The sequence below is a fragment of the Solanum verrucosum genome, unplaced genomic scaffold, assembly GCF_900185275.1.
Source record: "Solanum verrucosum unplaced genomic scaffold, falcon-dt-bn FXZP01000007.1, whole genome shotgun sequence".
Classification (NCBI taxonomy): domain Eukaryota; kingdom Viridiplantae; phylum Streptophyta; class Magnoliopsida; order Solanales; family Solanaceae; genus Solanum; species Solanum verrucosum.
In genome coordinates this window covers 3,718,747-3,790,835 of record NW_026020177.1, presented here as the reverse complement: position 1 = coordinate 3,790,835, position 72,089 = coordinate 3,718,747, and the positions used below count along the sequence as shown (strand labels likewise).

At 35.0% G+C, this 72,089-nt stretch overlaps 1 protein-coding gene and 1 pseudogene across 1 annotated transcript; both read right to left on the bottom strand.

Annotated features, from left to right (window-relative positions):
- Positions 1-27,345: 27,345 nt before the first annotated feature.
- On the bottom strand, positions 27,346-30,238 carry LOC125829108 (uncharacterized). Its single transcript, XM_049508376.1, has 3 exons — positions 29,777-30,238; positions 28,476-29,181; positions 27,346-27,539 (listed from the first exon to the last, which is right to left on the bottom strand). The coding sequence occupies exons 1-3, from the start codon at positions 30,236-30,238 to the stop codon at positions 27,346-27,348; spliced, it is 1,362 nt and encodes a 453-aa protein (XP_049364333.1).
- A 2,372-nt stretch (positions 30,239-32,610) lies between these two features.
- LOC125829050 (SNF2 domain-containing protein CLASSY 3-like) lies at positions 32,611-59,451 on the bottom strand (annotated as a pseudogene).
- Between the last annotated feature and the right edge of the window lie 12,638 nt (positions 59,452-72,089).

Below are 72,089 nucleotides of genomic sequence, written 5' to 3'. Positions count from 1 at the left end.
TGTAAAATTAAAGTAATAGAGACTGATTAGTTCGAATAAATCAAATGCATAGAAAGAATTACATATAGAATGATATAGAGAAACACAACAAAAGAAACCTGATTTAAATGAGCCTCTATCGCTTGAGAAAAAATGTGAAAGGACGGGGGGCGGGGGGGGGGGGGGGGGGGGGGGGGGACACAAAACGTACGTAAAATGTGTGCCATAAGAGACATACTAAGATATCAAAAATAATCTTCAAGAAAAACAATACATTATCTAGCATATAATGAGAGAAGGGAACGAATTAGCAGACTACGTAGCAAACATGGCTATTGACAAAGGAATCTACACAATTTCATATTTCGTTTTAACATAAAGATCATTTACAAAAAAATGACGAGGCTACGAAAATGTGAAGAGCTATCAAGACTAAGCTACTTCAGCCATAAAAAAAGAACACAATTACAAGTTGAACAAATGAAGTTTAGCCGAGGTGCAAAAACTTTCAAAAGTCAATAGGATGAACTCCTTTGAATATTGATGATCCATAGCTTGAGTAGGTGGAACTTCTTGTTGATCTAAAGTGGAAAACTTTCTCAGGTGTGGGGTGGAGTTAGACTGAAAGAGCGAGGCGGATTAGAAATGGAAAACCCTACCATTAAGGAGATGTTATTGGGAGTTTGTCGCAAGACATCCTGGTGGGCTACCCCTTCTATGTGTTTTGTTTTTTAATTGATCTGGGCACTAGGTCAACATGGCTGTTGTAGTTCTTCTGAGATTGATTTTAATAAAAGTTCAAAAGATTTTTTTTAAAAGTGTACATTTTGTGACTTATTAGAATATTCTAACGAACCACGATGTTGTAAAGTGTGAATATTAAACCATCCAATTGTGTCACACAAATTCATATATACTCAAAATTTAGAAATTTGAATTCCAAAATTTGATGTAACATAAATTTGATTGGAAAAAAATATTATAAATGCATTCTTTTATTGTATAAAAATTGACGTGCACGGGTATTTTAAGAAAAAGCAAAAAAAACAGTTATTTTGTTTTTTCTTTAATTAAATTATTCTATAACTTTTTCGAAAATGTTCGACCTAATTTAGCTACGCCCTTTACTTTTAATTCATAGACTTTACTTATCACTTTATTACTTTGACTACCTGTGCTCTTTGTGTATATTTTGAAATTAATTTTAGTCAGAAAATTGACAGTCGATGAAGAAAGATATTTAAATTAGGGACATCCCAGTTGGCTTCTTACATTAGGTTTTTAAGAAAAAATGATGAGATGATTAAAGGCCATGTATCAATTTTACTTGCCAATGTATTTATTAATCATTACATGCAATTTTTCATAAAAAATTAAACATTTTTATATATCTAAAAAATATATGAAACACATGTGACTAGAGACTAGTCAATTAAAATGAATTTATCTTAAAGACTTTCAGCACTATAACAACCATATTGAACTCTATTTAGAAACACTAACCTAATGAAATAAAACCTTTTGATTTTGTCGGTAAATCAAGAATTGAACATTTTGAATTCTCAAAATTGTAAAAATAAAGTAATAGAGACAGATGAGTTCAAATAAATGGAATGCATAGAAATAATTATATATAGAATGATATACAGAAACACAACAAAAGAAATGTGAATTTAAATGAGCCTCTATCGCATGAGAGCAAAATGTGACCGGGGAGGGGGGGGGAGACAAAAAACGTACATAAAATGTATGTCATAAGAGACATACTAAGATATCAAACATAATATTAAAAAAAACAATGCATTATCCAGCATATAATGAGGGAAGGGAACTAATTAGTAGATTACGTAGCAAACATGGTGATTGACAAAGGAAACTATACATTTTCAAATTTCGTTTTAACATAAAGATCATTTACAAAAAATCATGAGGCTACGAATATTTGAAGTGCTATCAAGACTAGGCTACATCTGCCATAAAAAGAGAACATAATTGCAAGTTGAAGAGAGGCAGTTTAAACGAGATGCAAAAACTTGCAGAAGTCAATAGGATGAACTCCTTGTACTCTTGCTAGCTGAGGAAAGAAATCCACGCACACATGCCGTTGAATGTTGATGATCCATAGCTTGAGGAGGTGGAACTTCTTGTTGATCTAAAGTGGGAACATTTTTCAAGTGTGGGGTTGGAGTTATACTGAAAGAGAGAGGTGGATTTGAAATGGGAAACCCTACTATTAAGGAGATGTTGTTGAGCGTTTGTCACGGGACATCCGGATGGGCTGCCCTTCTATTTGTTTTCTTTTTTTAATTGATATGGGCACCAGGTCCAGATGACTGTTGTAATTCTTTTGAGATTCAATTTTTTAAAGGTTCAAAAGTCGTTTTTAAAAAGTGTGCATTTTGTGACATATTAGAATATTCTAACGAACCAGGATGATGTAAAGGGTAAATGTTCAATCATCCAATTGTGTCACATAAATTCATATACACTCAAAATTTGGAAATTTGAATTCCAAAATTTCGATGAAACATAAATTTGATTGGAAAAAATATTATGAGTACATTCTTTTAATATATAAAAATTGAGGTCCACGGGTATTTTAATAAAAAGTAAAAAAATATTTTATTTTGTTTTTTCTTTAATTTAATTAGTGTATTACTTTTTCAAAAATGTTCAACCTACTTTAGCTACGCCCTTTAGTTTTGAGTCATATACTTTACTTATCGCTTTATTACTTTGAATATCAATTTTCGTTGTGTATACTTTCAGTAAGAAAACTGACGGTCGATGAAGAAAGATATTTAAATTAGGGACATTCCAATTGGCTTTTTACATTATATTTTTAAGAAAAAATGATGAGATGATTAAAGGACATGTATCAATTGTACTTGTCAACGTCTTTATTAATCATTACATGCATGTTTTCATAAAAAAAATCATTTTTATGAATCTAAAAAAAATATGAGACACAGGTGCAACACACATTTTCAGAGACTAGTCAATTAAAAGGCACAAACATGGATTTATTATAAAGACATTCAGCACAATAACAACCATACTGAACTCCATTTAGAAACGCTAACCTAATGATATAAAACCTTTTTTTTTGCCGATAAATCAAGAATCGAACGTTTTGAATTCTCAAAATTGTAAAATTAAAGTAATAGAGACTAATGAATTCGAATAAATTAAATGCATAGAAAGAATTATATATAGAATGATATGGAGAAACACAACAAAAGAAACATGAATTTAAATGAGCCTCTATCGCATGAGAGAAAAATGTGTAAGGGGGCTGAGGGAACAAAAAACGTACATAAAATTTGTGCTATAAGAGACATACCAAGATATCAAACAAAATCTTCAAGAAAAATAGTACATTATCCAGCATATAACGAGGGAAGGGAACCAATTAGCAGACTAGGTAGCAAACATGGCTATTGACAAATGAAACTACAAATTTTCAAATTTCGTTTTAACATAAAAATCATTTACAAAAAATCATGAGGCTACAAAAATTTGAAGAACTATCAAGACTAGGCTACTTCTACCATAAAAAGAGAACACAATTGCAAGTTGAATTGAGACATTTTAAACGAGATGTAAAAACTTGAAGAAGTCAATAGGATGAACTCCTTATACTCTTGTTAGCTGAGGAAAGGAATACACCCACACATACCGTTGAATGTTGATGATCCATAGCTTGAGGAGGTGGAACTTCTTGTTGATCTAAAGTGGAAACATTTTATAGGTGTGGGGTGGAGTTATACTGAAAGAGAGAGGCGGATTTGAAATGGGAAACCCTACCATTAAGGAGATGTTATTGAGTGTTTGTCGCGGGACATCCGAGTGGGCTACCCTTCTATTTGTTTATGTTTTTTTAATTGTTATGGGCACTCGGTCCAGATGACTATTGTAATTCTTCTGAGATTTAATTTAATAATAGTTCAATAGTTGTTTTTAAACAATGTACATTTTGTGACATATTAGAATATTCTAACGAACCAGGATGATGTAAAGTGTGAATGTTAAATCCTCCAACTGTGTCACATAAATTCATATACACTCAAAATTTAGAAATTTGAATTTCAAAATTTTGATGTAACATAAATTTGATTGTAAAAAATATTATTAGTACATTCTTTTAATATATAAAAATTGAGGTGCACGGGTATTTTAATAAAAAACAATTTTTTTTTTCTTTTTTCTTTAATTAAATTAGTGTGTAACTTTTTCAAAAATGTTCGCGACCTACTTTAGCTAAGCCCTTTAGTTTTGATTCATATACTTACTTATAGCTTTATTACTTTGAATATCTATGTTAGTTGTGTATACCTTGAGTAAGAAAACTGACGGTCGATGAAGAAAGATATTTAAATTAGAGACATCCCAATAGGCTTCTTACATTAGGTTTTTAAGAAAAAATGATGAGATGATTAAAGGCCATGTATCAATTGTACTTGTCAACATCTTTATTAATCATTACATGCATGTTTTCATAAAAATTTAATCATTTTTATAAATCTAAAAAAATATGAGACAGAGGTGCAGCACACGTGTCCAATGACTAGTCAAATAAAAGACACATTCATGGATTTATCATAAAGACATTCAGCACAATAACAACCATACTGAACTCTATTTACAAACACTAACCTAATGAAATAAAACCTTTTTTGTTTTTGCCGATAAATCAAGAATTGAACGTTTTGAATTCTCAAAATTGTAAAAAATAGTAATAGAGACTTATCAGTTCGAATAAATTAAATGAGCCTCTATCGCATGAGAGAAAATGTCAAAAAGGGGGAAGGGGAGGGGGGGGGGGGACAAAAAGCGTACATAAAATGTGTGCAATAAGAGACATACTAAGATATCAAACACAATCTTCAAGAAAATCAATACATTATCCAGCATATGACGAGGGAAGGTAACCAATTAGCAGACTACGTAGCAAACATGGCTATTGACAAAGAAAACTACACATTTTCAAATTTTGCTTTAACAGAAAGATCATTTACAAAAAAATCATGAGGCTACGAAAATGTGAAGAGCTATCAAGACTATGCTACTTCAGCCATAAAAAGAGAACACAATTACAAGTTGAAGATAGGCAGTTTAAATGAGATGCAAAAACTTGCAAAAGTCAATAGGAAAAACTCCGTGTACACTTGTTAGCTGACGAAAGGAATACACGCACACATGACCTTGAATGTTTAAGATCCATTGCTTGAGGAGGTAGAACTTCTTGTTGATCCAAATTGGGAACATTTTTTAGGTGTGGGGTGGATTTAGACTATAAGAGAGAGGCAGCTTAGAAATGGAAAACCCTACCATTAAGGAGATGTTATTGAGAGTTTGTCGCGGGACATCCGGGTAGGCTACCCTTCTATTTGTTTTCTTTTTTTAATTGATATGGGCATTAGGACCAGATGACTGTTGTAATTCTTTTGAGATTGATTTTAATAAAAGTCCAAAAGTTGTTTTTAAAAAGTATGCATTTTGTGATATATTAGAATTTTCTAACGGACCAGGATGATGTAAAGTATGAATTTTAAATCATCCAACTTTGTCACATAAATTCATATATACTCAAAATTTAAAAAAATTGAATTCTAAAATATCGATGTAACATAAATTTGATCGGAAAAAAAAATATTATGAGTAAATTCTTTTATTATATAAGAATTGAGTGCACGGGTATTTTCTGAAAAAACAAAAAAAAAAAATACTTTAATTTGTTTTCCTTAAATTAAATTAGTATATAACTTCTTCAAAAATGTTCGACATACCTTAGCTACGCCCTTTAGTTTTAGTTCATATACTTTACTTATCACTTTGTTACTTTGAATGTATGTGTTCTTTGCGTATATTTTGCAATTTCTTTGTGTAAGAAAACTGAAGGTTGATGAAGAAAGATATTTAAATTAGGGACATCCCAATAGGTCTCTTACATTAGGTTTTTAAGAAAAAATAATGAGATGATTAAAGGCCATGTATCAATTTTACTTGCCAACATCTTTATTAATGATTACATGCAAGTTTTCATAGAATCTTAAAAAAAATATGGGACACACATGAAACAAACATGCCCAGAGACTAGTCAACTAAATGGTACAAACATGGATTTATCTTAAAGATATTCATCACAATAACAACCACGTTGAATTCTATTTACAAACACTAACCTAATGAAATGAAACCTTTTCTTTTTGCCGGTAAATCAAGAATCGAACATTTTGAATTCTCAAAATTGTAACGATAAAGTAATAGAGACTGATGAGTTCGAATAAATTGAATGCATAGAAAGAATTATATAAGAATGATATAGAGAAACACAACAAAAGAAACGTGAATTTAAATGAGCCTCTATCACATGAGAGAAAAATGTGAAAAGATGGGAAAACAAAAAACGTACATAAAATGTGTGCCTTAAAAGACATACTAGAAGATATCAAACACAATCTTCAAGAAAAACAATGTTTTATCCAACATATAATGAGGGAAGGCAACCAATTAGCAGACTACGTAGCAAACATGGCTATTGACAAAGGAAACTACACATTTTTAAATTTCAACAACATGGATACTAAAGAAAGAAGGATCAAAAACAATGATAAATTAAATTGTTCATATTTGAGTGTCACCAACTAGGAGATAATTGGAATGGGAAGGCCACAACAAAAATTTTCATGTATACATCATTTACAAAACATCATGAGAATAACAAAATGTGAAGAACTATCTAACCTAGGATACTTATGCCAACAAAAAAGGACTCTGCAAAAGGGATGATACGGGTCATATGGGAGTGCTTAAACCTGGAAGGAGCCTTCACCACTAGTTTGAGGAGGTGGACTAAAGCTACCCATGCACTTCGATCAAGCACCATCTACTGAAATAGAAGTGGGGATTTCAGGTGGGAGAAAAGGAAGAGGAACACAAAAAAGGTGAGCAAGAACCTAAACATGACGTATCCTTTCAGAAGACAAGATCCAAAAAGCATTTCAAAAGAGGCAAAACTGACCATAGAATAAAACACAACTGCTAGATAAAGAGAGGTAATTTAAACGAGAAGAAAACACATGATAAAGTTAATAGGATGAACTACACTTACTCTTGTTAGCTAAGCAAAGGAAAATGCGTACACATGATCTTGAATTTTGATGATCCATAGCTTGAGGTGGTGGAATTTCTTGTTGATCCAAAATGGGACAATTTTTTAGGTGTGGGGTGGAGTAGACTGATAGAGAGGAGGGAGGGAGGGGGGGGGGGGGGTTAGGAAATGGGCTGCCTTTTTTATGTGTTTTCTTTGGTAATTGATTTGGGCATTAGGCTCACATGAGCATTGTAATGCTTTTGAGATTTATTTTAATAAAAGCCCAAAAGTTACTTGAAATGAAGTGTGCATTTTGTGACGTATTAAAAAATTCCAACGAACAAGGATGATGTTAAGTGTACATATTATATAATCCAACTGTGTAATATAAATTCATAGTCAAAATTTAGAAATTTAAATTTCATAATTTTAATATAACTTAAATTGGTTGGAAAAATATTATGAGCACATTCTCTTATTACATAAGAATTGACGTGCATGGGTATTATTGGAAAAAGAAAAAAACATATATTTATTCTTTTTCTTTAATTTAATAAGTCTATAACTTTTTCGAAAATGTTCGACCTACTTTACCTACACCCTTTTGTTTTAAGCCATACAATTTAGTCATAGCTTTATTACTTTGAATGTCGGTGTCCTTTGGATAAATTTTTTAATTACATTGATTGATAAAGTTGACGGTCGATGAAGAAAAGTACTTGAATTAGGGACAACTCAACGGGACTCTTACATTAGGCTTTTAAGAAAAAAGAATTAGATGATTATATGCCATGTATCGGTTTTACTTGCCAACGTATTTGTTAACATTACTTGCATGTTTTCATAATATTTTGATCATTCTAATGAATCTAAAAATATTAAATTGGACAGATGTGCAACGCTCGTGTCCGGAGCCTAGTCAATAAAAATGCACAAACATAGTGCATCTTAATGACATCATTCAAAATAACAACCAGACTGAACTCTATTTTCGAACACTAACCTAAATAAAGAAAACTATTTTTTTGCCAGAAATCTAGAATCAAAAGTTTTGAATTCTCAAAACTGTTAAAACAGAGTAGTAGAGACTGATGAGTTCGAATAAATTGAATGCATAGAAAGAATTATATATAGAATGGTATAGAGAAACAAAACAAAAACAAGTGAGTTGAGATGAGACTCATTTGCATGAAAGAAAAAATGTATAAAGGGAAGGAAAACAAAAAACTTATGTAAAGTGTGTGCCATAAGAGACATAGTAGATGAGATCAAACACAATCTTCAAAAAAATAATACATTATCAAACATAAATGAGAGAAAGCAGCAACAAACATGCCTATTGACAAAGGAAACTACATAGTTTCAAATTTCAACAACATAGATACTATAGGGAGAAGGATTATAAACAATGACAAATTAATGTTTTCATATTTGAGAGTATCACCAACTAGGAGATAATGGGAGTGGGAAAGCCACAACACAAGTTTTAATATATATATATATATATATATATATATATATGTCATTTATAAAATATCATGACACTAACAAATTGTGAAGAGCTATCTAGCCTAGGCTACTATATGTCACCAAAAAAAGGACTTGGCAAAAGGGAGGATTCGGGGTCATATGTGAGCTCTTAAACTTGGAAGGAGCCTTCATAACTAGTTTGAGGAGGTGGAATGGAGCTACAATGCACTCCAATCAAGCACAATCTGGTAAATCAAAAGTAGGGGAATTAGATTGGAGGAAAGGAAGAGGAAGAGAACAAAGATGAGCATGAACCTAGACATGAGGTATCCTTCCAGAAGACAAGATCCAAAAAGAAATGCACAAGAGTCAAAACCCACCATACAAGAGAACACAACTGCAAGACGAAGAGATGACATTTAAATGAGAAGAAAAAACATAAAAATATCAATAGGATGAACTATACTTACACTTCTTAGGTGAGGATAGGAAGACACGAACATATTATCTTGAATGTTGATGATCCATGGCTTAAGGGAGTGGAACTTCTTGTTGATCCATAGTGGGAACATTTTTTTCAGGTGGAGGATGGAGTTAGACTGAAAGAGAGAGGCATATTAGGAAATGGGAAACCCTAGCATTAAGGAGATTGTATTAGGAGTTTGTCAGGTGAAATTTGAATGAGCTACCCTTTTATTTGTTAATTTATCCGGGCAATAAGCCAGGTGAATATTGTAATGCTTTTGAGATTCATTTTAATAAAAATCCAAAAGTTGTTTTAAAAAAAGTTTGCATTTCATGACATATTAGAATATTTCAACGAATGATGTACAATATGAATATTAAATAATTCCAATGTGTCACATAAATTCACACTCAAAACTTAGAAGTTTCTATGTAACATAAATTAGATTAGAAAAAATATTATGAGTACATTCTCTTATTATATAAGATTTGTCGTGAAAAGATTTTTTCAGAAAACGCAATAAAAAGGTGTTTTTTTTTAAATTTAATTATTGTTGAACTTTTTCGAAATTGTTCCACCAACTTTAGCTACACCCTTTTGTTTTAAGTCATACACTTTAGTTATAGCTTTATTACTTTGAATGTCAGTGTTCTTTGTGTAAATTTTGTAACTTCTTTGAGTAAAAACATTGAGGGTCTATAAAGAAAAATAATTTAATTAGGGACATCCCAATGGGCCTCTTACATTAGGTTTTCAAGAAAAAAGAAAGATGATTACAGGTCAGGTATCAATTTTACTTGCTAACATTTCTATTAATCATTACATGCATGTTTTTGTAAAATTTGAAACATTCTAATGAATCTAGAAAAAATTAAATGGGATACAGGTGCAATGAAAGTGTCAAGAGACTAGTCAACTAAAATGCACAAACATAGATGTATTAGAAACAGATTCTTCACAATAACAACTTGACTAAACTCTATTTACAAACACTAACTTGAGTAAAGATTTTTTTGTGCCGGAAAATCATGAATCAAAATCTTTGAATTCTCAAAACTGTAAAACAAGAGAAATAGAGACTGAAGAGTTTGAATAAATTCAATGCATAGAAAGAATTATATATAGAATGATATAGAGAAACAAAACAAAAGAAACTTGAATTTAGGTGAGCCTCTTCTGCATGAGAGAAAACTGTGAAAAGAGAGGAAAAACAAAAAACTTATGTTAAGTTTGTGCCATAAGAGACATAGTAGATGACATCAAACACAATCTTAAAGAAAAACAATACATTGTCCAACATATGATGGGGGAAGGGAACCCATTAGCATATTACATAGAAGACACAATTTTGAATTTCAACAGCATGGATACTATAGGGAGAAGGATTAAAAACAATGATAAATTAAATTGTTCATATTTGAGAGTATCACCAACTAGGAGATAATGGGAATGAGAAGGACACAAAACAAGTTTTCATATATATATATATATATATATATATATATATATATATATATATATATATATATCATTAACAAAACATCATGAGGCTACTTATGCCATCAAAAAAGGACTCGGCATAAGAGAGGATCTGAGGTCATATGGGAGCGCTTAAACCTGGAAGGAGTCTTCACCACTAGTTTAAGGAGGTTGTGTGGAGCTACCCTACACTCTGATCAAGCACCATCCGTAGAAATAGAAGCAATGGAATAAGATGGGAGAAAAGGAAAAGGAGGAAAACAAAGGTGAGCATGAACTTAGACATGAGGTATCCTTCTAGAAGACAAGATTCAAAAAGTAATGCAAAAGATGCGGAACCTACCATACAAAAGAACGAATTTTCAAGACAAAAAGAGGAATTTTAAACGAGTAGAAAAAACATACAAAAGTCAATTGGATGAACTACACTTACTCTTGTTAGCTGAGGAGTGGTAGACATGAACATATGATGTTGAATGTTGATGGTCCATAGCTTGAGGAGGTGGAACATCTTGTTGATTCAAAGTGGGAAATTTTTTGATGTGTGGGTTAGAGTTAGAGTGAAAGAGAGAGGCAAAGAAGGAAATGAGAAACCCTAGCATTAAGGAGATGTTGTTTGGAGTTTGTCGCGGTCCATCCGGATGGGCTACCCTTTTATTCTTGTGTTTGTTAATTGATTTGGGCATTAGGCCCAAATGAGTATGGTAATGCTTTTGAGATCCATATTAATAAAAGCTCAAAAGTTGTTTTAAAAATAAGTGTGCATTTTGTGACATATTAGAATCTTCCAACGAACCAGGATGATGTAAAGTGTGAATATTAAATCATCAAAAAGTGTCACATAAATTGACACTCAATTTCAAAATTTTGATGTAACAGAAATTTGATCGGAAATAATATTATGTGTATATTCTCTTATTATATAAGAATTGAGGTGCATGTGTATTTTTTGAAAAAGTAAAAAAATGTTTTTTCTATTTTGCTTTAATTTAATATGTTTATAACTTTTTCAAAATTGTTTGACCTACTTTGGCTACACCCTTTTGTTTTAATTCATAACTTTTGTTATAGCTTTATTACTTTGAATGTCGGTCTTTGTGAAACTTTTGTAATTACTTTGAGTAAAAAATTAACGATCGATGAGGAAATATACTTTAATTATGGACATCCTAATGGGCCTCTTACATTAAGTTTTGAAGAAAAAAGAATGAGATGATTAGAGACCATTGATACGAACGGTTCCGGGTTTGTTTACAACCTAGAAAAAGTAATTAACAACGATATTAGTTTGGAAAAAAGGTTCTGCTCATCATAGTTACAAGGGTTAATCGAATATTCTTAGAACCCGTTATAAAGGTGATTGAGTTAATATAGCGTGTGGCGGCCATGTATCGATTTTCCTTGCCAACGTCTTCATAGTCAAGTTCGTCGCACATATTCTAGCTACTGGGGAAAACTATTCATTGTAATCTATCCCTTTCTCCTGATTGTATCCTTGAACTACTAATCTGGCTTCATTCCTTGTGATATGCCCTTGGTCATCAAGATTGTTGAAAAACACCCATCTAGTTCCTATGATAATTCTGTTTGGAGGTCAGGGGACCAGGTTCCACACATTACTTCACTCAAACTGATTTAGTTCTTCTTGCATAACAATGATCCAGTCAGCATCTAGAAATGCCTATTTGATATTCTTGGGCTCTACGTGTTAAAGATAGGCGGAGAAGGCACACATATTCCTCGGCTTGGATCTGGTGTGTATCCTTGAATAAAAATGTGTGAGGATGTTCTAGACCAGATGTGAGTTTTTATGTTTCCAGGTTCTTAGTTTGACATTCTCACCAGTATCCAAGGATGACAAACGTGGTTCCATAGCAATGTTATCTGTAGCAGTCCTAGTAGTCTCGTTGTTTTCTTCTAGCTCATCCACTGGTTTAGTAGCACGTTTATTTGGGGGATTTAGTTCCTCATCATCAAATTCATTTGTAGCATTCCTCGATAGATTTGTCATGCCTATATCTTTATGATCAACCTTTTTCCTCCTCAACTTTGAACTCGCATGGGTCTACATAACTCCATCTGCAAAGATTCCAGAAGTTTAGTTGTACTCACCATTGCCTTTGGTTTTAATGATGACCTCACATGTTTTCCTTAAGCGCATGCTCCACAAATTTGATCTTCGTTAAACCTTCGTGTAGATAAACTGGTGACTAGATCTTGGATATAAGCTTTGTTTAAATGAAAATCTCATATTTCCTTACCTCAACTGTGAGACCTCTTCTATCTAAATCCAAGTGTGAGCCCACTTCTTCCGGGCTTCTAAAAATTCCTCTTTTCCTTCTTAGTCCATTATTCTGAGTCAGACATTTCAGAATTGTGTTTTCCTTCTTTATTTTTGGGGTTGCATCCCCTATCCTATACTGTTAGAGGTTTTGGTTCTATGACTTATAGGTTCTAGGTAGTTTATTCTGCATTGTTTTTGTTAATTGTCGAGTTTATCGGAATAATTGTTAAGTTTATCGGAACTCAACCTTTTAGTTGTTAAATGGTTTGACGGGTTAAGTTTTGTTGGTAGTTGATTCTCCCACCAGAAGGTCAGTGTGGGTGCCATTCATGACGGGTCAGGGTTGTGACAGAAGATTAATGGATAACTCATTCAATTTAAAAATTTAATCACATTATGTATGTTACATATGTATGATTTTAAAATTTAATCAATGAGGAATTAATGTCACATTATGTATGGTACGACATGAAAATAGATGATTAGTATTATTTAGAAGTGTGCTAAAATGAAATAAATAGGAATAAAGCGTTAAGTGAAAGTTGAAAATTAAAAAGAGTCTACACGGATTGCTTATGTTGATCTAGTGACTTCACCGTGAGAAGGTATTAAAAGTCCTAGGAAAATTATAATACGCCTAAAAAATCACGTGAGAATCGCATATAATCCAACATTACCATTCCAAAAGGGCTCATGATTTGAAGCTACTGTGAGGCGGCAAAAATCTGGGCACTAAAGAAGGACAAGAGCAATTGAAAACTCATTAGATTTTAAATTTTAATTACAGGTCCAACTGCCTTGCTAAAGAGTGATCAATGAAGAGTTAACGTCACATGATGTATATCACGGCATGATAATAGACATATAGTATTTTTTAGAAGTACACTAAAATGAAAAAATAGGAATAAAGCTTGAAATGAAGTTTTAAAATTTAAAAGAATCTACCAGGATTTCAAATGACGGCCCATGTCTTCATCGTGAGAAGGTATTAAAAGGCATAGGAAAATTATAATACACCTAACAAAATTATGCTAGAATTGCATATAATCCAACATTACCAATCCAACTCATGATTTTAGCCGATTGTGAGAAGACAAAAGTCTAGGTACGAGAGAAGGACAAGAGCAATGTAAAACCCACTAGATTTTAAATTTTAATTACATAGCAAATTGCACAACTAAAGTTTCATAAATGAGGAATTAATGTCACATGATGTATATAACGATATGATAATAGACCGTTAATATTGTTTAGATGAGTACTAAAATGATAAAATAGGAATAAAGTATCATGTGAAGGTTGAAAATTAAAAAGAATTTACCAGATCTACCAGGATTGCACATGATGATCATGTGTCTTCATCGTGAGTGTGTGTGTGTGTGTATATATATATATATATATATATATATTTTATTATTTTTTTTTTGACACGTGTGTTACACGTGATTACCAATTCCAAAAATATATGTTATAGTAAATAGTATTGCTTATTTAAGCGAAGATTTGAATAATAAGCTTAGAAAAAAATAATATTGTAGATTCTTTTGTGAATGTTCAACGTGAATCATTATATATATTTCTTATTCACGCAGGTCAATGAAATTTTTTATTAGTTAAATGCAATAATGTATATATTTATTTCAATTTGATGAGGTTAATCATGTAATTAAGTCTTATTTCACTAATATTACCTTATAGACAATATTTGCTTTGTATTTTTCTTGTCATCTACCGAGATGTGCTTTGCATATGTATTCCACGTTAAATTGTTTAGATGTCATATGAACATATGAAGAGAACAACTACATTTTATATATTCATATATTTTCACATTGGTTGTGAGTTCGGAACATTTTAAAATAATATATATTGAAGTTAGAAGATCTTGTTAACTTGATAATACATTTCTGACATATATAATACTTTAATATAAATACAAATACCTACCCAAATATAAATATATATTTGCATTTATGAAAATATTTATCTCATAAAATTAACTATTAAATAAATAATAAAAATTATAATAATACAAACTGCAACTGACGTTATTACAAGTCATATGAACTTTTCTTCGGCTAAAATACTGAAATATTAAGAAATAGTAAATAAGTAAAACAAAAGGGCAATGTTTATATAGTAATTACTATTTTGAAGCAAACTTCATGTAACGACCGGGTTATGTCGTTATTGAAAAGCCAACGAGAGAAAATTTTGGGTCGGAAAACTTTTTCGTAGTATCTTGAAATTTTCCAACCTAGTCAAGATTTGGACGAAATCAGAGTCATTGAGGTGTAGGGATATCTGGTAACAATCGGGTGAATTAATTATGATTTTGATTACATGAGTAGCTAGATAACTCGTTAAGGAATCCGTACGACTTTACGAAATTGAATTCGGGTAAGTAGAACTCCCGCAATCGATCTTGACGTGAAGGGTATTTTCTGAACGTCACTGGTTAGAGGTGTGTTGTGAAATGGGGAGTTTGGAATTCCTTGAATAACTAGCTCTCTGTTTCGTTTCAGCCACTTTGGTGCTGAATTGTGCCGCTCTGGAAGAGCCGCTACAGCAGGGTGACGATCGCTGTGGCGGGCTCGACGTGAATTAAAGTCTTTAATAAACCCCTAAACGACCTCATTATGCAATTTCCAATTTTTAGAGCTAAGGAACGAACCTCAGGCGACTCCTACTCGTTTTTCACCATTCTTGAGGCTAAAGGTAAGTTTTTCACTCCCCGAATCCAATTTTTGATTCGTAGAACTTAATAGAATGGGTGAATATTGATGGGGGAGGGTTTTGTTATAGATTCTATGATGGAAACAACTCAATTTGGATAATTGGGATCATGGGTTTGATCTAGGATTCATAGAATTGTTAGTAATCCGGGTAATTATTGATTGTTTGTTCATTCCCGTGTTGTTATGACTGTATGTAGCCGAAGAACTAGCAAAACGAATCCAGAAAGGGAAGGATGAAGTTTCTTAGGGTTTCAAGCTTGTTTCGAGGTATGTGATGGTTGTGATTCTATGATTGTGTGATGTATGTTTGTTCTTGCTTCATTATGATACTTGTATATGTATGAATGTTGCAATGTTGATCACACTTGTTGTAAATGAGATAGAGGAATGATGAATTCCATGAATCATGACTTAAATGTATGATCTTGATGATATACTTGTGACTTTGATTGTGATTGTGGTGTATGAATGGGATCGATTGCCACGTTCCGGCATAACTAACTTGGATCAGTTGCCACGTTCCGACATAAATATGGGATATGTTGCCACGTTCCGACATAACATTGGGATCGGGTACCACGTTTCGATATGCTAACTGTTTGGGTTTGGGTTCTATGAGAGAACCAATGATGTGATATAAAATGTGAAACTGATCGTTGTTCGTAAATTTTGATAATGTTGTATATGTTGATATATATGTATGTGATTATATTGTTGTCTTGACTTGTTATGTTGCACTAGTGGGATAGCCGTGTGATCTTACCAGTACGCTATGGTTATGTACTGATACTGCACTTGCTCTTATTTTTGTTGAGTACAGAGCATCTTCATGAATCTACTAATAGACCTAGCTTAGGAGATCAGTAATCGTTGCTTCGAATTCAAGGGTGAGCCAATTCTTCCAAGCTGCCATTGGATTCTCTTTCGTCTATGTCCACTATTTCCAAACTTAGGCATTTGTTCTAGTTAGTTGATTAGTTCATTAGTTGGGGTTGCATCCCTTCTTGATTAGACTTGTTGAACTTTAGATGTTTTGGTACATTGACTTTTAAGTTTTAGGTGTTTTTCCGCATTGTTAGTTGTTAGATCTTTTGTTGAAGTTTATGGAAACTTCAGTTTTAGCTATTATTTCAGCTTTCATATACTTAAACGCCTTAGTTTTTGGATTAGTTGCTTGGTTTGGGTTATAGTAGTGGTTCTCCCACCAGAGTGTTAGTGTGGGTGCCAATAACGACGGTCTGGGTCGTGACAAAGTTCGTATCATAGCCTAGGTTGGTTGATCTCAATGTACCAAAATGAGTCTAGTAGAGTCTCGTGGAACGGTATGGGGATGCCTTTAGTTTTCTTCGAGAGGCTATAGGATTTTAGGAATCTCTCTATTTTCTCTTGTCTCCTTCGTGCTATAACTTGATTCCAATTGGTATCTCTCGATTCAAATTGGTATCTAACCTCATTCACTCTTCTGTCCGCAGATAGTTAACACTAGGTATAACGGTGTCAGGCCCGTAGCTCCCATCAATGCTCCAACTGGGGAATCTGCAGCGAGAGGTCGCGGTCAAGGTAGGGGTAAAGGAAAAGCTAGGGGTAGAGACCCTGGATGAGTAGCACCTGCTGCAAATGGAGCTCCAGTTAAGAATGTTGTTGTGAATGAGAACCCTCACATGCATCATGAGGAAATAGAAGAAGAGGTTGAGGTTGAGAATGTTGAGGAGGTTGGACAGGAGAAAGAGGTGCAGGCTGAGGCTACAGGTATTCCTCCCATCGATCCGGTGTTAGCTCAACAAATCATGTTGTTCTTGAAAGGGTTGGCTGGTTCTGGAGTGCTTCCTTCTGCTCAAACAACTCAAGCTCCTTCTAATCCCCCTATTGCTATCACTACTCCCAAGGTGGGTGGGACTGAAGGGAATGATCCTTTCTTCAGTCCTTTGTTGGGTCTGTTATGAGTGGCATGACATGTTGACTAAGTTTCTGAAGCTTAAGCCTCCAGTATTTCTTGGTTCTGAGAGTGAGGATGCGTACGAGTTTATCTTGGATTGTTATGAGAGGCTGCATAAGTTGGGTATTGTTCATAAGCATGGGGTTGAGTTTGTGTCCTTTCAACTTCAAAGTGAGGCTAAGCAGTGGTGGAGAGCTTATATGGAGTGCAGATCTTTCACTTTACCTCCACTTACTTGGACCCAATTACGTGCTCTATTTCTATAAAAGTATGTGCCTAGAACATTGAGAGCTCGTAAGAAAGATGAATTTTTGGCTTTGGAACAAGGTAGAATGTCCTGTGGCTGCTTATGAGGCCAAGTTCCATGATTTATCTAGATATACTACACAGTTGGTGACTACTGAGGAGGAGAGGATCCGCTTATTTATTAGGGGACTGAATTTTGAGTTGCAAGTATTATCTGTTCATATGACTTCTGCAGGGAGGAGCTTTAATGAGGTGACAAATTATGTTAAGAAAGAGGAGGGCGTAAGGCGAGACGGTCAAGTTAAGGCGTTGGCAAAAAGGTCCAAGAATTCAGAAAACTTCCAAGGTGCTTATTCTAGAGGTTCAGGGAGGCCAACGCTTGCAGCCAAGCCAATTCAGTCCGCTATGCCCGCCTCAACAGGTAACTACTCGGGAACTTCATCTTATAATTTTTAGGATAGCCAGGGAGTCATGCCTTGGACGGGCGACAGACCATTTTTTGATCGTACTTGCTACAATTGTGGAGAACCTGGGCATATAAGGAAAGATTGACCCCATCCGCGTGTATTAGATGTGGTGCAACATCCTTCTAGAGCAATGGTACTCGCGGGGAATGGTAGTAATGGTAGAGGACATCCACAAGGTGGGCGAGGAGGTAATCAGCGAGGTCGTAGAGGTAGAGAAAATGGTAACGGAGGTAGGGGTAGCACGCAACCAGGCAGGGAAGTGGCTCGTCAAGATGATAGGGCTCAATGTTATGCTTTTTCGAGCAAGAATGAGGCGGAGGCGTCTGACGCGGTGATCACAAGTACTATTCTTGTCTGTGAATGAATGGCTAATGTGTTATTTGATTCGGGTTCTACTTATTCATATGTATCCGTGAGATTTGTCTCAGATTTTAATATGATTTGTGATATTCTTGATGCCCCTATTCGTGTTTCTACCCTAGTTGGAGAGTCAGTCATAGTTACCCATGTCTATCGTGTTTTTCCTCTTTTGTTTATGGGTTTTCAGACTTGGGCAAATTTGGTGATTTTAGATATGACTGACTTTGACATAATCTTAGGCATGACTTTGTTGTGCCCCTACTATGTTGTGCTTAATTATAATACCAAGTCTGTAACTCTAGAAATTCCAGGATGGGAAAAACTAGAGTGGGAAGGGGTATACAAGCCTAAGCAAGCTAAAATTATATCCTCCATTCGGGCTAGTAAATTAGTAGAGCAGGGTTGTTTGGCTTATTTGGCTCATATTAGGGATGTTGAGATTGAGGCTCCATCCATTGAGTTTATTCATGTGGTGTCTGAATTTAGTGAAGTGTTTCCTAATGATTTTCCTGTTATGTCTTCAGATAGAGATATAGATGTTTGCATTGATCTAGAGCCTGGTACGCGCCCTATTTCCATCCCTCCATATTGCATGGCTCTGACAGAATTAAGAGCGCTTAAGACTCAAATCCAAGAGCTTCTTGATAAGGGATTTATTCGCCCTAGTGCTTCTCCCTGGGGTGCTCCAGTTTTGTTTGTCAAGAAGAAGGATGGTAGTATGAGAATGTGTATAGATTTCTGGCAATTAAATTGAGTCACTATTCAAAATAAGTATCCTTTGCCTTGAATAGATGATCTGTTTGACCAATTGCAAGGGGCAACGATTTTCTCTAAGATTGATCTAAGATCCAGTTACCATCAATTAAAACTTCTCTGATTGCTCAAGACATCTCTTTTCAACCGAGGAACAAAACAAGATCATTTCGTTCCATTTTTAGTCAAATAGTGAAGGATATTTCATTAGTAATGAAAAAGGGGTGGATGGGATCCGTATATGTTGTTCAGGTCGATTAAATGTGCAGAAATAGCTAGAAAATTAGGCTTGAGGATGTGCCCAAGACGGTGCTTAGAACTCGCTATGGACACTATGAGTTTTTGGTTTGACCAATGCGCCTGCAACTTTTATGAGTTTAATGAATGGGGTGTTCAAGCCATTTCTTTATTCTTTCGTTATAGTCTTTATTGATGATATTTTGGTTTATTCAAAAAGTGAGGAAGAACATGCCAACCATCTTCGTACTGTTTTGGGTATTCTTGGGAAGCAAAAGTTGTACACTAAAATTTCGAAGTGTGAATTTTGGTTGAAATCGGTTGCATTTTTGGGGAATGTAGTTTCAAATGAAGGGGTAATGGTAGATCCTCAAAAGATTAAGGCGATTAAGAATTGGGTACAGCCTAGCCCTATGACGGAAGTTAGGAGTTTTGTGGGGCTTGCTAGCTATTATCGTCGATTTGTGAAGAATTTTTCTTCTATTGCCACTTACTTGACTAATTTGACAAAAAAGGAGATACCATTTGAATGGACTGAAAAATGTTAGGAGAGCTTCCAAAGGCTCAAGACTCTCTTGACCACCACACCTATTCTAGCATTACTGGTTGAAGGTAAATATTTTATTGTTTATTGTGATGCTTCACATTCTGGTTTGGGTGCTGTGTTGATGCAGGATAAGAATGTTATAGCTTATGCCTCGTGTCAATTGAAGGTGCATGAGAGGAATTATCCAACACATGAATTAGAGTTGGCAACGGTAGTGTTTTCTCTTAAGATATGGCGGCATTACCTCTATGTAGTTAAGTGTGAAGTGTTTACCGATCATTGTAGTTTGCAGCATGTGTTCACTCAAAAGGATCTGAATTTGAGATAGTGAAGGTGGATGGAGTTGCTTAAAGATTATGATGTGACCATTCAATACCATCCGGGCAAGGCTAATGTGGTGGCAGACGGTTTAAGTCGAAAAGCAGTAAGTATGGGTAGTTTAGCTTGCTTGAGTGTATCCAGGCGACCTTTGGCTAAGGAAATTCAGACCTTAGAGTCTAAGTTCATGCAGTTGGGCATCTCAGAAAGAGGTGGGGTGTTAGCTAGTATTGAGGTAAGGGCCAGTTTCATTGAAGAGATCAAGGCCAAACAATTTGAAGATAAGAATTTGGAGGAACTTAAGAAAAAGACTGCGATTGGTAAGGCACAAGAGACCACTCTTGATGCGGATGGTGTGCTAAATTTCAAGGGGAGAATATGTGTTCCTAGAGTAGATGACTTGATTGAGAAATTATTGGCAGAGTCTCATTGTTCGCGATATTCTATTCATCCGGGTGTGACCAAGATGTATAGAGATCTGAAGCGAATTTATTGGTGGTTGGACATGAAGAAAGACATAGCGGAGTTTGTGGCGAAGTGTCAAAATTGTCAACAAGTGAAGTATGAACATCAAAGGTCTGCATGTTCACTTCAAAGAATGCCAATTCCGGAATGGAAGTGGGAAAGAATAGTCATGGATTTTGTGGTTGGTCTTTCCAAGACTTTGGGTAAGTTTGATTCTATTTGGGTAGTGGTTGATAGATTGACTAAGTCGGACCATTTTATTCTGGTAAAAATAGATTATAATGCTGAACAATTGGCTAAAGTTTATGTGAAAGAGATAGTGAGGTTGCATGGGGTGCCCCTCTCTATTATCTCAGACCATGGTACCCAGTTCACATCTTAGTTTTGGAAGAAATTACATGATGAATTGGGCACACAACTCACTTTTCGTACAGTCTTTCATCCACAGACGGATGGACAATCGGAGAGGACTATTCAAGCATTCGAACACATGTTGAGGGCATGTGTGATTGATTTTGGAGGACATTGGGATAAGTTCTTACCTTTGTGTGGATTTTCTTATAATAATAGTTATCACTCTAGCATCGATATGGCACCATTTGAGGCATCATATGGTAGGGGATTGAGATCACCCATAGGATGGTTTGAGGCTGGAGATGTGAAACCATTGGGAGTTGATTTAGTGAAGGATGCTTAAGATAAGGTAAGGAGTATTCAAGATAAGCTTCTAGCAGCCCAAAGTAGACAAAAGAAGTATGCAGATCATTAGGTAAGAGACATGGCGTTTCAGTCCGGTGAAAATGTTCTTCTTAAGGTATCACCCATGAAAGGGGTGATGAGATTCGGTGAGAAGGATAAACTAAGTCCTAGATACATTTGTTCATTTGAGATTCTTGAATGTGTAGGACCAGCGGCGTATAGATTAGCTTTACCTCCTAATTTATCTAGTGTTCATCCGGTATTTCATGTATCCATATTGAATAGGTATCATGGTGACGGGGATTATATCATTAAGTGGGACTTAATTGTGTTAGACAAGGACCTCTAATATGAGGAACAAGCGATTGCAATCCTTGATCGTAATGTGCTCAAGTTGAGGACCAAGGATATTAAATTCGTGAAATTTCAATGGAAGCATCGTCCAGTTGAAGAAGCTACTTGGGTAACCAGGAGGGACATGCGAGAAAAGTATCCCTAATTCTTCGTCGATTCAGGTACTACTTCCTCCCTTCCTTAGCCTATTTTTTTCCTAAGTTTGTCACTCGGGGACAAGTGATGGGTAAATTGGTATCTATTGTAACGACCGGGTTCCGTCGCTATAGAAAAGCTAATGGGAGAAAATTTTGGGTCAGAAAACTTTTTCGTAGTATCTTGAAATTTCCCAACCTAGTGCAGATTTGGACGAAATCAGAGTCATTGAGGTGTAGGGAAATCTGGTAACAATTGGTTAAATTAATTATGATTTTGATTACATGAGTAGTTAGGTAACTCGTTAAGGAATCCGTACGACTTTACAAAATTGAATTCGGGTGAGTAGAACTCCCGGAATCGATCTTGGCGTGAAGGTTATTTTCTAAACGTCGTTGGTTAGAGGTGTGTTATGAAGTGGGGATTTTGGAATTCTAGGAATAACTCTCTATTTCATTTCAGCCGCTTTGGCGCTGAATTATACTTCTCTGGAGGAGCCGCTACAGCGGGGTGACGATCGCTGATAATGTTGTATATGTTGATATATATGCATGTGATTATATTGTTGTCTTGACTTGTTTATGTTGCACTAGTGAGATAACTGCATGATCTTACCAGTACGCTGTGGTTGTGTACTGATACTGCACTCTTATTTTTGTTGAGTACAGGGCATCTTCAAGCGGCTACTGATAGACCTCGCTTAGGAGATCAGGGATTGCTGCTTCGAATTCAAGGGTGAGTCAATTCTTTCGGGCTTCCATGGGATTCTCTTTCATCTATGTCCACCATTTTCGGACTTTTGTATTTGTTCTAGTTAGTTGATTAGTTCATTAGTTGGGGTTCCATCCCTTCTTGTTTAGACTTGTTGAACTTTAGATGTTTTGGTACATTGACTTTTAGGTTCTAGGTGTTTTTCCGCATTGTTAGTTGTTTGATCTTTTGTTGAAGTTTATGGGAACTTCAGTTTTAGCTATTATTTCTGTTTTCATATACTTAAATGTCTTAGTTTTTGGATTAGTTGCTTGGTTTGGGTTATAGTAGTGGTTCTCCCACCAGAGTGTTAGTGTGGGTAACAATCATGATGGTCTAGGTCATGACACTTCATGAGAGTCTAAATCACATAAGTAGCGCTGATAAATAAAGTCCTTCTTTTGTCTTGAGCATCAAAAACAAATTGTGAAAATTATCTAAATTTTGGAAAAGATATTCAGAAGCAAACATCTACATCAGAAAAGAATTTGTTAACAAAAACAAATGACTTTAGACTACATCATGTTAACGTCATATATTGGAACCTTACATACTAATGTATATATTAAGCAAAAAAATATTATTATATCATCAAAATCATTTTTCTAAAGTACTCGAGGTTATGGAATATACCCTCTTAGGATAAAAAGACTTATTTCATCATAATAGTGGTACCTCATATTCTGCTTAATTTCGGACTCGCTCAACGACAATCAATCACACAAAAAAAAAAAATTCAATGCAAGAAGAAGAAGAGTAGAAGATTAAAAAAATTGTGGTTGAAAAATGAGATGAAGCCCATCTATTTATAGTCAACAAAGGGTAGTATGAACAAATGTTTTTTGTGTCTTATCTGAAAAGTCACGACCTTTTCGCGAAGTCACAACCCTTTGGAAAAGTCACAACTTATTGAAAAGAGTCACAACTCTTTGGAAAAGTCATAACTCATAGAAAAAGTCATAACTCTTTGAAAAGTCACAACTCATCGAAAAAGTAACAACCTAAGTTAGGGATATTATAGTAATTTAACATTCAAGTTAGGAGTTCATGCTTTAAAAGTAATATGTAGAATATATATATATATATAATAGTTTTACGGCACGTGCGTTGCACGTGTGTATTGCATATATAGTATACGATGTTGTAAAATAGAATTAATATTACTAAATTAATATTTTTAGTAAATAATTATAATTGAAAGAACATAGGACCAATGTTTTTAAATGATTAATATGTATTGTCATAGAGTTATTTGTATTTTGAGATCATATTGACCAGATATCATTGAAACATTTCAAAATACATTCAGAATTTAAATATGGTGAGAAAGTGGCATTTCTTTAGTAGTATTTTTTTACTTCACTCAATTTTGTAAACAAATCTAACCAACAAATTTATTTTTTTTAAAATATCAATGGCCTTTTTTCTTGAGGTTATGAACATAAATGATGGACACCATTTAAGTATAATTATTCTCTTAAAAATTCATACTTGAAATTTAGTATGTGCATGACAATAATAATGATTACCATAAATATTTCAATATTTTATCTTTATACGCAATCTATTTTTTATAAAATATTATTACTCAATTAATATTTGAGTAAGATTATCATAGAGAGGTAATTTTACAAAAAAAAAAAAGGTTGTTTGTTGTTAATTATAACGAATGATGGTTAAATAGAAGCTTGAGTGTATGTCAAATATTTAGCTTGACCAACACTTTGTTATATATATATATATATATATATATATATATATATACATTTTAGTACCATAATTTAATTTTAATATCTGAACATCACCTTTGGTGAAAAATATTTCATTTCATTAAGTTTCTACCTTATCTTTGTAGAATTGTAGTCTTTTCATTTTTTCTGCCGCATACATATCATATAGTTGTTGTCTAATGAAAGTATCTAGTATCTTATAGAAGTTTTATTGTGATTTAAAATATTTACCTTTTTCAATAATAAAAATTAATTGATGAATAAAATTTAAAGTGTTATTTATAGAATCCTTAATTTGATTTAAGAATATTTTATGACCAATCATTATTTTCTTATCTATTTTTATATAGCTAGCAAGGAGTATATCTTGTGACATAACATTTTCTAAAATTAAAATGAGCACAAAATAACAGGAAATTCATACTTAAAAAATTGTATACTCAATAAAAATATAAAAAAGAAAAAACATATGGAACAATACATAGCCAATGAAGAAGGAAGACGAAAATATATGTTCATGCTACATTCACGATAGTGTTCCATTTGATTGAAATATCTTCCCACCAACACGTTACATTCTCCGTTCCTTTTTACTTACATATGTATTAAAAATAATACAATTATTATCATGATTATATTATCAGATTTTAAGTAAAAGTGAAAATCTATTTTTGAAATATTGGATATAACATCAAAACTAATAATTCAATGGACTATGTTGATGCCTGTTGTTTTAGTAAAATTAAAAAGAAACTCCTTTGTTTAAGTGTGAAAGAATAAAAAATGAAAAAACAAAGAAGAAATACCTGACCCAAATCATGTGATTTTTTCACATTTATTTATTATTATTGTCTTTCCCACAACATTTCGTCACTATTAACTCATGAAAATCGTAAGAACAAATATGATTGTGAATTGATGAATGATTTTCTACAATTTGTTCACGGACTCTTTCTTATGTGGTACCTCGAATTTCGTTGAATTTTTTACTTAATCAACTGTTCCAAATAACCCTTGAGATTTTTTATGAAGAAAAAGAGTAGAAAACTTTTAAAAAAAATCGCAGTTTAAAAGTTAGAGGAAACCCTCTATTTATAGCTAACAAATAGTAGTATGAATAGGTGCTAATTCCGCCTTATCAAAAAAGTTACAACCTTTTGAAAAAGTCATTGCACATCGGAAAAGTCACAACCTTTTGGAAAAGTCACAACTCATCGGAAAAGGCACAATCCTTTGGAAAAGTCACAACTCTTTGGAAAAATCACAACCCTTCGGAAAAGTCACAACTCATCGAAAAAGTCACAACCCGTCAAAAAAGTCACAACCCTTTGAAAAATTCACAACCCTTTAATGTGAAAAGGTATTTAATTTTAATATTATTAAATAAATAAATAAAATAAAATGAATATTTTTAATTGGGGGTATTATAGTAATTTAACATTCAAGTTTGGAAATTCATGCTTTTAAGGTAGTATAGTATAGTATAGTATAGTACATACATACATATATATATATATATATATATATATATATATATATATATATATATATATATTCTTCTCTTTGTGCAATGTAAATTTTGAAAGAAAGGCATTCAATTCACAATTATACATGTGTCACCTAGAAATGTGTATGGGGCTGGAGCGACTAAACATACTTGAAGGCGTAAAGTGAAATTTTAATAAATAGATATCTATATATATATTCTTCTCTTTGTGCAATGTAAATTTTGAAAGAAAGGCATTCAATTCACAATTATACATGTGTCACCTAGAAATGTGTATGGGGTTGGAGCGAATAAATATACTTGAAGGCGTAAAGTGAAATTTTAATTAACACATAAAAACTTGAAATCGGCGGTTCCTAATGGAATAGGCAACAAATCCACCTTGCCACTCATTGCCACTAAATCACCACCCCCAAGTTAAACTGGTGCTTGCTGTTGAATAAACTTCATAAGTAATTTTAAACACTATTTTTCAAACATTTTAGATGAAAAATTATTACTTAATATTTTTTTATAATAGGTTTCTTTGGAAATAATTAATTATTAATTTTAGGTAAGATTTTATCAATTGCAGTGTTGAAAGCATCCTTTTACCGAGGTAACAGTATAGGCAATGTGAACATAATTCTATATGTAATATGTTTAAAAATTTAGATAAAAACAACAGTAATTGAGAACCATAGAATCTAATTCAATAAGTTGATAAATTGGTATGCCCCACTTAATGTTTGCTTCGATACTTGAAATCCTGAAGAAATAAAAAAAAAGAATTTGAAATTCACTCTCTTCAATATTTTACGACTATAGACTCTTATTTTTGATAAAAAAAAAATTGTAATGACCCTGTAGGCCATTTACTCGTATCAATGTATATTAACTGTTTAGAGCTTTTCTATAGCGATTCAAAGTCGTTTATGACTTGCTGGGACTAACAGTAGTGTCACCTAGTCACTCTTTTGGTTTTTATCAAGTTTTTGTATTTTGGAGCTTTGAAGTTTGAATTGTTAGCTTTGATCAAAACTTCAGGAAATTGACCTTTGAATGTAACTCTGATGGTTCTTTTAGCTCTGGAACATCATGTTTTGTCTAGAAGGACCTTTGGTTCAGGTGTCAAGGCTTCCAAACTCATTTCAAGCAAACTTATTGCTTTTGGCTAAAACAAAGTTATGGGTGTGGGACCCAAATTTTATCGATATGACCTCCATTTGAAGTTTTGAAACCTTTATTGTGTCTGGAATGTCAAATATTGTGAGTTAGCATAGTTTGTGTGTATGGGCAGGTTTCCAACGAATCTCGAGGCACCATCGGGGCAGTTGGCCAACTTCAAATTTAGGTTGGTATAGTCTTTGCTGGTGCAGCTAGCTTGTTCTTCACATCTGCGATCTTTGAATCATGTTTGCGAATGCCACTAAAATTGGTCTTCGTGATCGCAAGCTCTGCATTGCATTTGCGTAAACCATTCTTCTTAGTCTTCGCGGTCGTGGGTGTCAAACCACACGATTCAGATACTTTTCTCTCGAACTCTGTTCCAGAATAACATCAAAGAATTGTACAACACTCCCAGCATAGTAAATCCAAAGTTTGCGGCAGGTTCAGAGCAATGGGCTTCTCTTTGCAGTTCCATTGACAAGAATGCCTGAGCATTGTAAGAGCATAGGGATATTATTTCACCACTTGTCCATACGTTCAATGAAGATATAAAGAAGGTAATCCTTCCGGCTATAAAGAATAGCGTGATATACTTGAAGCCCACAGATTTGCAGAAGGAGTTGCTTAAAAGAATTCCGAAGAATCCGGGCTCCCATTCAAAACGAAATCTGTTGTCTCTGATCTCTGATCATCCTTTATTAGTGCCAAATAAGAAGGAGTTCTCTGAGTTAGAAAGTCAGTTCAGTGAAAGAAGATATCAGTTGGATCCAGATATTGGAGTAAGAATGAAATTTGTTGTTGAACTAATCAAACAATGTGATGGGCCGAAGGAGAGGGTTATCATATTTAGCTAGTTACTTGATGATGGAGCAACTCCTTTCTCTCTTTGACTAGACATTAGGAGTTAGGACAATAGATTCTCTATATGGATGGGAAACTTGATGTCAAGAAGCAGCAGATATCAATACATTCTCTTAATGACCCTAAGAGTGATGTCAAAGTGCTTCTTTCATCGATAAAAGCCTGGTCAAAAGGATAAGTCTTATAGGCAGAGGCGTATCCAAGATCTCAGGAAAATGGGGCACCATTATCTTCAAAATAGACAATTAATTCAATTATATAAATTTTACGGTGAGAACAAGTTGACGAGCAAGTAGGTAGTAGCAATCTTTATATAGTAATATATTAGCAAAAAACATCATTCACTTACAATTGTGCTCGACGAGTTTTCATATTTTGAAAATGGTCAATAATGGCATAATTACTTACATTTTTAAATATACTACGCTCTATATAGCAAACTAAAAAACCATTCAAAAGATCTTCATCCATCCTATTACGCAAATCATTCTTTATGTACTTCATTGATGAGAATGCTCTTTTCACGCTTGCGGTAGCAACATGAATAATTAAAGTTAGCTTCACAAGTAGATACACAAGTGACCAAGTTTGATCTAGTTTTGTCCCTACCATCACTCTTGCAAGATCCTTGATTCCCTTCAAGTTGAGAAACTTGCTATCACACTTTTGAGCATAGACAATAAAATCATCGAGTTGAAAATTGAGTTCCCGAAGCTCTTTATCACCAAACTCACTTGGATAGTACTCGGCTAGTTTCATTATCCTATCCTTGTGAGAATTAGCAAATGAATCAACCGGACTCAAACTAGCCATACCGAGGAGCAAGTCACTAGTCACCACATCAAAACGATTATTGAGTTCTTGAAGTGCCAAATCAATGACGGCATAAAATACTTCCACACGAAAGTGATGCAAATATGAAATATTGGACCTCTTACGCTTTGACTTCCCATTAGAGTAGCCTTCATTCATTTTGGGAATTGAAATACCATGTTTACCACAAAATAAGCTAACCTCATCCATCATAGAGTCCCATTCATCCTTTCTCATCATTTGCAATCGTTTCTTTGAAAGGTCAAGCAATCCCATAGCATTAACGATATCTTGATCTTTCTTTTGTAAAACTTTATTCAACTCATTCGTCAATAGCAACACCTTAAACATCAAGTGCAACATAAAGACATTCAAATTCATGAATCTTGCTCAAAGGATTTTCCGCCGCAAATCTATCAAGATGATATGGACAATCACATTTCATATCCTTAAGCACATTAACAATTGAAGAAAAAATAATCAGGAAATTGTCCAAGGTTTTAAAATGAGACCCCCAACGAGTATCACCCGGTCGTTGGAGGCCACGTTCTTGATTCAAACCTTGCCCTGTATGAACTTCTCGAAATTTAAGCAACTCTTCCAACTTATCTTCTTGATGTTGTCGAAGTGAATCTCTGCGTTTAAATGAATTTCCAATAGTATTCAAAATATTAGTGAGAACATAAAAAAAAATATCCACATCCGAATTCATTTTGGAAAGACCTACAAGTGCCAATTGCAATTGGTGAGCAAAACAGTGAATAGAATATGCAGATGACGTATCTTGTAAAATCTAAGACTTGAGACCATTTATTTCCCCTTGCATATTACTAGCCCCATCATAACCTTGATCACGTATTTTGGATGTACTTAATGAGTGATCCAAAAGCAAAGAATAAATTGCCTTTTTTAATGATTGAAAAGATGTATCATTTACGTGGACAATACCCAAGAATCGCTCTATCACCATTCCACTTTTGTTGACATATCTCAAAATTAGAGCCATTTGCTCCTTATGAGAAACATCTTTTGATTCATCAATTAATATTCCAAAATAATCACCGTCCAAGTCTTCAATGATAGCCTTAGTTGTTTCTTTAGCACAAGCCTCCACAATATCTTTTTGAATTGTCGGACAAATCATCATATCATTACCTAATATTACTCTTCCCACATCAAAACTTCTATCCCCATACCATTTCAAAAGTTCAAGAAAAGCACTCTTATATTCGGAACCTTCACTTTCATCATGTCCACGAAATGGAAATCCCGATGTCAAGAGAAATCTTGCTACATCAATTGAGGCATTTAAACGCATCCGATAATCACTTCTTGTCTTTTCACTTTGCTTGTCAAAAGAAGATTGGATCGATTGTCGTTGGTTTATCAAATCTTGCATCCTATTGAAACATTTATGATGGATACTATTTACCTTACCAACATGTTTTTGAATCTTTCTAAAGCTTTGTTCCAACACCTAAAATCAGCTCTTGTAAATGAATCTCCGACATTTCCACGACTTTCAAGTTCATTCTTGAACAAATAACAACACAAACAAATTGGCGTGTCTGCTTTAATGCTATATTTCAACCATTGAGATCTTCTCTTAAATCAAGTTGGTCGAAATTGACGCATTTTATCTCCAAACTTAGTTTTAGGGAAGATATGATCAACAGGTTGACACGGCTTTTTTTGAATGTACTACCTCCTTACTGCATCTCGAATATTAGGACCATAAGATGAAATAGGCATTAAATCTTTGGGATCTGCTTCTAGAGATTTAAAATCAAGCATATTATCCGTATTTGAAAGTGGAAAAGAATTTATGTCTTTGAACTTCTGGAGCAACTTGTGAACTCACAAATGGTTGATTAGAGCTAGAACTTGGTTGGTCATCTTTTGGCTTTGGTAACTTGATGAGAAACTTATCCATTTGTGATTTGATGATTTGAATGTAAGAATTATTTTACCTACAAAATTAAATATTCATACTTCTATTCAATCTTATCAAAACAAAATAATTTTTTTAAAAATGTTAGCACAAATAACAAGTTTACTAATAAAAGAATCACAATTATTAGATAACTATTTAGAAATCAAGAAATTCTTATAAATTTAATTATTCAAGCAATCAAATAATGGCACCACTTCATAAATCAAGAAAAACATATAAAAAAATGAAGTACATTAACAAATAATTTATTTATTTTTAGATAGCATACCTTGTTACTTGTTCTCAAATCTCACTTCTACTTCACCATGAACAACAAAGTGGAATGAGGCCAAAAGAACAACACTATGATGTCTTTACTCTTTTTTACCTTTTAGTTTAGGGCTTTGAAAAGTCAAAAGAAAAAGTTAAAATAAATAAATAAGAAAAACGTCTAAAGAAGGAAAGGAGAAAAAGAAAGTAAAAAATATAATTTGACTTTATTGACACTTCTAGCTTAAGGTCTAGACATAGCTAATGCAACCTAAAAATATGGGTATTTGAACCTCTTTTTATTTATAAATTATTAAAAAGATCTATGAAAAGTGGCACATTTTATTATATTAATTAAAAATTAAAAATATTATGTGGATAGAAAAATTTGAACCACAAATCTATAAGTTATGCACCCCCAATTTGTACATACTTATTAATATACTAGAGTATTCTTTTTAACCTTGGGTTCACCAATACAAATTTAAAAAGATAATTAGAAAAATAGTAGTATTATATAAGGGTTAGGAAGGGGAGGATGTGTGCATGTGAACCCACTCCCCTTCATGTACATACACCTCTGCTTATAGGGTCCTCAAGAGTGGTTTTGCTTGACGTTCTCTGGAATCCATCAATAGAACAACATGCTATCAGTCATGCCTATAGGAATGGTCACATTAAATTTGTGCATGTTTACTATCCAGTAACGTCAAAATGGGAGGTTGACAAGATCGAATAACAGACGAGAAAAAAGTATCGTTCAGATGTACTATTGTCTAGGAATGAGTCAAGATTGATCCTTCATGTTCTGTGTCAGAGGATAACATACCAGAATCCATGGTAAAGCATGAGGGCCTCCGCCATAATTTTTGAAAAACTATCTCATGCACTGAGCAGTTAATTAGGTTTGTTTATCCTTTAGTTTCTTCTCATTTGCTGGTACATGTAGTAATCAGACTTGTTTAGACATGAAACATTTTTATTTTAGAGAACATATTAGGCTTTAGAAAACTCAATCATTTCGACAGACCAGTGGTTAGTTGCTAACAATCTATGGTAAAGTGTGTATAGTGATTCTAGTATGAAGCACTTGATTCAATATTGACTTAAAATACACAGTTCATGCAAGCTCAGATCATTGTGCAAGGAGATTAGCTATTTCCTATTTTCGTTATTAAAAGTACCAGCAACACTGGAAGAAGGTGAATTTTGTTTGTACCGCTTGCAAAGTGAGTGTTGTTGCTTCTTGTAGGCTAGCAGAAGTGATGAAAGTTGAAACCATTAAACTTAACCTATTAGGATAAGCAGTGCTAAAGTAATATACTTCTTAATCCAAAAAATCTCTGAATAGAAGTGTAAGTGAAAGTTAGGACTAAAGCAAGAGTTAGATGATAAAGCATAATAAATAAACTTTGCATTGCCCACTAAGAATCAGATAACAAGATAAAATGTCTGTAAAGAAGCAGTAACAACATCCTAGCCTTACAAGAAAGAAATAAACATTAAGCCATTTTACAAAATCTAGCAGTTAACAAAATACACTAAACACGTTGGATTGCCTCATGTACCTAACTGCTCCCATTTGAAGGTCGGTTATCTGAATTAAAGCATGAAGTAGGCTTTACACGAGGTGCATGAGATAGTTTTCAAAAATAGAACGGAAGCCCTCATGCTTAACCATGGATTCAAGTATGTTCTCCTCTGACACAGAAAACATGAAATATCCTCTTCATTTCTGGAATGAAGTACATCTGAATGATATTTTTTCTAGTTTCTTGTTTGATCTTGTCAACCTCCCATTTCGATGTCACTGAACAGTAAACATGAACAATTTTTTCTAGCCATTCCTGTAGGCTCGATGATAGCTTGCTGTTCTACTTCGGGATTCCAGCGAACGGCAAACAAAACCACTCTTGAGGCCCCTATAAAACTTATCCCTTCTGCAAAGGCTTTTATCAATGCAAGAAGCCTTTGACATCACTCTTAGGGTCATTAAGAGAATTTATTGATATCTATTAGTTAGTTGCTTTAGGACTGCAGGGTCTATTTCTAAGTTTACTGTATTTCTTTTTTCAGTTATTTTAGGGATAGTTACCATGGTTAGCACCATGACTTAAAAGTAGGACCATGATATATTTCAGTTTCTTTAATTGTAAGTTTATGTATTGTTGGTTCTTTTTACTGAAATACAACTCTCTGCATAAGCTTTTCTCTTAGTCATCTTCACATTTAAATTCCTTGTATTCTCCTGCTTTCCTTTCTGTAGCAAACTAGACATTGTCTTCATTGTGTTATCTGTCATCAGTCTTAATAAAACTAACAATATCTGTCACTGCTTTACATCATGTTTCCCCTCCATATAGAGAATCTATCGGCCTAAAGTCCAGCCAAAGAGAGAATTGATTTGCTCCTTGATCAGCTTTAGAGGATCAAGTAACTGGCTAAATATTATAACCCTCTCTTTCCGTCTACTACAGAGTCTGATCAGTTCAACAACAAATTTCATTTTTACTCCAATATCTGGATCCAACTGACATCTCTTTATTTGAGCTGACTTTCTTACTCAGAGAACTCGTTCCTCTTTGCCACTAATGAAGGATGAACAGAGATCAGAGACAACAAATTTTGTTCATAAAAGGAGCCAGGATTCGCTGGAATTCTTTTAAGCAACTCCTTCTGCAAGTCTGTGGGTTTTATGTTTATTACAGTGTCCCGTATACCTAGAAGGCTTACCTTCTTTACATTTTCACTACATTTATGGAAAAGAGGTGATATAATATCCCTAAGCTCTTCCAATGCTTGGGCATTCTTTTCATTGGAACTGCTAAGAGAGCCCGTTTCTGCTTCAAATCAGCAGCAAACTTTTGACTAACTACACAGAAAGGGTTGTAAAGCTCCTTGATGTTATCCTGGAACGGAGATCCAGACAAGAGTCTATGCTTCTCTGTTTCAATCTTCTGCAAAGTATTCCACACAAACCTGTGCTGATTCCGAGCAGTGTGCCCTTCATCAAGGACTAGAAGACTAGGAAATTTTAGAAGTATTTCTCTAGTCTCTTTTGCATAACCATCTCCATCTTCTCCCGTGAGAATCCTGAAGAAGACATAACGGATTCTCAGAACACTCATACTTTTTTCCCTGGAATTCAGATTCACCATGCTTATAAGATGTTGATATTTTTTTTTCACAACACGGGATAAACAGTGAAAGACACCAACTATACCTTCATCTTCCTTTAAAGAGAAGTCTTGCTGTTCAATTGGTGGAAGGGGATGTCAACCACTCATTTCTGGAACTCGGCTTCCATGTCAAGAAGCAAATTGGAAGGAGCTATGGTTACAGGCCGACACTGTGGGAAAAACTTGAGAAATGACCGAAGAAACACTATGGTGAGTTGGGTGTTTCCGGTTCCATGTGGGTTTGAGATAATGCATCCACCCTTACTCTCAGATAGGGGCTCGCTTTGCCTCTCATATGTTGTTGAAAGTGGTGCCTCAAAAGGTGGAGATTAGTTCCACTTTTTGTTGTATCAATATACAGCTTTAAAGTAGGATAAGTTCAGAAAAATAAGGTTGCAGTGTTAGGCCAAATATGATTAGCCATTTGCTATATTTTAGGCTTTAGTTTTAGAGATAATGTTAGCTTATTTTACTCCTTTTTTTTAGCTTTTTAAGTTATGAATTTATGTATTTATATTGCAGTCATTATTTCAATAAAGGAAGGCAATTTAACCTTGTTATCTTTTCTTATCTTTCTTTGTCAATATGGTTTTATCTCCTACAAATTGGTATCAGAGTGTTGCAATCTTGAGGGACCTGTGAGAAGAGAGTGAACCATATAAACCCTCTTTGAACTATTATATCAAATAGTTTATAGAAAATTAATTCTGAAACAAGCTTCTTCTTAACTCCAACAGTCTTCAATGGTGAGAATTGTCAAGTAGTAGAAGAGGATTATGAAGTAACTCCTCTTGGTGATAATCCAACAATAAATCAAATGAAAAATCACAAGGAGAATAAGACAAGGAAAACCAAAGTTAAAGGTTATCGTTTCTCTGCAGTAGCCCCTTCGATTCTTACTAGAATTATAAAAATGAAGTCTCCTGAAGAAATTTGGGAGTATCTCAAAAGGAATACCAAGGAAATGAAATAGTGCAGAATATGCAAGTGATGATTCTGATTCGAAAATTTCAAATGAAGAGAATGAAAGAATCAGAAACTATAAAAGATTATGCAGACCAACTACTCGACTTGGCCAACAAGGTGAGATTGTTTGGCAAGGATTTCACTGATGAAAGAATTGTTCAAAAGATTCTTGTTAAACTTCCTGAGAACTATGACGCTGAACTTTCTTCTTTAGAGAATTCCAAAAATTTGTCAAGTGTTACATTGGAAGAACTTGTTAAAGTTTTGCAGGCATTGGAGCAAAGGAGATTAATAAGGAAAGCAGGTTCTGTTGAAGGTCCTTTTCAAGCTAATTCAGAAAACAACGAGTCAAACAAAGGAAGAAAAAAGAACAAAAAGTAGACGCTGAGACTGAGCAATAATTACAACAATCAGGGAGGAAGTTAACCTCCCTGCCCTCATTGCAAAAAAAGACAAATCACTCTCAATAGAACTATTGGGGGAGACCAGATGTCATGTGCAAAAAATGTGGTCAACTAGGCCATGTGGAGAGGGTATGCAAGTCACAACCGCAACAAGATGAAGCTAAGGATAATGTAAATCAATAGCAAGAAGAGGAATTGTTTGTAGCAACTTGTTTTGCTATCAAAAGCGTTTCTGAAAGTTGTTTAATTGATAGTGGATGCAAAAATCATATGACCAACGACCATGAACTCTTTAAACATCTAAATAGATCTTTCATTTCCAAAGTGAAAATTGGAAATTGAGAATATCTCGATGTGAGAGGCAGAGGAACTGTTGCAATTGAAAGCATTGCAGGTTTGAAACTTATAGTTGATGTTCTTTTTGTTCTTGATCCTAATCAAAACCTCTTAAGTGTTGGACAACTACTTGAAAATGGTTCGAAAGTGTTGTTTAAAGAAAAAGAATATTCCATCAAGGATGTTGATAATAAGGAGATGTTCAAGGTCATGATTAGAGGAAAAATATTTGCCTTGAACCTGTTGGATGAGGAGCAAGCAATAGTTATCCGGTTAGAAAATAACTCAGAATTATGGCATAAAAGACTCGGACATTTTTATCATGATGTTTTACCCTTCTTGAAAGAAAATTAACTAGTAGAAGGTTTTCCAAGCCTTGAGAAGAACCTGCCTTCTAGTGAAGCTTGTCAGTATGGGAAGCAAACAAGGTTGCCTTTTTAGAATTCATCATTGAGGGCAAAGTAGAAGCTGCAACTTATTTACACGGATGAAGATGGACCTCATAAAACATAATCTTTAAAGGGTAGTAAGTACTATATTTCCTTTATTGATGATTGTACAAGATATTGTTGGAGTTATATTTTGAATTATGAATCAGAGGTCGTTGATGTATTCTTGAAATACAGAGCTTTTGTGAAAAATTAGAGTGGTTGCAGAATTTAGGTGATAAGAACAGGCAATGGAACCGAGTGTACTTCGGAAAAATACAATTAGTTTTGTACTGAAGCAGGAATTGAGCATCAGCTAACAACACCCTATACTCCCCAACAAAACATAGTAGTGGAAAGAAAAAAAAAGGACGCTAATTCAGATGACAAGGTTTTTTCTCCATGAGAAAGGACTGCCAAAGAAATTTTGGGCTGAAGCTGCAATATTTGCAGTATTTCTACTAAACAGATTGCCAACTAAGGCCTTGCAAAATAAGACACCATTTGAGGCTTGGTTGGGTTACATGCCTTTGCAAAAAAATATGAAAATATTTGGTTGTCTTTATTTTTCTTATGTACCGCAGGTGAAAAGAGATAAGTTGGATAATAAGGATGAACTTGTAATTTTTGTAGGATACGAAAGTCTCTCAAAAGCTTATAGGATCTATCAACCTCAAAATGACAAAATCATTGTTAGCGGGGATGTCAAGTTCATGGAAAATGATACCTGTAGTTTCAAAGATGATGAAAACCAAAAAAAATCTAGAATTTCTAGATGAAGATGTTGATGATATATACCTATTAGAGGCGCAATAGCACTTTCTTATATATATCTGTCAAGTATAGAGCCAATGAATCAATTTCTTTATATTATTATTCCAAGAATAAGAGCTATTTGTAGGTGTACAAGTTAATCTATCTAAGGAAATAAAATCAGAAAATATCCCTAAATATCTCTAAGATCCCTAAAGATCTCTACCTATGATTATGCTATGAACATTATGAGTAGATATGACTAGGTACATTTTGTAACACTCCCCCTCAAGTTGGAGCATAGATATTAATCATGCCCAACTTGTTACAAAGATATTCCACCCGAGTTCCATTCAAAGCCTTCGTGAATATACCCAATTGCATTCATGTCTTCACATAGCAAGTAGAAATCACGTTCTCTTGAATCTTCTCACGGACAAAGTGACAATTGACCTCAATATGTTTTGTCCGTTCATGATACACTGGATTTGAGGTTATGTGTAGAGCAACCTGACTATCACACCAAAGTTTAGCTAGAAAAGAAGGATTCAAACCAACCTCAGCTAAAAGATGTTGTATCCATATGTATTTCACATGTGGACTGAGCCATAGTTCTATATTCAGACTCTGCACTAGATCGAGATACAACATTTTGTTTCTTACTCCTCCAAGATACTAGATTTCCACCAACAAAGACACAATAGCTAGTAGTCGATCATCTATCAATATTTTATCCTGCCCAATCTGTATCTACAAAGCATTCAACATGAGTATGTGTGTAGTCGCTATACAATATGCCAAGGCTAGGGGCTCCTTTTAAATAACACAAAATTTGTTCCAAGGCAGCCCAATGTTTGACAGTTGGTACACACATGAATTTACTAATAATACTGACCGTATAGGCAATATCTGGCCGAGTCACAGTAAGGTAGTTCAATTTCCCAACCAACCTTATGTATCTTTCTGGATCATCAAAAGGGTCCACATCATCCTTAGTAAGATGTGCATCAGGAACCATTGGTGTGCCACACGGTTTTTCTCCCAGTTTACCAGTTTCTGCAAGTAGGTCAAGTACATACTTCCTTTGAGATAAGAAAATCCCTTTCTTGCTTCTAGCTACTTCTACACCCAAGAAGTATTTATGCTGTCCCAAGTCTTTGGTATGAAACTTGGCAAGTAAAAACTGCTTGAGAGAAGAAATTCAAGTACAATCATCTCCTGTAATAACAATATCGTTAACATAGACAACTAGAAGAATAACACTAGTCATTTATTGTCTATAAAAGACTGAGTGATCACACTTGTTCATCTTCAACCCAAATTATTGAACTACATCTCTAAATTTTCCAAACCAGGCACGAGGACTCTGCTTTAGACCATATAGAGATTTTCTTAGATGACAAACTTTTCGATACCCCCCCCCCGAGCAACAAACCCATGTGGTTTCTCCATATACACCTCTTCATGGAGATCACCATGAAGGAAAGCATTCTTGATATCCAGTTGATGCAAAGGCCAATGTTGAGAAGCAGCCAAGGAAATAAACAAACGAACATAGGTGAGTTTAGCTACGGGGGAGAATGTGTCCGAATAATCTACCCGATAAGTCTGAGCATAGCCTTCAGCCATAAGTCTTGCAATAGAACCATCAGGATTGACTTTGACTGCAAAAACCCATTTGCATCCTACTACTTTCTTTCCTTTGGGTAAATCCACCAAATCCCAAGTATGATTTTCATCAAGAGCATGTATCTCTTTAAGCATTGCATCACACCATCAAGGACTAGTCAAGGTTTCTTTCACTGTTTTAGTAATAGAGATATAGTTTAGAGAGCCAATCAAACAACTAGATGCGGGAGATAACTAGTCATAAGAAACAAAGTTAGCAATGGAATATGTGGATTTACAGTGACGTGTACCTTTCCGAAGAGCAATAGGAAGGTCAAGATTTTCTGAAAATTCAAGTGGAGAAGGAACTAATGATGAAGGAGTTGATGTAGGATAAGAATCATCATTACCTCTCCTCCTTGAGTAAACTTGAACAATTGGAAATCTTGTTGGAACGGATGAAGCAGGTTTTGGAGGCGTAATAGTTGACTAATTCTCAATGAATGAACTAGAAGGTGGAAGAACAACATCATCTGATTATTTTTTTACAGCACGAGTAACCTAATAGATCAACCACTCACCTACCTCCACCTCCCTTGTAGAAATAGGAGGTACATAGAAGAATGGTGTAGCCTCTAAAAATACCACATCAGTTGACACTAGGTAATTTCCAAGCTCAACAGAATAACACTGATACTCTTTCTGAAGTCGAGAATAACCCAAGAAAACGCATTTTAACGCCTTTGGATCAAATTTAGTAACAGATGGTCGAACATTGGAACATAACATGTGCTTCTAAACACCTTAGGTTCCACCAAAAATAGTGATTTGTATGGAAAAGGAACACTATAAGGAATATTACCTGCCAACACAGTCGACGACATAGGATTGATCAGAAAACAAGTTGTAGCGACTGCATCAACCCAAAATTGTTTGGGGACCTTCAATTGGAACAAAAGTGCCCGAGCTGTCTCAAGTAGATGCCTATTCTTCCTCTCATCAACTCCATTTTGAGAAGGTGTATCAACACATGAAGACTGATGAAGAATACCGCGCTTTCTCACATAAGATCGAAATAATTCTGACATATATTCTTTAGCATTATCACTCCTTAGAATCCTAACTGAGGCACTAAATTGAGTTTTGACTTCAGCATAGAAGGCGGCAAAGTGAGTAAACACTTCAGCTTGACTCTTCATAAAGTAAATCCAAGTCATTCGAGAAAAATCATCCACAAAAGTAACAAAATATTTATGCCCACTTTTAGAAACAACAGGACATGGTCCCCAAACATCTGAATGTACTAACTCAAAAGCAGACACAACTCGATTATTAACCCTTGAACCTAGTGAGATGCGATGGTGTTTTGCAAATTTACATGACTAACATTCCAATGAGAAAATATGCTGAAACTGAGGACAAAGCTTTTTAAACAGAAGTAGAGAAGGATGTCCTATCGACAATGTGCTTCAAATGGAGATACGACACTTGAGCAGGTAACAAATCGAGATTCCCATTCATCAATGATATATAGATCATCAGATATATGTCCTTTACCAATAGCCTGATTTGTAGTAAGATCACGAAACAAACAATGATCGGGAAAGAAAATGATATAACAATGAAGGTCGCTAGCAACTTTACTAACATAAATCAAGGCTAATTTTGGTAGACTTAGTACAAATGAAAAGGTAATAGAGGAGGTAGGTTTAACAGTTCCAGATCCAACAATGTTACATGTTGATCCATCAGCTACTGTAACTGGAGAGGGTACTTTGTGTGACTGAAAACTAGAAAAATATTAGGATTGCCTGTCATATGATTGGTGGCACCTGAATCAATCACCCATTTATTTGAAGAGGTGATAAGACATGCTTTATCTGACTTGGGAAAAGCATTAACTAAAGTGGATTCCTTCAATTATTTCTTGTATAGAGAGAATTCAACAAACTCTTCAACTGAAATCAAAACCATTTTGTCAGAAAATAGACTAGACGCAGCAACAACCTCACCTTGATCAGTCATTTTTTTTCCAACTAAATTGTTCACTGTATCAGATCAAATTGATGTTGAAACCAATAGAACATTCCAAGTAGCCTATATCTAAAAGTCACACTATACCCAAAAGGAAAGACAAACAGTACCTAACGGGCATAGAGAATCTTAAGGTTGACAACCAAACTTGAAATTGCACGTCAAAACAATTTTCCAAATGAGCAGCAGATAGCCTCCAAAACAAATCAAGTTCAGAAATTGTGGAGCAATCATTTAACTCACTGTTGCACTTTGCAGAAAACCTCCAATCATATATCAGAATGAAAGACTAAATACCAAGAAACAAAAAAGTGTCAAACCTGACCAATGAGAGTGCACAAATTCTATTTCAAGGATTCTCTTCTCCAACATATTGTCCCATGATTAGAGGACCACCACAAATTGTCCAGAAATGTCAAGCCATAATCGTAACAGAAAATCAGACCAAGATATATCCACATACTTCAATATCTTCAATGTCTCCAGCAGTTTTCCTGGCACATGAGTCTCAAACTCTTCTCCTCTGACCACCAAATTCTGGTGTTTTGTATATCAGAGGAGTTCTGATCTAACTCAGACAAAGCAAGATAACCCGCTCTGATACCATGTAAAGTACAGAGCCAATGAATCAATTTCCTAGTTTTATTATTCCAAGAATAAGAACTATTCGTAAGTGTACAAATTAATCTATCTAAGGAAATAAAATAAAAAAATATCCCTAAATATCTCTAAGATCCCTAAAGTTCTCTACCTATGTTTATGCTATGAATATTATGTTTAGATATGACTATGTACATTTTGTAACAATATCAAAGGTGTAATGTTACCATTTTAGAAACAAGAGGATTTATGAAGGCAGCTAAAGATTAGAAATGGAGATATCCAATGCAGGAGGAGCTCAAAATGATAGAAAGGAACAACACATGGGAGCTGGTTGACAAACCATCACACAAAAAGGCTATTGGAGTCGAGTGGGTTTATAGTCACAAGCTCAATCCTGATGGTTCCCTAAGCAAGTACAAGGCCAGGCTGGTTGCAAAAGGGTACACACAATTATTTGGAGTAGATTTTTCAAAAACTTTTGCTTATGTTTCCTGTTTGGATACGATAAGAATGTTGTTAAATTTAGCAGCTCAACGAGGATAGAAGATACACTAGCTTGATGTGAAATCTGGTCGCCAAAATGGCTACCTTGAAGAAGAAATATTTGTAGAACAACCTAGAAATTTTTCTATCGAAGGCAAAGAAGACAAAGTGTATCTTCTAAATAAGGAATTGTATAGCTTAAAACAAGCTCCTAGATCTTTTTATAGCAGTATTGATGTTCATCTTTAGAGCGTAGGCTTTCAATAAAGTTACAACGAGCCTACACTCTATATTAGAAAAGAAGATTCTGATTTAACCATTGTTTCTTTGTATGTAGATGACTTGCTAGTTACAAGCAGTAATTTGGACTTAATCAGTTTGTTCACGACCAAAATGATGGAAGTTTTTGAGATGACATACCTTGGTGAAATGTTCTACTTTCTTGGAATGGAAATTCAACAAAAAGGACATGAGATTTTCTTATGCCAACAGAAATATGCTAAAGAAATTCTCATAAAGTTCAAAATGGAAGAATGCAAGTCTACAACAACTCCTATGAATCAAAAGGAGAAGTTTTGCAAAGAAGATGGAGCTAAAAAGGTTGATGAAGGACTTTACAGGAGCCTGATAGGTTCCATAATGTACTTAACTGCAATGAGACTAGATATTCTTTATGCTATGAGTTTACTTTCAAGAGATATGCATTGTGCTAGCAAATTTCATTTTCAAGTAGCCAAAGGTGTGATTACGTATGTTATAGGTACTGCAAATTTTAAAAGCATCAGATTTCCAGTTTCTTAGATTTTCTGAGAGTTATTGGCTGGTAGCTCAGATGATATGAGAAGCACCTCAAGTTACTATTTTAGTTTTGGTTATGGAATGTTCTCTTGGTGTTCAAAGAAGCAAGATATTGTGCCTCAATCTTATAACTGAAGTAGAGTACGTTGCAGCTGCATTAGCTGTGTATCAAGCCCTTTGGATTCAGAAGTTGCTGGCAGATTTGTAAATGGAGCAAAGGAAGAGCATTGAAATCTTTATTGATAATCAAGCTGCAATTTAAATTGCAAATAACCCCGTTTCACATGAAAGAAAAACATTTCAAGATCAAGCTTTATTCCTTGAGGGAGGTATAAAAGAATGGAGACATAGACTTAGTGCAGTGCAAAACTGATTTTCAGACTGTTGATATTTTAACTAAAGCCTTACCTAGAGCAAGATTTGAGATTCCAGCTTATTCCTCTTTATCTCTAGAACTCAATAATAAAATATACACCTAAAGATTGTAAGATGGTGTATTGATGGTTTGTTTTCACACCAAGCTTCATACAGAGTCATGTCCTGCAAGGCCTTAGTAGGAAATCTGTTCAGCAAATATACGGAGGTATTGCTTGCCTCCACCCAAAATGGATTTGGAATCTTTCTTTCTAGCAAAAGACACCTGACCATCTCCATTATTGTCTTGTTCTTCCTTTCATACATGTCATTTTATTGTGGAGTGTATGGTAATGTCAATTGGCATACAATACCTGTGCTATTACAAAACGCCACAAACTAAGAAGAAGTATATTCTCCTCCATTGTCAGACTTAAAGCCTTAATACTAAGATTACACTGATTTTATACTAAAGCTTTAAATTGTTTTAAAACATCAAAGACTTCGCTCTTTAGTCTAATTAAACCCAACACATTTTGGTGTAGTCATCAATAAAGAGGAGAAAGTATTTGTTACTACTCAATGAATATGTTCTTATTGGGCCACAAACATTTGTATGAATGAGCTGAAGTTTCTGGTTTGCTCTCCATGCTTGATTTTCTTAAAATGGAAATTTTGTTTGCTTTCCCTAGGGGCAGGTTTCAAAAACTTGAGCGTTAAAAAGAAATTCAGGTATATTTTCCACTAGCTCCTTTTTTATCTCTGTGATGCTTCTCATATCTAAGTAACCAAACCTTTTGTGCCATAAGTTTGTACATGTTTATGAAGTAATAGTGTAAGCCTTCTCAGTAATTTTCTCCCAAGAAAATTAAAATATTCTGTTGCTCATCATGACATTAAATAATTCTACTCTAGAAAGGTCAGAAACAACACATTCACATTTCTTAAAATGCAAAGAATAATTATTTTCAAGCAGTTGTCCAACACTCAAATGATTTTGACTCATGTCAGGTTTGTACAGTACATCATGAATAGTTTTCATACCTTATATTATTGAAATTGACATTGTACCTCGGCCTTTGACTTTTACTGCCTCACTGTTTCCCACTTTTACTTTAATGTAAGTATCATCAAGGAATTTCAAATTTTCAGCATCACTGGACAAGTGATGTGTGCAACCACTATCAAGAAACCATGAATCACAGGATTCATTGATTGAAAAGTATAAAACTGCAAAGAGTTGCTCCTAATGTGAATTTGCAGCTTCTGCTACTTGTGTTTGGAAAGCTCCTGAGGCCTTTGCCCTTGATTTGCAGACCTTGGATATATTCCCCGCTTGCTTACAGTTTCCGCATATATCATCGACTCTCCACCAACAGTACTTCTCCAGATGTGTAGTTCTTTTACAATGTTCTCATGGAGGGAAATTTTGCTTCACATCTACACTATTGTTTCCCCCATCATGCTTGTCCTTATTCTTTTGGTTGAACTTTTGCTTTCCTTTACCAAAAGTTTTCTTTTGTACAAAAAAACTCCTTTAGTGAACTTTTCCCATCTCATAGTTCTTTTCTCTTGTGCTTGAAGAGCACTCATTAGCTCACCTAATGAAAGTTTGCCTAGGTCCTTGGATTCTTCAACAGAGGAATTCTTGGATTGAAACATCTCACAAAGAGTAACAAGAACTTTCTCCACAATTCATTTGTCTGTAAATTCTTCACCAAGAAATCTAATGTTATTAACAATTAAAGAGATTCGGTCGCATACTTACTGATTAATTCATCTTCCTGCATATTCAAGTACTCAAACTCTCTTTTCAGGTGCAACACTTGCATTTGACGTGTTCTATCGTTGCCTTGATATTCTTTTTTCAACCAATCCCAAACCTCTTTTGTTGTTTTATAAGCCATTAGATTTCTTTACCTTCTCTTCACTATTGGATTTGATCTGAGCCATGGTAGGATTTGTAGGTAGAGCAACAATTGGTTTATCTTCTGTCACATTTTCTCAAAGTTCATAGGTTTCCAGAAAAGCTTGAATATTCACAGACTAGGGGTGTGTTTGGTATGAAGGAAAATGTTTTCCAAGAAAACAAGTTGATTTTTGACTTATTTTTTCATGTTTGGTTGGTGAGTAGAAAATATTTTCCGGAAAAGTTTTTTTAGTGTTTGATTTATGAATGAAAATTATTTTTGAGAAAATATCTCTTTTTTTACTACAGAGTAGAAAATAATTTTTGAATTGAGATTGAATTTTTTTTTAAAAAAATTAACTTAAATTATTATTTGGGGGGGGGGGGGTGGCGTGGCGGGGAAGGGCGGGGGTCGCGGGTAGAGGTGCGGTGGGGTGAAAAAATAAAAATTTGAAATTCGAAATATTTTTTCTAAAAAAACTTTAATTTTTTTTTTTGGGGGGTGCTGGTAGTGGGGCTGGCCCGAGAGGGGGTTAGGGGTAGGGGTGGGGTGGCGGGTGAACAACAAAAAATTGAAATTGAAAGTATTTTTTATATAACAAACTTTAAATTTTTTATTATTATTTTTGGGGGATTGGGGGGGGGGGTCGAGGGTAGGGCTGGGGTGAAAATACAATTTTAAAATTAATATTTTTTTTAAAAAACAAACATTAATTATTATTTTTTTGGGGGGGGGGGGTAGGGGCTGGCGGGAGGGGGGTCGGGGTGAGGGTGGGTAAAAAAATAAAAAAATTGAAGTTGAAAATAGGTTTTTAAAAATAAGCTTTAAATTTATTTATTTTCAACAAAAAAAATTGTAATTTGAAGTTGGAGGAAAGTTTTGGAAATGTTTTCCTTAAGTTTTGAAGGGAAGTCATTTTCCTTGAATTTGAGAAAAATGAGTTGATTTGGAAAACATTTTCCAAAACATTTTACCCAATCAATCATGAGAAAATTGGAAAACATTTTTCGGAAAATGTTTTCCTTCATACCAAACACACCCCAGATTTGGTAATTTTCACCGGTGAAAGTGAATGGTGGATTTAAAGGTAGGTTGTTGGATTCCATTTGCGTAAATTTTTTGTCCTGTAAGATCAACTAGAGGCTTCGATGCCAATGTTAAAACCGAAACACTCAATAAACTGAATTGAAGAATAAAAAACAAAGTGAACTTATGAAATTCTAGTTGTTCATTAATTTGCAAAAGTTCTAAATTTATTCAAGGAAAAACTGACCATTTCCTATCTAGTAGCCACTTACAAAGTGGATGGAAAACTGAATAAAACCATGTGTCGCTAACAACCATACTAGGGACACAAACTTTAGAAAGTTAAGCAAATAAAGTTGACTAAGTCTAGCTAGAAAATAGGCAGCAGTAAACTTTAACGAAGTCAAAAGTAGTAAGAAGCAATATGCTAGAAGTTAAGAAATGTCAATTATCTAACAGTACCCTGGAAGTATAAATTGGCTTTAGAAATTCACATTTTTTCCCCACAGTGAAAAAGTAAGTGACCGTAATATGGGGAACCACCAGCTTGATCTGGATGAACAAATTGGACTCATGTATTCAGTTTGTTCACATGTGATATTAGAGGTCAAGTCCATTGTCCCTAATTTTTTTAGTATACAAATTTCGTTCTCTCAAGCACTCTTTGTTTTATTTTTTTCTGATGCACATGTTCTAGTAAAACTAAATTTATGGTTGTTTTTCCTATATCTTTCCCATGCCAATTAAACAGACATGCTCTCTGGTTAATATTTTGTCCACTCTTAAAATCTCGAACATATGTGTCACTTGAAGGCTAACAGACCTCGACGAAGGAATGGAAGAAAATATCTTAGAGAATCGACATCACTTTTGGATTTTGACGGCCTTACAACTTTTGATTCTCCTTCAGGCCAGGATTCTTCTATTACGGAAAAGGAACTGTTTGTGATTTAGTTTCCCTAAATGTCAAAGCGACAATTTATCCTCATTAACGTGGAGGATTTGAGTTAATTTGGGAAAGTATTACTAGAGATATACAATTCTTGAGAGGCTCAGAGATCCCCTATCTTCTAGTAAGGGAGGACGAATAATATCACATCCACCTGGCACCGAAAAAACCAGACTCACCATAGTATTTCTTCAGTCATTTCTGAAGATGTTTCCAAAGTGTCTACCAGTAATCATACCTCTATCAAGTTTACTTCTTAACTAGGAAGTTGAGTTCCTGAAATAGGAGTTGGACATTCCTTCTACATATATGAATGGTGAGTCGGGTTTTTCTGATGTCAGGTGTGAATAAGATAATGCATCCTCCCTTACTCACAGATAGGCTTCTCAAGAGTTATATCCCCAACAATATTGTTCCACATGAACTCAAATTCTCCATTTGATGAGGATACACTGAGGCTTTGGCAATTTGGAGAACTAAATCCCAGACGGTTTATTCTCCATAAATAGGAGATCATGAGCTGCAGAAGAGTTAGAAACTCTAAAGACATCAAAATACAATCGTAATGGTGACTTTCCAAAATATTTTCTTTCATACCCCCCTCGAGTTCTCTGAGATTGCAGATGACACATAAATTCAAGAATTAGTGAACCAGAAATAAATTGGAGAGTACAAAATATTTGAAAAGAAATGTGCTTGATAGGACAAAATTCATATACTTACAAAAGGAGAGAAGATATAATTGCTTTCCAAATGGACATATGAACAAATTGAACGGATGAGTCCAATTTGTTCATCTAGAACAACATGGTGGTTCCTCATTTGACAGTCACTTAGTTGTCAACTCTGCATCGACGATGCTGATTTATTCGTAAAGCCAATATGTGACTCCAAGATATACATCTCTATATCAACAAAAATATCTTCAATTTCCTTTTTCCATTCTTATTTCTCTAGGGGAAGAAGTTTCTCATCTTCAAATCGAAATATTAAAAGAAGTGTTTTTTTTCCAAAAAAAAAATTTCTCTCATTAGGAGAAGTGAGTTTATTATGATCATCAATAATTTTTATTGAATCAACAATAAAATTCAAAAACCCGGACTGTTCAAGAATCTTCTTCTGATTCTTCGAAAAGCATCAGTTGAAAATTCAAATTTCAGCTCACAATATGACATCGTATCAACAAACTCTTTGGATTTGTCTGCTCTCCTACACATGCTTGAGATAGAAGAAACAACCCCATTTGTTGCATTCAAGACAGGATCAACCTCCGCAGTGATAACAACATCAGGATCACTCTCATCTTCTTCCTCCTCCTCCTTTGCAATGATAACAACATGGGGATCACTATCCTCCTCAATGATAACATTATCAGGATCACTCTCCTCCTCCAATGAATCATCATTATCAGATACTTCCTCGATGAAAGGCTGAGTCGTGATGGACTCACAAAGTCCTGGACTAGACTTCCTCCTCCAATTATTTTCCACATTTCTGTGGTCACCTTCAGAAGGCTCAATCTTTTTTTTCCCCTTCCATAACTAACATTTGTAGCACTACCACTTCGGCTCAATTTGTTCCTCTTTCAATTATCTCTACCATATACTTTAATAATTGTTTTCTAGTCCTCCTCTTTTAAACAAAGTCATCCCATGAATCCATCGTCTGCACCTTAGTCAAAGTACACAATTTTTATTATCAATTAAAATGCAAAAACATAGGTGTATCTTAAAGACATTCTTCACAATAACAAAAATTCTGAACTCTATTTACAAACACTAACCTAAATAGAAAAAACATTTATCTAAAGGCAAATAAAAAATTGAAAGCTTTGAATTCATGAAACTGTAAAAACAGAGTAATGTAGACTAATGAGTTAACATAATTTGAATATAGACAGAATTATCTATAGAACAAGATAAAGTAACAAAACAAAAGAAACATGAATTTAGATGAGCCTTTTTTGTGTGACATAAAAATGAGAAAAGATAAGGAAAACAAAAAATTATGTAAATTGTGTGCCACAAAGGACATAGTAGAAGAGATTAAATAAAGTCTTCAAGAAAAGACAATACATTATCCAACATATAATGAGAGAAGTAAACAAATTAGCAGACTGTGTAGAAAACATGGTAATTGACAAAGGAAACTACATATTTTTTGGATTTTAAGAGCCCAGATAATACAGGGAGAAGGAATATAAATAGTGATAAATTAAATTTCTCATATTTGAGAGTATCAGCGAGTAGAAGATAATAGGAATGAGGAGGCCACAACACAAATTTTCACATATATATCATTTGCAAAACATCACGAGGTTAACAAAATGCAAAGAGATATCTAGCTTGGGCTACTTAAGCCAACAAAAAAGACTCAAAAAAGGGAGGATCTGGGATCATATGGGAGCGCTTAAACCTGGAAGAAACCATCATCAGTACTCGGAGGAGGTAGACTGGAGCTACCCATGCGCTGTGATCAAGCGCCATCCGCAGAAACAGAAGTAGGGGAATCAGCTGGGAGAAAAGAAAGAGGAAGAGAACAAAGGTGAGCATGAACCTCGAAATGAGGTATCCTTTAGAATAAAAGATCAAAAAGCAACGAACAATAGGAAAAACCTACCATAGCTTGAGAAACAATTGCAAGATGTAGAGAGGCAGTTTAAATGAGAAGCAAAAACATAAAGTCAATAAGATGAACTATACTTACTTTTGTTAGCTGAGGAAAGGAGCACACGAACACATGACCTTGATTGTTGATAATCCATAGCTTGAGGAGGTGGAATGACCACATAGACTCAAACATGGAAGTTGTCAGAATTCCTGAGTTCCATGAAGACAGTCCACGTTCCTTGGATCATTCTATTATCAATCGAATTGACTCGTGGATGAGCACCTGAAAGATGGCAACACCTCTACATTCCATAAAGGAATTCCATGAGTCATGGCAGGTCGTCATGGACTTGATCAATAAGAGTATTTTCTGAGGCTATTTATGTTTTTTTCTTATTTTCCTAAGTTCAAATTGTGATATTTTATCATAAATTAGGGGAGCAAATTACGGTAGTTCTCTTATTTTATCTGTTAATCTATTCTCCAAACTTATAGCAAACCTCCAATAGAGCAAATTCTAGGGTTTCAAGCTCCTCTCCCGAAATTCTTGTTCTTCCATGTTTGTAAAAATATCATAGAGAGGAATTTAGTTCGTCCTCACGCCATTTATATACAGTTCCAGTCAGTATGATCAAAACTAAGGTTTTGCTTCTATGCCTATTTCAATTTTCACTATTTGGCATTGCACATTACTTGGTCTTCTATTGAAATCATAGTTTATTCATGAGTGTCGCTAGAATTCTAGGTATAGTTTAGGAGGTACTTTTGTCTTATCTCAAAAATATACTAAAGAAGTCTATGAAGCTTACACTCTTTAATTTTTAATTTTTGATGAATGGTAAGAGAAAAACAATGTAAAACCCATTAGATTTTAAATTTTAATCATATTTCCAATTGTGGGACTAAAGTTTCAATAATGAGGAATTAATGTCACATGATGTATGCTACGATATTATAATAGATGGTTAGTATTATTTACAAGTGTACTAAAAGGACAAAATAGGAATAAAATGTCAAGTGAAGATTGAAATAAAAAAGAATCTATCGGTAATGCTCATGATGATCCCATGTTTTCACTGTGAGAAGCTATGAAAAGGCCTAGGAAAATTATAATACAAGTAAAAAGTTGTGCGAGAATCGCATAACTTTCTACATTACCAATCCAAAATGGCTCAGTATTTGAGCCTATTGTGATAAGACAAAAGTCTAGGCAGGAGAGAAGGGCAAGAGCAATGTCAAACTAGCTAGATTTTAAAATTTAATTACATGTTCAATTGTGTAATTAAAGTGTCATCCATGAGGAATTAATGTTACATGATATATGTTGCGACATGATAATAGACGTTTAGTATTATTAGAAGTGAACTAAAATGAAAAATAGGAATAAAGCATGAAGTGACGGTTAAAATTTAAAAAAATCTACAGGGATTGCTCATGATGATCTTGTGTCTACATCGTGAGCACGTATTAAAAGGCCTAGGAAAATTTTAATACACCTAAAAACTCGTACGAGAATTGCATATAAATAATCCAACATTACCAATCTAAAATGTCTCATCATTTGAGTCTATTGTGAGAAGACCAAAGTCTAGGCACGAGAGAATGACATGAAAAAATATAAAAATATATATGACCAATCATGAAAAACTTACCAAGGAAGGTCTAAGGGCCTCACAATAAGAAAGACGCCCATCGCATGAAGATCAACTTGGTCAGGCCTAAATTTGGGCTCGTGGCAAGAGAGAATCACAAGGGTTTCCTAACTATAAATAAGAGAGAGCCTACTCGAATCGCTTACATCGTCCATAGTATAAATCACTGTCTCTCAGGTCCCCCAACTAATCTACCATAGAGGACAATGATAAATAATTTACCTTACTATTTTTCTACCACTCATGACCTAACCCAAATGAAAATTAACACAATCATGTATTTTTGTGAACACAAGAAATTAAATAAGAAACTCATTTATTTTCTCAAAAATATTTTACATGGAGCACAATTTCCTTCCTTAGAAACACAACCTACATTATAATTCATGTGTCAATTTTGGTTTTACCAATGTAAGGACACAATTAGATATTTTATATTATAACATAAAATAAGTTATTAAAAAGTTAGTAGGGTACTTGAATAAACTTTAGTGTGTATACAAATAACTAAAAATTACATTATTGTTTCAATTTATTTGCCTTAGTTACATATTTCACAAGTACCAAAATCAAAATTTATCAATAAACTCAATACCATACGTGCTATTATCCTTTGTAATTAAGTTTTGAATTATGTCATTTTGATCATAGTAGTGTTTCACACTGTTCTTTTAGTACTACTTTCTCTTTCTCAAAATACTTGTCGCCCTTACTAATAATATTTGTCCTCTAAAAGAAACTAAATTATTTTCTAATTGATTTTTTAGTATGCTAATGGTTGTGCAATTTGACTCAGGTGCATATTTATGGACTCAAGGGATGCCTCTATTTTTAGAAGCTTGTGTCCACAATGTAATAGTCCCGAGTCTAGCAAAGGATAATTCCTAACTAGTGAAGGTGGGTGTGTAACTTGGGTGGACAATGAGACTCATACGGAATGGCCTATCTTTGTGGATCTCCAATTGGGGAGTCCTCTACTTGTTGTTGAGGGGTAAAAGCACAACAATGCCCCAAATCTTCTAAGTGATGACAAGTACTTTGAGGGGACTGTGAAATTAATGGGAAGAATATTCTTAAAAATGTTGATTTTCCTATGAATGTGCATATTGGATTTAATAGTGGAAGGAAAAGAAGGATGGTGGATCCTTTTGGAGGTGAAACAGGAAAGAAGTTTAGTCCAGGAACTTGTAGGTTCTTGTTACAAAATTACTTCCTTTTGTATTCATGTTTGAAGACGAGTAACCTCTATCTCCGGAGAAAGAAGAATGGGAAAAGGAAATTGGCAATCTCTGTGTTGATATGGACATGCGTATCTTGGAAGTACAAATTGGCTTAACAAATTCACCTATTTTGCCGATGCAGAGTGAAAAAGTAAGTGACTAGCAGATAGGGAATCACCAGCTTGATTTGGATGAACAAATTGGACTTATGTGTTCAGCTGTTCACATGTGATATTAGAGGTCAAGTCCATCTTCCTTAATTTTGTAAGTCTATGAATTTTGTTCTCTCAAGCACTCTTTGTTTTATTTTTTTCTGTTGCACACATGTTCTACTAAATCTAAATTTATTGCAGTTTTTCTATAGTTTTCCCATGAAAAATTAAACGGACAAGCTCTTCGGTTTATATTTAGTTTACTCTTAAAATCTGGAACATATGTGTCATTTGCAGGCTAACAGACCTTCATGAAGGCATGGAAAAATATATCTCAGAGAATCAACATCACTCTTAAATATTGATGTCCTCACAACTTCTGATTCTTCTTTAGGCAAGGATTCTCCTATTTATGGAGAAGGAACTTTGTGCGATTTAGTTTCTCAAATGTCAAAGAGACAATGTATCCTCATCAACATGGAGGATTTCAGTTTATTTGGAAAATAATTACTAGAGATATAACTCTTTAGAGGCTCAGAGATCCCATATGAGTTGGTAAGGGAGGATGCATAATCTCACACTACCTGGCACCGCGAAAACCCGATGCCGCCATAGTATTTCTTTAGTCATTTTTGAAGATGTTTATAAAGTGTCTGCTTGTAACCATAGCTCCATCCAGTTTGCTTCTTAACTTGGAGGTCGAGTTCCAGAAATTGGAGGTGGACATTCCATTATACATAGAAGAATGATGTCCACCTCGCATTTCTTAAACTCATCTTCCCGAGTAAAAGCAAATTGGAACAAGCTATGATTACATGCCGACACAGTGGGAACAACTTCATAAATTACTAAAGAAACACTATGGTGAGTCAGGTTTTCTGATGCCAGGTCGGAGTGAGATAATGCATCCTCCCTTACTCTCAAAAAGGGGATCTCTAAGCTTCTCAATAAATTTATCTCCAGCAATATGGTTCCACATGAACTCAAATTCTCCACGTTAATTAGCATACATTGTTGCTTTGACACTTTGGGGAACTATCCCACACAATTTCTTCTCCATAAATAGGAGAATCCTGAGCTGCAGAAGAATAAGAAACTATGAAGCCATCAATTTCCAATAGTGATGGGGAATATCCAAAATATTTTCTTTTGTACCTCCCTCGGGTTCTCTGAGACTGCAGATGACACATAGGTTCAAGAATTAATTTAAGTGTGAATTAGAAAAAAATTGGAGAATAGAATTTACAAAATATTTGGAAAGAAAAGTGCTTGATAGGACAAAACTCATATACTTGCAAAAGGATAGAAGATGTACTTGCTCTCCAAATGGACATATAAACAAGCTGAAAAGATGAGTCCAATTTGTTCATCTAGAACACGATGGTAGTTCCCCAGCTGACAGTCACTTAGTTGTCCACTCTGCATCGACGAAACTGATTTACTCATAAAGCCAATATGTCATTCCAAGACACATATTTCCATTTCAACAAAAAGATCTTCAATTTTCTTTTCCCATTCTTCTTTCTTTAGGGGAAGAAGTTCCTCGTCTTCAAATATAAATATTAAATGAAGTGTTTCTTTAACATAAAATTTTTCCTTCTCTTCGGGAGAAGTGAGTTTATTATGATCATCAATATTTTTATTGAATGAAGAATAAACTTCAGAAACTCAAATTGTTCAAGAATCTTCTTCTAATTATTTGGAAGATCATTAGTTCAAGATTCAACTTTTGGCTAAGAATATGAGGTTGTATCAGGAAGATCTTTGGATATGTCTGTTTTCCTACACATGCTTATGGTAGAAGAAACAACCACATCTGTTGAATCAACATAGGATCAACCTTCACAATGATAACAACATCAGGATCACTCTTCTTTTCCTCCTCCTCCTCCTCCTCCGCAATGATTACAACATCATGATCACTCTCCTTATCAAGGATAACAACATTAGGATCAGTCTCTTCCTCCAACAAATCATCATCATGTGATATTTCCTCGATGAAAGGCTTATTATTGATGCACTCACAAGTTGCTAGACTAGACTTTCTCCTCCCATTATTTTCCATATTACTCTCGTCACCTCCAGAAGGCTCAATATTTTTTCTTTTCCTTCCATATCTAACATTCGTAGAATTACCACTTTGACTCAACTCGTTCCTTTTTTCAACTATCTTTACCATATACTGTAATGATTGTTATCTAGTCCTCCTCTTTGTCTGCTCGTGAGTCAAAATACAAAATTTTGATTATCAATTAAAATGCACAAACATAGATGTATCATAAAGACATTCTTCACAATAAAAAACAAGACTGTACTCTATTTACAAATATTAACATGAAAAGAGAAAACCTTTTTTTTGCCAGAAAATCAGGAATCAAAAGCATTGAATTCACTAAACTATAAAAACAGAGAGTAATAGAGACTGATGAGTTCGAATAAATTGAATATAGATTAAATTAAATATAGAATGAGATATAGAAACATTACAAAATAAATGTAAATTTAGATGAGCCTTTTTTGTGTGAGAAAAAAATGAAAAAAGAGAGGGAAAATAAAAAAAAACTTGTGCACAATGTGTGTGATGAGTCCACAAATTGGACTCATTTAGGGGTATAGTTTAATAGAAATTGTGTCCTCAAATGCTTATTTTATCTCAATATTTGATGAAAACCTTTAAGTTTCAGGTATTTGAAGTTTGAGGCAAAGCATAGACACTACTTAGCAAAATGGAGCAAAAAGAAGCTGAAAGAACGAAGAAACGAAGATCTGCGAATCGCTGAAAACATTCGGCGAATCGCCAATAGATCACATATTCGCTTTTTGTTCCAGTGTGCTGAGCTCTGAAGAAAAGGAGAAAATCGGCGATCAAAAGGAGAAGTCGGCGTATCACCGAACGACTCCGCGAAGCAGTACTACATCACCCAATTATCCAGGACACAAAGATGGTGAAGGCAAATGATGAAAGGCGACGAAATAGACCAAAGGACGGATTGCCGAATGCATCGGCGATTCTCACTAACGTCGCCGACAAATCCTTCGGAGCACATTTTCTGAAAACTATAAATAATAGTTCAGTTTTTATTCTTAGGAGTGATTTTTACATTGTTTTACTTAATTTTTAGATTATCAAGTTTGAGTTAGATTTTTGGGAGATTTTTGTACTCTGAGTTTGAGAGGTTTTTGAAAACTTTAAGAAGAAGAGGGTTTCATCTCCAAGGATTTGGACTTGGGTATCTTGGATTCTTCATTCTTGGCCTGTAACAAGACTTAAAATCTTCATACCCATTTGAATGCAAGCTCATTTAGGTATAAATTTCTCTCTTGATGTGTGGCTAAAAAGCCCCAATTCTTGGGGTGTGATTTAGCGAATATGGGTTAAGATTGTTGTTGGGTCTGGCTTGTTGACAAATTAGATGTAGTTTAATGGTGATTTCATCTAGTAGTTGTGGGTGAATTTAACAAATTTGTAGTTGCAAATACAAGTTTATTTATGTGTTTTTGACTTACTCAAGAGAGAGGTCGAGAAACCAAGACTACTAGATTGATGGCCTAAGGAGTGGGTCGGCAGGAGGTTCAGCTCGAGAGAGTGAACCCTAGTCCCATATCCTAACACTCAGCTCGAGAGAGTGAGTGGGGTAAGGCATATGCTGATCTTTATGCGGCAAGTGGGTGTCCAAGCGGAACCCATTTGAAACGGGGTAAGTTTCTCGAGAGAGAATTTATTCCCACGTATAGCTTAGCCTAGTTACTATTACTCTATAAATTTTCTATCGAATGCATGTACCCAATAATTTAGATTAACCCGTATTCCGGTCACATCCCAAGAATCCCTTCTCATTATTTATAAATCTTTGTTAATTTTATTGTTGTTACTTACTGGTGACAAAAACCCCCATTGTTAAGTGACACTTTTGTGTTCCCCTTTAATTTGCTATGTATTCACTCGTAAAAATCTTTAGCTACGATTAACATTAGCACATTTGCACTTAACCACTAATTTTCATGTCCACTCTCTTGGGACTCGACCCCAACCCTTGGTTGGGTTATTATACTATTGCATGATCGTAGGCACTTGCATCAGAAGTTATGTCGTTGATTACGCAACCATCAAAATGGCACCGCTGTCGGGGAATGGTGTTACGTTAAAGTGTTTTTGTTTAAGTCAAATTCAGCTTTCAATAATCGTACTTTACTAATCTTATTTTTAGTTTTTATTTTCTTTAAATTTGTTGGTGTAGGTAGGTTCCATGAGCATGGCTAAGGGAAATGGTGGAAACATGGCTGTGATGAAGCAATAAGTCGAGAGGGACTTCATATTACCCGCATTGGTAACTCAGCTACACGAGTTGGCCACCAAGATAACAGAGGTGGAAAACTAGTGTAAGAGTCAAGGGAGGTACATACCTCCTCACGAGAGGAAGTAGTCTAGAGGCTGGGAGAACAACCGTGTCGAGGATGTCCAAATCATTCTCCAAAAGATCATCGAACAAGATCAAATGTTGGAAGAGATGAAGGAGAGTATTGAAGTATTGAATCAAATGGTTAGCTCTCATTCTAGATCGATCCAGCTAATCAGGACACTCCTCAATTATGTGGTGCCTCCTCTTCACTAAAATGAACTATTAGGGTTACCTAGTAACACTAGGGCCAACCCAACCAATGGGGAGTGAGTAAGGACTCGCGTCTAGCCATGAAGTTAAATAAGGCGCTTCTTGGGAGGCAACCTAAGGTTTTACATGCTTAAATTTGCTTTTATAAATAATGGTGTGTTAGTGGTGCATGTTTGAATGAGGAAAGTGGTAAAAAATATAGATTGGCGAGAAAATGGTCAGTCGACGGACTACCAAATAGGTTGGTGTGCCTAACCTGACCCACTATTTGGCTCAACTCAAGTTTAAATTAGAGCCTATATAATTCGGCGACCTCGAGAAGCAGTTTGGCGCATCGCCGCCCAGATCGACGATCTCGACTTAGACCGCCATCTTGAACCCAAGAAATTGACAAATCTTTAACAATCGGTGGAACAAGGGACCACTCGGTGACTCGTCGAGTGAATCGCGATTGCAACTAACGTCGGTGAACGAGCGCGAACTGGACGGTTTATAATGGCCAAAAGATTCAAAACTTCAACTTCTTCACTTTCCCTCACTTACAAATCTCCTAAACTCGCACTAAGGTAGTATCTTCTTCAATTTAGAATTACTCTAGCGTTTTAGTTGGGGACTTGTGATCAAAATTGGAATACTTTGCCGCTAGCTTTTCAAATCGAATTTAATCAACATTTAAGGTTGGTTTCCTTTTCACACTTTTACATTTGAATGTTTTTGTACTCATTTGCAATGATTGACTCTTAGTGATGTGTGTTGGGCCTCTCTGATAGGATTAGAATGATTACATGCCTATTTAAATTCAAAAATCTTACCTATATTTAATTGTCGAATGCCCGTAATTTTTGTGGTTTTTAATGAAATCTCATTGGGTCATGGTTGCGTGTGGTTCAATTTATTGGATGAATTCTAAGTAGCCCACGTTTGCACTAAATGTCAAAAATTTGTGCAATGATAGAGCAGGTGACACTACTCTTAAGAGCAAATATCATCAAATGGCCAACTGCGGCAAATCCGGGAGAAATCTGAGTATCTTGAGGTAGTGGGTAGTATGGGTATTGTTTGAATTCCATGAGAGCATGCTTTGATTTTATTTTCAGGGGTTGCGGGATTGAATTCAAGAAGATGGGTTGAAAATCGGCATGTTGGGTCGATTGGCGAGCTAGGTCGAGCTCGCCGAACGACTCGGCGGTTTGCCTAATGTCTCCATCTCGCCCTTTATCTGCATCCCTAGAACCCTTATGCACTGTAACCTTTGGCGAACAAAGCTTGCTCGCCGAAAGTATTCAGCAATTCGTGGAAAGACCCTCTCTATCGCCGATTTGTCTTAAATTATTGAGCCAATCCTTTCGGCGAGTTCGATTAAGCTCACCATAAAGTTTGGTGACTCGTCGACTGGATCAGTGAGTCTGTCTGCAATAAAATTCTCTGTGATTGTGTTGAGTTTCAGCTAAATCTCTCGATCTTTTGCAGGTATGGTACACACAAACTTAAGCTAGCGACCCCAGAAGAAAGCTATTGGCATTACGATCAATGAAGGAGGATCAAACCCTCCAAAGAGAAAAATGGATGACCTCCAACCGGGAGATAAAGGCAAATGAAAAAAGCACATAGCTAGGAAGGACACAAATGTTGAACCAACTTTGTCTGAGTCGGAGGATGAGCAACCTTTGATGAATCGAAGGAATGAACTCAGAGCTAAAGCTCAGCCCACATCTATCGGAACCCCTTCAGCTGCCACTCCCCCGACTACTGAATCAGTGCCAACTCCAGCACCACCTCCAGTGGCCCCTGCACTCCCCGTAACTCCACCTCCACCCAGGTTGCTGAATAAATTAAAAGGCGATAGTTTACGAACCATTCTAGAAGAAAAGTTACCATCTGTGGAGGGCTTGGAAGGCAAGGCACGCTGAGGTGCTTGACACACTCAGATAACATGAATTGGAGCATTTCACTAGGCCACGGGGCCCTTACATTCCTTCATGGGTTTGGGAATTCTACTTAGTCTATAGAGAGTTGGTTCGGAAGAATAAGAAGAAGGCTAGTGAGTTTCGACCGGTAAAGTCGATTATGGTTAGAGGCAATGAGGTGAAGTGTCACAACGATCATATTAATGTTGTGTTGGGTCAACTGCTGCACTCGGTACTGCCCTACCAGGGTTTTCCTATTGTCACATCCCTGGATGAGTTGAAGGGTTGGTTAGCTGTGATGATCTCTAACACCACCTCGAGGTGGATGGAGGCATGAACTATTATTGAGAAGAGGATATGGACATTGCTTCCCGGTACTGGTTTGGCTTCATCATTAATACTATCATGCCATCCCAGAATGAGTCCATTCTGCGTCATCCTAAGACGGCTTACCTTGGTTCTATCATGGCTAGGAGGCAGATCGACTTGGGACTGCTGATTTCATAGGAGATGGTTGTGAGAGCCAAACATACACATACATCTCTGCCTTTTCATGTTCTGATCACCGAGTTATGTCGGCATGCCGGAGTACCCCAAGATCCTGCTAGCGATATATAGGTCACCCTGTCTTCCTCCACCGATATTCGGCGTATAAAGGTCGAGTTCACACGAGAGAAATTTGATAGGAGGAGAGCAGCTCCAACAGATACTTCTCCAGAGGTCGATGTAGACTCATTACCAGCAGAGGGACCTTCGTCTACACCGGCTTCGGAACCTTCAGGTATACCCGCTCCTTCTTCTACTTCATAGACTCCAGGTGCCACCTCTTCCTCCCAGCCTACCAGGATCACTCATGCTATGATCCTGAAGATGGGGCAGCTGGCCTATTTAGCGGATATGAGGTCGACACTATTGGAGAGATCCATCCCAGGGATGATTGACAATGCCATCGTAACTGCACTGACCCCCATCAGAAACACTTTTGATGATCTGACTGCCAGAGTAATTTCTTGTGAGAGCAGACAAGGGGAAACACCCAAGGTTTCAGCATTAAAAGTCGAAATAACAGAGTTGAAGAAGGACGTAGCCTATTTGAAGGCTACCGACTTCACCACACTGATGCAGGGAGCATATAGCGAGGATGCTCCTGAGACCTCGGGGACTCCTCCGGCTACTACCAGAGAAGTGCAGAGGGATGATGCAGGGCATGTAGAGTCGGAGACACAGACCGACGAGGAGCGGATAGCATTGTGCGATGAGGTAGTGAGCGAGAGCCAAGAGGACAATATATTCAGAGACTTTTCGAATCTTGTGGAGATGGTTGTGCAGCCGACAACTCAGACAGTGCCGGCTGAGACGTTCACAACATCTCCTAGTGGACCTGGCTTTGTTAGTTTGTCTGAGGCTACTCCGGGTACTGAGACCCTTGACCAGATAGATGCACCGGGCCCTGATGCCCATATTCAGACCCCGACAGATAGAGAGACTGCATAGACAAGACTTCTTTTTACTTCTCTCTCTGTCTTATTTATTTTTACTTTTAGACATTTTTATTTGCATTTGAGGGCAAACACTTTTTAATCGTGGTGGGGTGAGGCCTACACCTTTTGTGTTGATAGTTGTGTTTTGTGTTTATATTTGGGCTATTCTGTTTAAAATTATTTTACACTGCTTTTTGTGGATGTTTGAGCTTATGGCTTCCTATTTGTTATAGTTGAAAAATGATTTTAACCCTTTCAAAAAATTTTAAATTTTTCCAATATTTTTTGCCACCTCTCATGTGTTGAATGTGGTTGTTCTTTCGCAAATATTAAGTCTCCGTTCCGATCAATACTGATGACTTGAATAGTGCTCTCAATCGAACGAACATGAATATGCGGCTACGACGAGGCCAAATGAAGTTGCATAGACAATATGTGACCTCTTTGCATCTCGTTGTGATTAGTCATTTATCAAATCGAGTTTCTTTGCATCTCGTTGTGTTTGACTTTAGTTTCGATGACTTGTGTGATGAGGTTACTTTGAACCATGGATGATAGATCCTATAATTTGCCCCAGTGGTCCGATCAACTAAGTGATGCTATCTCTTGATATGATCTTAGGCAACTTCTAAGAGTGTGAGCCAATTTGACATATACCTCTTTTGTGACCTGCCCTGTGAGCATGCGATTCTCTTTTGCACACCCCTTGAGCCTTACCTTTCTCTGGAAGAAACATGATGAAACCATAACCTTTCTTTATCCACTAACTATAATCCTCTTAAATTGTGGTTAGTTGAATAGCCAACTTAGGCCAAAACCCTAAGTTGGGGGTGTTATAAAAAGAAAAGGGGAAGTCAAGAAGTGCAAGGAAAGTCTCATCTTACCCATGATTTTAAAGAAAATGGAGCCCCTTCATAAAAAAAAGAGAAAAAAGAAAGAAAAAGAAAAAGAATGAAAAAGAAAGTTGTGGAATAAAAGTACAAAAGAAATGGGGTTCCCAAATAATCCATGGAAAGTGAATAATATGATGACTTATGAGCACTAAAGAGAATGATGAAGGAAGAGGAAAGGGAGTGTTGTGAGTACCACATTTCATAAGGATGAAAGTCACTGAGCCTAAATAACCATACTTTTGCACTCAGCCCCATTACAAGCCTTAAAAAAACCTTTTTGATCTTGAGTGAGCTGAAACATATGTTGATCGATAAATACAGGCAAACCTATGGGTGAAAGCATGTATTATGTTCTTCCCTGTGAGAGTGAGAGTTGCATCTGATTCCGAAGCTTTAAACTGTGAACCTTTGTGTGATTGTGGAATCATTCTTTCTGTGAGGGCATTCGAACACTTTAGTTGAGCTTGAACCTGCATTTGAAGCAAGTATTGTGAGCATGAGGTTCTTTGATATTGGTGAGTCATAACTAGAATCTTTGAGTGCACATTTGATCTTTGCATAAGTAAATTGAGTCTTGTTGTGTGCATTCATGATTCATTCTTATGTAGCACTGTTCGAGACACCCTTTTTGACCGATTGAACTTGAGTTTGCTTGAGGACAAGCAAAAGTTTAAGTTGGGGGTGTTGATGAATCCCCAAATTGGACTCATTTAGGGTTATATTTTAATAGAAGTTGTGTCCTCAAATGCTTATTTTATCTCAATATCTGATGAAAACCTTTAAGTTTCAGGTATTTGAAGTTTGAGGCAAAGCATGGACACTACTTAGCAAAAAGGAGCAAAAAAGAGCAAAAAGAAGCTAAAAGAACGAAGAAACGAATGTCTGCGAATCACCGAACACGTTCGGCGAATCGCCAATAGATCGCATATTCGCCTTTTGTTCCAGTGTGCTGAGCCCTGAAGATAAGGAGAAAATCAGAGATGAAAAGGAATAGTCGGCGTATCGCCAAACGACTCAGTGAAGCAGTACTCAATTGCCCAATCATCCAGCACACAAAGATGCTTAAGGCAAATGATGAAAGTCGACGAAGTAGACCAAAGGGCGGATTACCGAATGCATCGGCGATTCTCACTAACGTTGCCGACAGATCCGTCGGAGCACATTTTTTGAAAACTATAAATACTAGTTCAGTTTTTATTCTTAGGAGTGATTTTTACATTGTTTTACTATTTTATTAGATTATCCAGTTGAGACAGATTTTTGGAGATTTTTGTACTCCGAGTTTGAGAGGTTTTTGAAAACTTGAAGAAGAAGAGGGTTTCATCTCCAAGGATTTGGACTTGGGTCTCTTGGGGATTTGGACTTGGGTCTCTTGGATTCTTCATTGTTGGCCTGTAACAAGACTTAAATCTTTATACCCATTTGAATGCAAGCTCATTTAGGTATAAATTTCTATCTCTTGATGTGTGGCTAAAAACCCCCAATTCTTGGAGTGTGATTTAGTGAATATGGGTTAAGATTGTTGTTGGGTCTTGCTTGCTGATAGATTAGATGTAGTTTAATGGTGATTTGATCTAGTAGTTGTGGTTGAATTTAACAAATTTGTAGTTGTAAATACAATTTTTTTTATGTGTTTCCGGCTTGATCGAGAGAGAGATCGTGAAACCAAGACTACTAGATTGATGGCCTAAAGAGTGGGTCGACATGAGGTTCAGCTCGAGAGAGTGAACTCTAGTCCCATATCCTAACACTCAGCTCGAGAGAGTGAGTAGGGTAAGGCATAGGCTGGTCTTAATGCGGCAAGTGGGTGTCCGAGAGGAACCCATTTGAAACAGGGTAAGTTAATGGAGAGAGAATTTATTCCCACGTATAGGTTAGCCTAGTCACTATTACTCTATAAATTTTCTATCGAAAACATGTACCCAATAATTTAGATTAACCCATATTTCAGTCACATCCTAAGAATCCCTTCTCATTACTTAGAAATCTTTGTTAGTTTTATTGTTTTTACTTACTGGTGATTGTTAAGTGACACTCTTGTTTTCCCATTTAATTTGCTATGTATTCACTCGTAAAAATCTTTAGCTACGATTAGCTTTAGCACATTTGCGCTTAACCACTATTTTTCAGGCGCGCTTCCTTGGGACTTGACCCCAACCCTTGGTTGGGTTATTATACTATTGCACGATCGTAGACACTTGCATCAGAAATTCTGTCATTGAATACACAAACATCAGTGTGCTACAAGAGATATAGCAGAAGAGATTAAACAAAGTCTTCAAGGAAAACAATACATTATCAAACATATAATGAAGGAAGATAAAAAATTAGTTGTCTCCGTAGCAAACATGGCTATTGACAAAGGAAACTACACATTTTCAAATTTCAACAGCATGGATACTACAGGGAGAAGGATTATAAGCATTGATTAATTAAATTGCCCATATTTGAGAGTATTGCCGACTAGGAGATAATGGGAATTAGAAGGCGACAACACAAGTTTTCACATATGAATCATTTACAAAACATCACGAGGAAAAGAAATTGCAAAGAGCTATCTAGCCTAGGCTACTTCAGCCAACAAAAAAGAATACAACAAAAGTGAAGATCTGGGTCATATGGGAGTGTTTAAATCTAGAAGAAACCATCACCACTAGTTTGAGGAGGTTGATTAGAGCTACCCATGCACTCTGAACAAGCACCATATGTAGAAACATGAGTAACATAATCAGATGGGAGAAAAGGAAGAGAACAAAGGTTAGCACGAACCTAGATATAAGGTATTCTTCAAGAAGACAAGATCCAAAAAGAAACACACAAGAGGAAAACCTACCATACCAGAGAAAACAACTACAAGATGAAGAGAGGCAGTTCAAATGAGAAGCAAAAACATAAAGAAGTCAATAGGATAAACTACACTTACTCTTGTTAGCTGAGAAAATGAAGACATGAACACACAACCTTGAATGGGGATGGACCATAGCTTGAGGAGGTGGAGCTTCTTGTTGATCCAATGTGGGAACATTTTTCAGGTTTGGGGTGGAGTTAGGCTCAAAGAGAGAGGTAGATTAGGAACTGGGAACCCTAGCATTAAGGAGATGTTATTGGGAGTTTTTCTCGGGCCATCTGAATAGGCTATTCATTTATTTGTTTTGTTAGTTAATTGATCTGGGCATTAGGCCCAGATGAGTATGCATTTTGTGACAGATTAGAATCATCCAACTGTGCCACATAAATTCACACTCAAAATCTAGAAATTTGAATTTCAAAATTTTGATGCAACTTTTATTGGATCGGAAATAATATTATGTGTACATTCTGTTATTATAAAAGAATTGACATGCATGGGTAATTTCGGAAACAAGTAAAAAATAATAATTTTCTTTCGCTTTAATTTAATTAGTTTATAACTTTTTCTAAATTGTTGGACCTACTTAATTAGCTATGCCCTTTAATTTTAATTCATATACTTTAGTTATATCTTTATTAGTTTGAATGTCGATGTTCTTTGTGTAAATTTTTTAATTACTTTGAATAATAAAATTAATGGTCGATGAAGAAAAATACTTCAATTATGGACATTCCAATGGGCCCCTTACATTAGGTTTTTAGGAAAAAAGAATGAGATGATTAGAGACCGTTGATTAGAATAGTTAAAGGGTTTGTTAAAAACCTAGAGAAAGTACATTAACAACAAAATTATTTCGAAAAAAAAAGCTCTATTCAACTTAGTGACAAGGGGTGTTCGAATTTTCTTAGAACTTGTTATAAAGATGAATGAGTTGATATAGCAAGTGGTAGACCATGTATCGATTTTACTTGCCAACGTCTTCATAGTCAAGTTCGGCGTATCGGATTTACCTAATACAATTTATATCTTCGATATGATTTGTGAGTTATTCCATAAAAATTATTTTATGCAGTTCACACCCAAAGAATAGTGGGGCGGGTGACAAATAATGTGAAACTCTATTGTGACCAAAACACAATTATTCAAAACTTAATTACAAAGGACAATATTATGTGTTTGGTATTTGAGTTAGTGATAAAAAAATTTAGTACTTGTGATATATAACTCAATATATTTGATCGTTTACTAATCAAAATGTTCTTTATAGGAAACATTTCATATTTGGACTACTTTTAGATGTATTATCATGAAATATTGAAATGATAATACAAGTTTAACATAACACATAAATTATTAAACAATGAAACGGTTAATATTTTTGAAAGATTATGAATATTCACAAGAGGCTAAAAATATTAACAAACCTATTATAAATAGGTAAAAACAGAGTAACAAGGATGGACTAAAAAAACATACAATAATATAGAAAGAAAAAAAAAGGAAAGATGACAAAAAGGGATGAGGATGAAGTGAAGTGTGAACCCTTAATTCTCTTAATTCTGATAGTATCAAAATAAAAATCTTCATAGATTAAAGTGGTAAATTGCATTTTATGATATCATAATCCTTGTTTAGCTTAAAAGGATTGAGGAAGATGTGAAGTGTGAACCTTAAATCTTTTTTTTTTAAAACCAGTATTTGTATGAATTTATTGAACAAGGCAAAAGCTAACGAAACGTTATTTTTTTAACGGGAGTTTATACATGTATCTTTTTAGGATTCATCTTTAGACTCAATACCCAATAACCCATTGTGTAAAATTCATTTGACTATTTCAAATGGATCTTTGATAAAAATAAATTATATATGTAATTAGAGCAAAATTGGTGCAATCTAATAATAGAGTTCTACAAGTAAGATGATTTTTTGAGGAATTGACTTGAAATAATGTGCATTTATCTTTATTGTTGATCATTGACTTATTAGAATATTATTTTTATATTAAATATATGCATTTAGTACTAGGTTTTTATTTTAGTTCATTTTTTTTTAATATTATCTTATTTAAAATACGAAACACCTATAATATAGATCAGCTTTGTGGATTAGCCAATAACGTAATTTTACATCATTATAATTCATCAAGAAACTAGTAAGAAAGCAGAGAAACATGTTATGGGTAAACAAAGCTACATAATGTCAATGAGCCCTCTTCTCAAAATTAAAATGAGGATCATCTATTCTAAGTGGGCACAAGCTAGGATCTTTATGTCTTCTTGGTTGTTCAATGATAAGTGTCGTTTTGTGACCACCAAGGGTTGTGATGGAGCAGTAAGTCCTTTTTTTCATTTTTACCAGAGGTCTTTAGTCAAGCTCCAATATGGGTACCAAACACCGGATGAAATTTTTTATAAAAGTGTATTTTGTTTGGAACCTGAACACTTTTAAACAAAATGTATAAAAATATATTTACAATTGATTACAATTTTCAAAATTCTACCAGATTTGATAAAATCATCTAGTAGAGCCTAGTGAGATAAAAATGAGAAAAGAGAGCGAAAACAAAAACTTATGTAAATTGTGTGCCACAAGGGACATAGTAGAAGAGATTAAATAAAGTCTTCAAGAAAAGACAATACATTATCCAACATATAATGAGAGAAGTAAACAAATTAGCAGACTGTGTAGAAAACATGGCAATTGACAAAGGAAACTACATATTTTTTGGATTTTAAGAGCCCAGATAATACAGGGAGAAGGAATATAGATAGTGATAAATTAAATTTCTCATATTTGAGAGTATCAGCGAGTAGAAGATAATAGGAATGAGGATGCCACAAGACAACTTTTCACATATACATCATTTAAAAAACATCACGAGGTTAACAAAATGCAAAAAGAGATATCTAGCTTGGGCTACTTCAGCCAACAAAATGGACTTAACAAAAAAGAGAATCTGGGATCATATGGGAGTACTTAAACCGGGAAGAAACCTTCATCAGTACTCTGAGGAGGTGGAGTGGAGCAACCCATGCGCTCTGATCAACCGCCATCCGCAAAAATAAAAGTAGGGGAATCCGATGGGAGAAAAAAAGAGGAAGTGAACAAAGGTGAGCATAAAACTGGAAATGAGGTATCCTTCAGAATAAAAGATCAAAAAGCAACGAACAAGAGGAAAAGCCTACCATAACTTGAGAAACAACTGCAAGATGTAGAGAGGCAATTTAAACAAGAAGCAAAAAATTAAAGAAGTCAATAAGATGAACTATACTTACTTTTGTTAGCTGAGGAAACGAACACACTAACACATGAACTTGATTGTTAATAATCCATAGCTTGAGGAGGTGGAATGACCTTATAAACTCGAACATGGAAGTTGTAAAAATTCCTCAGTTCCATGAAGACAGTCCACGTTCCTTGGATCATTCTACTATCAATCGAATTGACTCGTGGATGAGAACCTGAAAGATGGCAACACGTCTGCATTCCATAAAGGAATTCCATGAGTCATGGCAGGTCGTCATGGACTTGATCAATAAGAGTATTTTCTAAGTGTATTTATGTCTTTTTTTATTTTCCTAAGTCCAAATTGTGATGTTTTAGCATATATTAGGGGAGGAAATTACAGTAGTTCTCTTATTTTCTCTATTATTGTACTCTCTAAACTCATAGCAAACCTCCAATAGAGCAAATTCAAGGGTTTCAAGCTCCTTTCCCAAAATTCTTGTTCTTCCATATATGTAAAAATATCATAGTGAGGAATTTAGTTCGTCCTCACGTCATTTATATACAGTTTCAGTTAGTATGATCAAAAATAAGGTTTTGCTTCTATGCCTGCTATTTCAATTTTCTCTATTTGTCATTGCACATTATTGAGTCTACTATTGAAATCATAGTTATTTCATGTGTGTCGCTAGAATTCCAGGTATAGTTTAGGAGGTACTTTTGTCTTATCTCCAAAATATACTAAAAAAGTCTATGAAGCTTACACTCTTTAATTTTGAATTTATGATGAATGATAAGAGAGAACAATGTAAAACCCATTAGATTTTAAATTTTAATCATAATTCCAATTGTGTGACTAAAGTTTCATCAATGAGGAATTAATGTCACATGATGTATGTTACGATATGAAAATAGATGGTTAGTATTATTTACAAGTGTACTAAAAGGACAAAATAGGAATAAAACATCAAGGAAAGGTTGAAATAAAAAAGAATCTATCGATAATGCTCATGATGATCCCATGTCTTCACTGTGAGAAGCTATGCAAAGGCCTAGGGAAATTATAATACACGTAAAAAGTTGTGCGAGAATCGCATAAATTTCTACATTACCAATCCAAAATGGCTCAGGATTTGAGCCTATTGTGATAAGACAAAAGTCTAGCCAGGAGAGAAGGTCAAGAGCAATGTCAAACCAGCTAGATTTTAAATTTTAATTACATGTTCAATTGTGTTATTAATGTGTCATCAATGAGCAATTAATTTTACATGATATATGTTCCGACATGATAATAGACGTTTAGTATTATTAGAAGTGTACTAAAATGAAAAATAGTAATAAAGCATGAAGTGAAGGTTAAAAATTTTAAAAAATCTACAGTGATTGCTCATGATGATCCCGTGTCCTCATCATGAGAACGTATTAAAAGGCCTTGGAAAATTTTAATGCACCTAAAAATTCATACGAGAAATGCATATAAATAATCCAACATTACCAATCTAAAATGTCTCATGATTTGAGTCTATTGTGAGAAGATCAAGCCTAGGCACGAGAGAATGACATGAAAAAATATAAAATATATTATGACCAATCATGGAAAACTTACCTAGGAAGGTCTAAGGGCCTCACAATGAGAAAGAAGCCTATCACAAGAAGACCAACTTGTTCAGGCCTAAATTTGGGCTCGTGGCGAGAGAGAATCACAAGGATTTCCTAACTATAAATAAGAGTGAGCCTACTCGAATCGCTTATATCTTCCATAGTATAAACCATTGTCTCTCAGGTTCCCCGGCTAATCTACCATAGAGGACAATGAAAAACAATAAACTCCTCCCTCCACCAGAATATATTTTTCTACTGATGTAATATAGATAGGAAGATTTGGAGTTGGCCTATTAGATTTTCAACTTTAAAAGATATTTGGATCAAGAAGGAAATAATTAGTCCTACTAATTGAGGTACGTTATTTATGATAATTGAATTATTTACAATTTATTTTTTGTAGTCCAAACCCTAGATTTGCCCTATACTTTGAGCGGATATACCCCTCACTAAAAAAAGGTGCATATATATCACGTTGTCTAACCAACGGTTCTTATTTACCATGTTGGTTAGCTAATCTACTTTACTAAATTAAAAGAAAAATCCTAATTATTTTTTTTAATTTAAAAAATGTTAAGTGACATAAATAATTTACCTTACCCATTTTCCTACCACTCATGACCTAACCCAAATGAAAAATAACAAAATCATGTATTTTTGTGAACACAAGAAATTAAATATGAAACTCATTTATTTTTCTCAAAAATATTTTACATGGAGCACGTTTTCCTTCCTTAGAAACATCGCCTACATTATAATTCATGTGTCAATTTTGGTTTTACCAATGTAATGACACAATAAGATATATTATAACATAAAATTAATAATTAAAAAGTTTGTTGGGTACTTGAATAAACTTTAGTGTGCATATAAATAACTAAAAATTACATTATTGTTTCTATTTATTTGCCTTACTTACATATTTCACAAGTACCAGAATAAAAATTTATCAATAAAGTCAATACCAAACGTGCTATTATCCTTTGTAATTAAGTTTTGATTTATGTCATTTTGATCATAGTAGTGTTTCACACTGTTCTTTTAGTACTACTTCCTCTTTCTCAAAATACTTGTCGCCCTTACTAAAAATATTTGTCCTCTAAAAGAAACTTAATTATTTTCTGATCAATTTTTTAGTATGCTAATGGTTGTGCAATTTGACTCAGGTGCATATTTATGGACTCAAGGGATGCCTCCATTTTTAGAAGCTTGTGTCCACAATGTAATCGTCCTGAGTCTAGCAAAGGAGAATTCGCAACTAGTGAAGGTGGGTGTGTAACTTGGGTGGATAATTAGACTCAGACAGAATGGCCTATCTTTGTGGATCTCCAATTGGGAAGTCCTCCACATGCTGTTGAGGGTGAAAAGCATAACAATGCCCTGATTCTTCTAAGTGATGACGAGTAGTCTGAGAGGACAGTGAAGTTGATGGGAAGAATATTCTTTAAAATGTTGATTATCCTACGAATGTGCATAATGGAGATTATTTTAATAGTGGAAGGAAAAGAAGGATGGTGGATCCTTTTGGAGGTGAAACGGGGAAGAAGTTCAATCCGGGAACTTGTAGGTTCTAGTTACAGAATCACTTCCTTTTGGATTCATCTTTGAAGACGAGTAACCTCTACATCCAGAGAAAGAAGAATGGGAAAAGGAAATTGACAATCTTTGTGTTGATATGGACATGCGTATCTTGGAAGTACAAATTGGCTTAACAAATTCACCTGTTTTGCCGATGCAGAGTGAAAAAGTAAGTGACTGGCAGATAGGGAATCACCAGCTTGATTTGGATTAACAAATTGGACTCATGTTTTCAGTTTGTTCACATGTGATATTAGAGGTCAAGTCCATCTTCCTTAATTTTGTAAGTATATGAATTTTGTTCTCTCAAGCACTGTTTGTTTTATTCTTTTCTACTGCACACATGTTCTACTAAATCTAAATTTATTGCAGTTTTTCCATAGCTTTCCCATGCAAAATTAAACGGACAAGCTCTCCGGTTTATTATTTTTTTCTGCTGCACACATGTTCTACTAAATCTAAATTTATTGCAGTTTTTCCATAGCTTTCCCATGCAAAATTAAACGGACAAGCTCTCCGGTTTATACTTTGTTTATGTTGTTCATCTTGTATTTTTAAGATACTTAGAACAAAACTTTGAAGAATTTGGTAAGAAACAACAAAGTTTAAAGAGTATTTTCAAACTAGAAAATTAAAACTAGTAAAGAAGTAAATTGAGTACCCCGATCCGAGATGATAGATAAGGGAACCCCATGCAACTTCACTATCTCCTTAATGTACAACTTGGCGTAGTCTTTCGCCGAAAATGAAGTCTTGACGGGAATAAAGTGGGCTGATTTTGTCATCCTATCAACAATGACCCAAATCGAATCATGTTGCCTTCTAGTACGAGGCAAACCCAAAACAAAGTCCGTATTCACATCCTCCCACTTCTAAGTGGGAATATCTATATATTGGGACAAACCTCCTAGTTCTTGGTGTTCGGCTTTAACTTGTTGGCAATTCAGACACTTGGCAACAAAACCCGCTATATCCTTCTTCATACCATTCCACCAATAGACTTCCCGTAGGTCACGGTACATCTTGGTGGCTCCCGGATGAATTGAATACCGCTAATCATGAGCCTCTTCTAAAATTTTCTCTCTTAAGCCATCAACATCCGCAACACATAATCTACCTTGGTACCTAAGCACCCCATCTCCCCCTTGGGAGAAAGCCTAAACGGACTTATTGAGTACAAATTATTTCAACTCCATTAGTATGGGATCAAGGTGTTGTTTAGACTTCACATCAACCACAAAAGACGATTCGAAACTATGATGGACCATAACTCCACCCTTGGTGGAATGCACTAGTTGGACACCTAACCGGGCCAACCTATGCACATCACGAACCAATTCCTTCTTCTCATCTTCTACATGAGCCACACTACCCATGGAAAATCTACTTAGGGCATCTGCAACTACATTAGCTTTGCCGGGGTGGTAAAGGACACT

Coding starts and splice junctions, on each gene's coding strand:
- LOC125829108 (XM_049508376.1), bottom strand. CDS start 30,238: ATGCAAGATTTGATAAACCAACGACAATCGATCCAATCTTCTTTTGAC. Junction 29,182..29,776: donor GATTCTTGGGTATTGTCCAC/GTAAATGATACA, acceptor TTGATGTTTAAG/GTGTTGCTATTGACGAATGA. Junction 27,540..28,475: donor GGATGAAGATCTTTTGAATG/GTTTTTTAGTTT, acceptor ATTCTGGAACAG/AGTTCGAGAGAAAAGTATCT.